The sequence below is a fragment of the Serinus canaria genome, chromosome Z, assembly GCF_022539315.1.
Source record: "Serinus canaria isolate serCan28SL12 chromosome Z, serCan2020, whole genome shotgun sequence".
NCBI classification, from domain to species: Eukaryota; Metazoa; Chordata; class Aves; order Passeriformes; family Fringillidae; genus Serinus; species Serinus canaria.
This window is the reverse complement of record NC_066343.1, coordinates 7,093,582-7,165,101: the sequence shown is the minus strand read 5'-3', so window position 1 is coordinate 7,165,101 and position 71,520 is coordinate 7,093,582. Positions and strand designations below refer to the sequence as shown.

The 71,520-nt window shown below is 41.7% G+C and overlaps 1 protein-coding gene and 1 long non-coding RNA gene across 2 annotated transcripts in view; one reads left to right on the top strand and one right to left on the bottom strand.

Moving 5' to 3' along the window:
- LOC127061076 (uncharacterized) overlaps positions 1-2,551 on the bottom strand; it is a 9,013-nt gene extending 6,462 nt beyond the window's left edge. The window contains exons 1-2 of the long non-coding RNA XR_007780517.1: positions 2,510-2,551; positions 236-388 (exon numbers count right to left, since the gene is read on the bottom strand). This is a non-coding gene — a long non-coding RNA (uncharacterized LOC127061076). The remainder of the gene's footprint in view (positions 1-235; positions 389-2,509) is intronic.
- A 12,402-nt stretch (positions 2,552-14,953) lies between these two features.
- On the top strand, positions 14,954-50,737 carry RAD23B (RAD23 homolog B, nucleotide excision repair protein). The gene is made up of 10 exons (XM_050986682.1): positions 14,954-15,140; positions 27,645-27,726; positions 30,243-30,322; positions 32,541-32,788; positions 35,900-35,955; positions 39,752-39,879; positions 44,138-44,261; positions 45,186-45,313; positions 45,728-45,904; positions 47,723-50,737. Exons 1-10 carry the CDS (start codon positions 15,075-15,077, stop codon positions 47,834-47,836), a joined length of 1,203 nt encoding a protein of 400 aa, XP_050842639.1. The 5' UTR covers positions 14,954-15,074; the 3' UTR covers positions 47,837-50,737.
- Positions 50,738-71,520: the final 20,783 nt, after the last annotated feature.

The following is a 71,520-nucleotide window of genomic DNA, read 5'->3' as shown; positions in this document are numbered from 1 at the left end:
CTTAAAATGAGATATAAAATGAATCCTCACTTAAAAGCATTATAAGAGAAATTCTTAAATTTCCTCTAAGTACCCTGAAGGAGAAAAGTAAGTTAAGCTTCAGGAGAAAGATCACAAAATTTTAAAAATGTGTACACATACTACTGTCAAAATGTTCTTTTAAGTTAACAGCAGGCCAAATGGAAGCCTATTGAAATAATAATGCTTGCACCAAGATGTCGAAGCCAAAAAGAACCTGGTCATGGTCTGAGAGAGCGGTGACGTTTCTGGAGCTTCGATGCCATCTGCTGTCCGGGTAAAAAGAGTGCAGTGATCCCGACATCCATACAGCACTTTTCCATTCCCACATGGAAAACTGACCACGGGCTGGCCTCACAATTGCCGATTCCTAGCAAAGTGACAGCAGAATTGGAAAAAAAAAAAAAATAAAAACACCCTAAAATCTTCTTGGGACTGGGCAACTCTCTAGGGAATTGAAAAAAAAGAAGAGGGATAAAAAGAAGGATGTAAAACAGTAAACTGACACCTCAATTCCATGCAAAGAGGGAATAACAATTTCAAGAAAGAGGGAAGTGGGCACCAACTTAACAGCTTTTGAAAATGTTTCTCCAGCAAGATTCCTTTCAAGACAGTAACCTCTCTGCTTGGGTCCCAAAGTTAGGACAGGAGTCTTATCCTTAAACTTAAAGACTTAAACTTCAAAGTTGAGAAACATGAGAAGAAGCTGCAACAAAACTGCAAGTGCAGATGGTCTAAGATTTACATCTTAGTTGTAAATGGCAGAAGACAAATAAAACTCCAGGGATAAAAGATTCCAAAGGACTTTATGTCCTTTGAAGGCCCACAAAAGTGAGATTTCTAGCCTATTTTACACGACTCCAGATTTCTGCTGTGCAAGTTTGGACTGTTACACTGACAAATTCTGTGACATTCACAAAGCAGTAAGGTTTCTGTGACACTCCCACTTCAGATAGCAAATGGCAATGTCACTTGGCAGAGAAAAATGAGACAGTGCAGTAAGTGAGCAGTAAGATTTGGGAATTTCCTACCTGAAGCAGCAATCAGACACTTGATAAGGCATGAGCTAACCATTTTTCCCAACCCAATACAGTCAATATGTGCATATTGGAAAAAAACAGCACTTATCAAATTGCAATTAAATTTTTACTATAGGGGTGAACAATATAATAGTTTTCCTTGGGGAATGCAGACCTGAATCTTCATGCTAAGCCAAATAATCTCTAATACAGTCTTGGCTGTGGAGCTTTCTGCTCTTTTGGAAGGTCCTTTGCCCTGTCTTTTTTTCTCCAGCAGGATACTGAGAGTGTCTTCTGCAAAGCTGGAAGTCTCTGATGAGATCCCAGAACAGCCTGAACCATAGCAACCAGCTGCAGCAATTGTGCATGCCTGCTGTGCTGAATAGCTGGGGCTGAGATCACTTGGGTTTCCATGCACAGGACACGTCCTGTGTCCTGTTCTCAGCAGGTAGAAGAGGTTTAATCCATCCTGAGTGCATTGGGTGGCATTTGTACGTGGATAAGCACGTAATTCACATGAGCTACCTGTCTCTTGTGCTTCAGCTGGAAATATGAAAACCCTGCTCCTTATAAGAAGCAGCACACTGCTGAGGGTTGTGGTTATTTGGGTCTTTTGCCTCTCACTGTGAACTGCTATTGAACATGTACTATTGTTGCTCCACTGCCTGGTTCTTTCTGTTTTCCCCATTACTTCTCTTCTGCTCCTTTCTTAAATGTGCACTTCTATGGAAGCAGGGTCCTTTCAGTCTTTTCTCTTACAGCAACCATGCAACAGCAGTGCTCAGGAGAAAGAAAAATTTATAACTGATAAATTTATAATCCTGATAACTCTAATTTCTCTCCTCGGTGCCGATTAACTTGGACAACATGACCTCTCCTCTGGGTCTCACTGAAGCTGAGTAAAGTCTGCCTGCTTTGCCTGATCTGATGTTTGCCCTTTATACCCAACTTGAATGACTTTATGCTTAGTTTTTTTAAAGCTCCTACCTCAAGCAAATTATCCCTTTCAGGCCTCTTGCACTTCCAATAATCTTATTTGTATGTGACAATTGTAGCAGAAATGAAGTCCCACTGTAACTACCAATATTTGTAACCTGACATGCAAGCGAACCCTGCAAAAATCCTGAAACAGAATTGCTGTTGTTTGGTTCTCTCCTTGATCTCAGAAAACACCATTTAGCCAAGAAAGTATGAAGACAAACCCAGCAATACCGATCAAGTTTGATTTTCCCCTTCACTGAACCTGTTTTCTGACAAACAATTAGTGAATGACTGTTACTTCTGTTTTCACTGGCAGTAATTTAATTTCCTCTTTCATTTTAATTAAAAAAAAAAAAATTGTGAAGCTAATTTTCAAGTCATTGCATTGTGCAGAGTCTACCGATGGGAGAGGATTGAGCCACATACAGCTAAAACCAAAACCATTAGCTGATCATTTGCTTTGGGCAGGATTAGCAGGCAGGCCTCTTTACCTCCAGTCAGGCATCCTCCCCACTCCTCTGAATGACTTCTTAAACTTGCAGTTGGAAACTGCAGAAAAAGAAAAGAATAAAAGATTTTAGCCAATTGGGAATAAAGAGGAGGAAAAAAAAAACCTTCTAAATCCCAAGGAAATTAGCCCTCTGTTTTATTCATATTTGATTTCAGTGGTAACCATGGGAAACCAGAGCCAGGCCTGGTACCCTCTTGTGTACTGCAATCCCCCACTACAGTGCAGAGACAGAAGAGCTGCAATGGAGAAGGGCATATCAGCTAAAGGTGGCTCAGTTAGCACTAGAAAAGGCTTTACTTGAGAGGTTCAATAGGATCCAACCCTATGAATATGAATATGAAATGACCAGCTGGACTTGAGAGACTGTGCTTGGGAACAGCACCCTTTGGCATGGTATATTGCAGGGACCTGGTGTGTGCAGCCTGGGCACATGAGTCCTGGTGATTGGCTGGTGTCAGAACACAAAATACACTAACTAAAGATGTGATACTGCTGTGTACAATGCAGTCTAAAGCATGATTCTAGGCTTTGGGAGAGAGGGAAGGCCCCTCTGAGCTAAGAGACTGCCTCTACCTAGAAGCTGAACTTTTTTCCCCCACCAAGGTTGACAGGTAGAGGGAACAATCTGTTCATCTGTTTTACATTTCAGCCTTTCACAACTCTGTAATTATTCTGTCTGCCCTAGCTCAATTGCTTGCTGAACCTTGAAATTTGGCTGGTAAGTAGTGCTCAACTGGAATGTGTACTCCAGCCAACTAAGAATCTGTGCAGATCTCTCTTAAAGATAGCACCCAGCACGCTCCTCAGCCACCTAATGAAGCAAGGCAGTGCTTCCCTGTGAGTCTGATGCCCCATTAGCATTCAAGCACTTGCTGTGGCACTTGTGTGCAAATGTCTGTGGATGGCTTCCTAAAAAAATGACATTGACAACGATAAAGGGAAGTACAGAACAGGGATGTGTGTTGTGTGTGTATCCACTTGGGTGCTAGGAGTGTCTAGTGCTGCACAACAGCATCATTCAGCCCAAGTCGTCTGAAGCAATCCAAACCAAAAAAACAGTCTTGAGTAGCAAGAGCCATCAAAAAATACTGGATATTCTGCTGATGCCCTTTGCACAGACAAAACATTATCCACATAACTCAATATCATCTGAGAAATAATTAGCATTACTGGCATGAATGGTGATCCATTCAAGTTCCATCAAGGTTCAGCAGGGAAGAAGCTCTCTCCAGAAAGAGAAGGAAAAGCAGATGCAGAGAGAGGACCTTATTTTAGGAGAAAGATCTTTGAGAAATTCTCTGGGGACTCACTGTGACGTTCCTTTAATGACAGGGCTGCAAAATGTGGAAACACCTTGCAGAAACATGGGTGTATTAGCTCCGTTTAGAGACACTGTCCATGTGGAAAAAGACGTGCCTCTGAAAACTGGAAGAAAGTGTATAAATTTAAGCAGCGTGGACTCCAGACCGCTGTTGGCAACAATAGTAAGAATTTCTGTGAGACCAGTGGTTGAAAACTGCTGAAAAAGACAGGCAAGTGTGTGCAACTGTGTCCTAAATGTATCAACATGTCACTAAGAAGACAAAGCTGTGAGAATATCAAGTGGTTCCACAGGGTAGGTGCAAAGCAAGATCCAGAAGCACAAACCACACCAGTGAGATGCTGCACAGGCTCCAGCTCAAGTTCAAGAAAGATTGAATCAACTCAGAACAACTGCAGAGAATGACAACTAAAATACTCATGAGAAAGAAGGCAAAACTAAAGAAGTTTGGCATATTTAGTCTCATGAAATGCAAGCCTAGAGTAGTACAATTACTGTACATGAATACAAATGAATGCTGAAAACCTAAGTGGTCGTGCTGGCCCAAGACTAAACAGGTTTAAACTGATCACAAACACATTATACAGCAGACAGGAAGACATTCAGTTACAGGCAGTCTCTGACTCATCATAATTAATTAGGAGAGTCGTATGGAGTAAAATACCCTGAAAAAAACAACAACACAAAGCCTGCAACAAAATCCCTGATTTTATTATAAGATATTTCTAGGAAACAGGGACTCATATTTGATATGCTGGCCCTGTCTCATATTCCTGCATTCTACATTTGAGATAGAGCACAGTGTGGGAGACAGAACTACAGTGCTCCTGCCATGGTTGAGTTTTAGCACCTAGAATTGGGTCTTCTGGAGGGATTCATCATTCCTGGCACCTGCAGCAAGGGAAAGGCCATTAGGGAGATTTCTAGAGGATGTCAAGGATAACATATGTTAGATGCACCAACTGGGATTATGCTGGTCTGGATGTGCTACTTAAAAATAAGGAAGAACTGGTCAGGGCATAACTGTAATGATCCAGACCCAGGGGAGTTCAAGATCCTGGACCAAGGTGGGGAGTAGGAAGGCCAATAGCCCTGAAACTCACTACAGAAAGCTGTGGCTTACTCAGGGAAGAGGTAGGTGTGAGGCAGCTCTTGGGAGCCAGCTCTCATGGGGTTTGAAGAGCAAAGAAGCTAAAAAAAAAAATCTTTGCTGATGCTCAAGGATAAAACACATAAAACACAACAGATATTTTAGGAGGATGGCTTGGCTAAAAAGAGAATTCATGACAGAGCAATGCAAAAAAAAAAATTATAAGCACAGTAGGAATTAGGAGAGGTTATGACAGAGATTATATTATTATTTCTGCTGAGGTGTGTAGAGGTGTGATCAGGAAAACCAAAGGTAAGCCAGGGTTCAAGAAGTGCTTCTGCTGCTATGTAAGAAGTAAATCAGGTAAAGAAATTATGACAAATGGGTTCAACAGTACATTGACAGCAAATACAGGCAAAAATTAGGTACTTGGTGCCTTCTTCCTCTCAGTTTCCATTGACACTGTTCGCAGGTGTTTTAGCCCAAAGGCAGGGATGAAGAAGCAGAGGAATTCCAGAAGTAGAGGATAATCAGCTCAGGGGTCTCCTAGAAAATCATGTCTTATACAATTCCATTGGCCTGTTTGGATTTGTCTGAAGGGGTTGAGTGAGGTGGCTGATGACAGTGTGAAGCTACTCTCAGGCCATTTTTGAGCCTGGAAGAGGTCCCTGATGATTTTATGTTTACCTAGAAGGTACCTAATGATCCTATGATTCCCAGGGCTCCATCAGGTCACTCTGTCTGGGGCAGTGAACTCCAGGCACGTGAGGTAAGAAGGTTCATTGGCCTCGTGTCTCCCTGGGAGGCTGCAGTGCAAACTTCCACTGGCTTTTCCCACATCTCAGCACTTCTGGCCAGCCCTCTGGACTCTCCTGATTCCTCCCACAAGGAGATTTTCATGGAATCTTGGAAAGGTTTGGGTTGGAAGAGACCCCTAAGATAACCTAGTTCCATCCCTCCCCTTCATCCTCAAGAGCAGGGATGCCATCCACTAGATCAGGTATCTCTGGGCCCCATATGGCCTGGCCTTGAACACTTCCAGGTACAGAGCAATCTCAAATTCTCTGGTGAAGTCTGTGTCAGAGCCTCACTATCACCTGAATTGAGATTTTGTTCCAAATATCTGCCCTCTTTCAGCTTAAAGATATTCCCCCTTGTTTTATCACTCCATGCCCTTGTAGTGATAAAACAAGGGGGAATAACTTTAAGCTGAAAGAGGGCAGATATTTGGAGCAAAATCTCCCTGCAGGTCTCTTGTAGCCCCTTTAGGTACTGGAAAGTGCTCTAAGGTTTCCCTTCACTTCTCCAGGATGAACAACATCAACTCTCTCAGTCTGTCTCTCCTTAGCCAAGGTGCTCCAGACTTCTGAGCATCTTTGTGGCCTCCTCTGGACTAGCTCTAAGAGGTCCGCATCTTTCTTGTGCTGGGATATCCAGGCTGGATGAAGCTCTCCAGGTGGAGTCTCCTGAGGGCAGAGTAAAGAGGAGTAATCACTTCCCTTGACATGTTTCCTCCCTTGCTTTTGGTGCAGCCCAGCCTGTAGCTGGCCTTCTGGGCTTCCAGCCCACACCATAGGCTCATGACCACCTTTATATTCCACCAGAAGAACTCCAAAGTCCTCCTCTCAAGGAATTCTTCTGGCAGTCTGTGCTCATGTCTGGGATTGCCCCAGGTGCAGCACCTGGCACTTGGACTGTTGAACCTTACTGGGTTCTTTGGGCCCCATTCTTGAGCTTGACCAGGTGCTCCTGCCTGGCCCCATCCTTCAGGTGTGTCACTGTTCCTGCAGCTTGATGTCAGCTGCAAATGTATTGAGGAGCTGCTCTCCCTGTCTGTGTCACTTAGGAAGGTATTGAAGACCCCCAGTCTCAGGACACAGCCCTGAGGGAGACCACTGATCACCAGCCTCCAGCTGGACTTGGAACATTGACCACTGACCACTACTGCTTGGCTGTGCCTATCCAGCCAAATCCTCTTTCACTCAATCCTTCACCCTTCAAACCCAGGTCTCTCCAAAGGCCTGACAGAAATCCAGGTGGATGACATTGGTCAGTCTTCCTTTGCTGACCATTGCAGTCACTCCATCACAGAGGGCCACCTGATGGGCAGGGACAATTTTCCCTTAGTGAAGCCATGCTGAACATCTTAGAACACCTCCTTGTCTCCCATGTGCACTAAGATTGCTTCAAAAGGATCTGGTCCATGATTTTCCCACCACAGAGGTGAGGCTCACTGGTCTGTAGCTCCCTGTGTCTTCCTTTCTCACAGTTTTAAAAATAGGAGTGATGCTTCCTTTTTTCCAGGCAAGGGAATTCCCTTGACTGCCATGACTTTTTTGACTGTGACGGAGACTGGCTTGGCAACATCAGCCAATTCCCTCGGGATTCTGGCATCTATCCCCACGGACTTGCACGTATTTTCTCTCCTATCCATGGTGCAGGGAGGTGGGCCAGGGTGATCTCCTCTGCTCAGCACCCACCAGGCTTCACTGGGGCACTGTGTCCTCTTTGGGGTCCCGGGCAGAACTGACAAACCAGTAGGGCTCAGGGAAGGCCACTGGAACCGTGGGACTGAAATAATCACCCTGAGAGGAGGGTCTGTGGGCCTGGGTCTGGTTCAACATGGAACAGAGAATGGTTTGGGGTAGCTCACAGCACACCATTGTGCCTGTGGGGATGAGATCAAGTGGATGGGGCCAGGGTCTTCCCCGTGAAGAACACTCCCTGGCAGGAGGACAAAAGACAGTGACATCAGCAGAACCTAGAGAAGTTCAGCATATGGTTAGAAGGGGAAAAAATGAAAATTATTATGCACTATAGCAGGAGCCAGAGGAGGCTGTAGGATCTTTGTAAGTTTTCAAAGTCTGGCTGGACAAAGCTCTGAGCTTCAGCATCTGAATTATTTCTGGAATCCCATCTCCTCTTCCAAGTAAAAGTTTGGGGTAGAAGCTACCCATATCTGTGCCAACTACCATGCTTTTTTGGTCTGTGACCTAGGAGTTGGTATTGTTTTACGGAAGGCTTTATGAAGACAGAATAACTACACATTCAAGTGAATTCCTGTTGAATCCAGAGGGTTCACACTCCCCAGCTGTCAGGTTACACATAAGCTAGGAAAGCAATGTACTGTAGCAGCAACATTACTCCACAGCAGATGGCCTGTACAAGCTACAAACACTGTGACAAAAGCTTCAGAGCACAGTGCATTGTTCTCTTTTATCTGGCAGTCAGTACAGAAAGCAATGTGTTGGAAAGTGCATGCTCAAAATCAAGTAATGTAAAAATCCAGTCAGGTCTCTGTAGAAAGATCTGTTTTGGTGTTTAATTCCTCACACTACACTGGAAAAGATTGGTCTGTGTGTGTAGCTGTTCAGCTTAGGCCAAAATTGTTTACATGAGTTTTAACTGCATTTTGATTAAATTAAAATACTTTCAGATAACCACAGTGATGACTGCAATATGATTAATGACTCATACAAAAATAAACTGATCTAATTTACTCATAGTAGGCCCAGTTAGACCTGTAGGATTTGATTCACTATTTTTCAGATAAATATTATTCTTGGAATCGATGTTCCAGATTAATTGCTGATGACTCCTGACGTCATTTTCCTAGAAGATTTTTATAGAGCACTCAGCAATCCACTCTGGAACTGCTCGGTCCCATCCTGAAGCTGGGAAGACTCACCCTGTGACAACTGTCAACAGAAATGAGCTGGCTGCAGTATTTGCCATTCTAATGGCTCATGCAATTATTGGCCTTGCTTTGGACTATTCAGATGTCTGGCCTTTCCACAGCAGCTCTGCAGAACCACAGGAGGACAATGCACAGCTTCTGGCTCCCGTTTGTCCTTGTTATCACAGGACAGGCAGGGACACAGACAGGACAGAAGCTCAAACAAAGCCTAAATATTAGAATAGTTGGCAAAGAGTCTGCACTCCGAAACACTCTAAAGCCCCCCTAGAGCCACAGCAGCCCTTCCTGCTAACAGGCACACACATCACATAACTGTCTTCAGAGGAATTTGTCAAATCCCAATCATTTTTATTCCCTTCCCTTTTAGCTGTCTGGCGCTCCAAAGAAACCAGTGATTAAATAAGGAAAATTTACATGTTAAAAATATTTTTTCATTCCCAGATAAACTCTCTTGAAGCACATAGAATTCAACACCTCCCTCTCCTAGGTTGTTTCTGCTCACAGAGATTTAAAGAGTTTGATTCCTGTGCCAGTCAATAGTGTGTTCAGGGCACTGACCCTGCTGGGATAAGCTTCCAGAGTCACCAGCCATGGCTGTTACAAGCCTGGAAGATGACCTCTTCTCTGAAATGCTTGGGGCAAGAAGCACTATGCAGCCTGGTACTCAACTTTAAGTCCCATTTGGCCTCTCTTGGCAAACCTCATTTCCTGCAGTTGCAAAATGACACTGACCTGATGGCAAGGGAGCATATAAACAAACAAACAAACAGATAAAACAGATAAAGCAGTTAGATTCCAACTGCAACCCCAGTGCCGTTGTGAAGCTGGACTATGCTGTAGGAATAGCTCCTGGAGGCAGCATGCCTTCCAGACACACCCTAGACTGAGATGCCCCTCCCCACCCCTCTTCCCTTACTTCCTTAATAAATGATATAAAATAATAGTGATTTAAATTAAGAAATACATATACTTACTATAGCTACTGCTTCTAAATTTCTGTATAGAGGAAATAAATCAAAGTAAAAGGCTTTTGCTGAATGAAAACTTTTATTATACGTTTAAGGAAAATTTGCAGATTAGAGTCAGCTGAGAAATCTTTTGTGGGTTTCCCCATACTCGGTACTGATTTTACTGATGGAAAATATATAAATATTCCTAATACAATTACTACACCCACATAATTAACATAATAAATATATAAGCCTGTCAAGATGATAGTCTAATGCACTTGCCACACTGTTACTTTATAATGAATTCCAAGTATTCTTTGCAGCTGTTTGAGTGTCAGTCAGGCTGAAAAACTAACAACAGAAAAGCAATTGCTCTCAAAATAAGAAATAAAAATTGCTCTTAAGTATGAACCCTGCATAAAAGAAATTTCAGTCCCTTTTATCGGTAACCACTAGGTTTCATTTTGATCTCATAATAACTTTCCATCAGTGTGTGCAATAAAATTGAACTGCAGGTTCTTCTCTGGAGACTCAAGTGCTAACATCCATGGTGTCCAAGGGCTGATAGGAACTCCAACGGGAATTTCCATGCTTCTGAGTGCTGCTGAAAATGTACCCAATGATTTCCCTCATCTAAGGCAGTACCCCTGCTTCAAAGTGAGATGTATCCAAGTCTGAAGGATCCAGCCCCTTTTGCTGACTTGTGTTTTTTCAGACCATGAGGCATGCAGACATGAGAGATTGCAAATAAATCCAAGGAAAAGCAAGATCCAGACCCTCTTTTCCTGCAGCTGGTAGTGGCTGAAGTGGTTACAACCACCTTGCTATATGTAACCACTGCCTCCATGGTCACTGCCTAATATCTCACTGCCTAATTAGCTGATTAACCTGCACAGCTGCTCTTTACTATAGTGACAAACAGTGTGAACCTGCTTTAGTGTTATTCCTGCACAATAAATGAGGATAATTGAGGATGCTCGGTAACAGTTTCACAGTACAAGTAAACCCCCAAATTATTTCTGTACCAGAAGAAACAATGCTGCCAACAGGAGGCAGATAAAGCTCCAGAGTGCCTGCGGAATAAGACTGAGGGTGAATTAATGAGTAACTGCAAACTGGAATATAAGCAGAGGTTCACCTGCTCCAAAGACATGCCTGCAGTTGGTTCAGCCTTCACAAAAGGTCCACTGGTGTTCTCAATTAATTTGTGATACAGGGAATGCCAGTGGGAGATCTGCATGGAGAAGTCAACTCAATGGAAAATCTCACCCTAATGGCAAATTAACACTACAGCCTAGGACACCTCCCATTAATTCATTTCTATTTCACATCCACAACCAGTGGGAGAAGACTGCTTTTGAAGCATTTTTCAGGGATAGGTCACTTACTGTGAAATACGTGTGAAATGCTGCTTTTCATTAAGGGTAAGGTCATGCTACTGCCTGTCAGTGATGGTGCTAACTTCCCTCACCTCTCCATTATCAGCATGTGCTCTATTGGATCCCAAGCCCCTCCAGGCTGTGCTGCCCTTCTGGGGCTCTGCTACCTGTGTAACAACTCTTCTAACCTCTACCAGCAGCTCAAAAGCTTGTTTCTCCCTTCCATCACCTCTGTTATCCAGACTGACAAGCATCTGCCTGGAGTACTGCCCTCTGCATGCCTCCTCCCAGTTCAACACAGACAAAAAAGTTGCTTTTTACACCTTCAGGGCCTTCTTCAGGCCACTTCTGTCAGTGCTCTCTTGTTTTTGAAAAGCCTCCACCCACCTCAAAAGGTCTGAAATAGAATGTGTGCTGCTTTCTTGCAAGCACCCTTTCACCCCTTTCTTCCCTAAACAGTTCTTTGGGGTGAGAGTCACCTTCATATCCTTTATCTGCCATCAGACCTCTGGGTAGGACTTGTAAAAATTATGGCAATGATAAGGCAGCCTGAATTGCACACAGATTTCTAAGACAGTAGGATGACCCAGGTAACAAGGAGGATGTGTGTTCTTATGGCATGTTATTGCAGAGTTTGAATTGACTTACCAAGGGCACCGATTCGAGTCTTTGCCTCAGTGCTCACCATGAAAACCACAGAAACTCTTCCCAAGATAAGCAGTATCATGCAACAGGAAGGTCTTTTGTGGCTGGAGAGGTGACACACACATAACCGGAGGTGACAACATGCAGACTGTGCACACTGATACTGTTACAACAGGTTCTGTAACAATTAGGGTCCTTGAACCCAGGAGTGTAAGCAGGTATGGGTAGAGAGCTGTTCCCGGGAAATCATGGACAACCAAAAAGAGCTGAGAGGGGCAAAACCATGGCAGCACACAGCTGGAGCAAGTGCACTAGGGAAATCAAGTTACTTGGAACCAAGAATCCAAAAGTAATCATTGTATGCATTTGCCACCAAAACATCTTTCTAACTCTTTGGCTTCATTTCACATCTCTCTCAAATCAATCCAAGTTTTTTTCTCTTTGCATAGGAGAGGTTTGTCTGCTGACTGAGTCAGCATATAAACTGTTGTAAATGAAGTTAGCTAACTGTGATGCTTCAGTCTGTACACAGGGTGATTACCCAAAATACTTCAGACACAGAATGAAAAAAAAACCAAACACCAAGCACTGCCTGTCAAGGAGAAGCACTATGGAACTGAATGATGAGAGTGCTCTGGGGAAGAAATTCCAACCCTCAATTCTGCAACTGCAAGAAGAACTGGAGAGCCAAGCCCTGCCAGATTTTATGGAGCTGAATGGGCTGAGCTAGAGGAAATACCAAGAATCTGTTTATTTATTATATTCTGCATATAGTGAGTTGTCATAAGTTCTTGAACCACTCAGAGGAAAAAAAAAATAAAATCACAGCTTCTTTTTTTTCCCCTCATTCTATTTCAAAGTTCAAATAAATGGTCAGGGAAAAAACCTTCATCCTTAGCTGTTCACAGCCCCCAGTAATTCTGGGGCTTTTACAAGCAGAGCTAAACAGCCACTGTGCAAATGAACCCTTAGCCCTGGGCTTCACATACTAACCAGCAAACACAGAAGTTCAGAATAAGTAGTTTAACACAATCTGAGCAGAAAAGAGTAGTGAAACTGACACAACCCCTCAGCATGAGGTACTTTAGTTTGCATGTGAAGCTCAGCACTTACATATCTGGACTGCTGAATGAAAAGTTTTTTTAAAAAACTCCCTTTTATCTTCAAAGTATAGACTTAGGTATCAAGCAGCATATTTTAAGTTGTAACCACCTAAGCAAAAAAAAACAAGTGTTTTTTTTTTTTTTTAATGGCTCTCCAAGCAGAGCAAGCAAGTTACTCTGTGCTGTCAAGAATGCTGGATTCCTACTAGCAACAGTCAGCGGTTTCTTTTTTAGTTGCGAAAGCTGCAGGAGGCTCTGGCTGTCTGGCAACTGTGTGTCAGAGCATGAGCAGCCCTGTGTGTACGTGTAGCACGTCCCCATTCCCTCACTCCTGCAGGGAAAGGGGTCTCCCTCTTTCCCTCTGCCTGGCAATGCTGTCTTCTGGCAGTGCTGCTGGGAGGAAACAGTGAGGAAGCCAAGCCTGTTGTAAAAAAATGAGTTAGAAGATGGCTCTTATTACAAACGTCAAGCTGACAATGTGGCAGGCTAGAAATTCTCTGGCCATTACACAATGCTAGGAAATTTGGAGTTTAACTGCAATTAAGTCAGCCTGACATAAGTATCCTCTTCTGCAGAAAGACAGTCTGTATACAAAGAAAATGTCCCACGAGATCCCACACCTGCAGATGGAAGAGGTTACAAGGTGCAGGGGAAAGGGTCTATTTTACCAACACAGCTGGCTCAACTTTAAAGATTATTTGTAGCAGCTCTCCTCCTATATTACCTAAGGAGCACCAGGGCAAACACAGGTTAATAACCCATCAAAGGCACGCATCAACTACTCCAACACTAAACTGAAAACTACTAAACTCACCATGAGCCAGCAGCGTGCACTCACAGCCCAGAAAGCCAAATGAATGCTGGGCTGCATCCAAAGCGGTGTGGGCAGCAGGTCAGAGGAGGCAATTCTGCCTCTCTTCTCCTCCTGTGAGACCCTCACCTGCAGTGCTGCATCCAGCTCTTGGTCCTCAGTGTTAGAAGGACATGGAACTGCTGGAGCAAGTCCAGAGGAGGCCACCAAGTTCATCAGGAGCACCTTCCCTGTGAAGTCAGGTTGAAAAAGTTTGGGCTGTTCAGCCTGCAGAAGTTTCCAGTATCTGAAGCAGCCTACAGGGAAGGGAAAGAGAGGGACACTTTGTTGGGAACTCTAGTGATAAGACAAGGAGAGGTAGGTATAAACTGAAAGGGGGGAGATTTAGGGAATCTCCCCTTTTTGGGGGAATCTCCGCTATTTATCCCAAATTTAGGTTGGATGTAGGGAAGAAATTCTTTGCTGTGAGGATGGTGAGACACTGGAACAGGTTGCCTGGGGAAGTTGTGGATGCCCCAGCACCTGGTGGTGTTCAAGGACAGGTTGGATAAAGCAACCTTGAGCAACCTGGTTTAGCGGGAGGTGTCCCTGCCCATGGCAGAGGGGTTGGGACTAGATGGTCTTTTATATTCTATGAAACCAGCACTGGCAGAACTGGGGTGCTATAAACCCGCAAGTGTGTATTGATAAACTTGTGTAACAACTTACAAGTGGTGTGTCCTGTGCCACTCATTTACAGGAGGACATTGAGGGGCTGGATCTTGTCCGGGGAAGGGAAGGGAGCTGGGAAGGGAATGTAGCCCCAGGAGAGGCTGAGGGAGCTGGGAAGGGGCTCAGCCTGGAGCAAAGGAGGCTCGGGGGGGCCCTTGTGGCTCTGCACAGCTCCTGCCAGGAGGGGACAGCCAGGGGCTTGGGCTCTGCTCCAGGGAACAGGGATAGGACGAGAGGAAACGGCCTCAGGCTGTGGCAGAGGGGGGTTAATTTCGATATTAGGAAGAATTTTTTCACAGAAATGGTGAAAAGCATTGGAACAGGCGGTCCACGGAGGTAATGTAGTAATCTCCCCTGGCCCGGCCAGGGGAGATTTAGCTGGATATTAGGAAAAATTTCTTCACAGAAAGCGTGACTGGGCATTGGAACGGGATGCCCAGGGAGACTGCAGAGTCACTGCCCCGGAGGTGTTCAAGCAACGACTGGACGCGTCACTCAGTGCCACGGCCTGGCTCACACGGTACAATCCGCTCGCAGTCCGGACTCGCAGACCTTTTCCCCAGCAATCGCTCCGTTCCTTCTCTCTCTCTCTCCATATATATAAATATATATTTTTGTATTTCTGCGTCTCTGCCCGCGCCCCTCCTCCGCCCTCACCGCCCTCAGGCGCGCCGGCGCCTGCGCCGTGCTGGGCACCTCAGGCGGCGCATGCGCGTCCCTCCCTCCCGCCGAGCCCGGCACCGCCTCCCTCCTCCTCCTCCCTTTCCCGGCCTCTTCCCCGCCACCTCTTCCCGGGGAAGGGACGAGGGTGGCCGGAGCGCGGCACGTACCCGCCGCCATGCAGATCACGCTGAAGACGCTGCAGCAGCAAACCTTCCGCATCGACATCGACCCCGAGGAGACGGTGCGGCCATTCTCGGGCTCCCTCCCCGCCATTCCCCCCCTCCACCGCACCCCCCCCCCCCCCCTCCGGAGCGCGGCCGTAGACAGGGATGCGGGGATCTGTGCTCTCGCCCCCGGGGAAAGGGGGGGACGGACTCCTCCTGTGGAGGAGACTGGAGATTCAGTGAGGGGTTAGGGCCGCGGGGGTGGTGCGGTGTCCGCCGGGGATGGTTTTGGGGGATTGGGGGCCGCGGGGAGGGGGTGTGCTCAGCCGGGGGTGATGAGGGACCCCTTTTCCTCGGGGTGCTGGTGGGTAGGAGTGACTTCCCATCGCCGAAGGAAAGGGGCTGCCGTGGCCAAACCTCCGGCGGAAGGACTTTTCCCCCCTTGTTTTTGAGAAGAACGCCCCGGAGGTGGGAGGGGGAATAGCTCGGGAGATGGAAAGGGGGAATTGCTCTGAGGTGGAAGGGGGGATAGCCCGGGGAGATAGCCCAGGAGGTGGAAAGGGAAAACAGCCCGGGAGGTGGGAGGGGGAATAAATATCTCGCGTAGTCCTGGGAGGAGAGGAGCTCTGTAGGAAAGGGAAGTTTTTCCTGTCGGGAAGCGGGGTGCCGTGGGTTAGCAGTCAGTGGGGCGCAGGTTTGGGTAATGGGAGCACTGGGAGAGGGGATATTGCGGGACCATCTCTCTCCCGAGGTGGGTCTGGGGGTCCAGCAGAAGGAAAATGTGGTGGTCCTTCCCATCCTTCCATGGATTCCCACAAGGGAAACGCTGGGAGGGTGTTGGGGCTTTTCTGCCGTGGCAGGAGTGTGATCTGGAGAGGGGCTGGTGTTTGCTGCCAGGTGCATCGCTTTGTGCCCCGGCAGGTGTGTGGAGGTGGGAGGTTTTGTTGTTTGGCCTCACGGGGCGAGCTGCAGTGATTAATCAGTCTGCACTTAGGAGGGGAGGGAGTGCAGGAGAGACTCTGCTGTCCTCGGTGCAGCTGGTGTTGGGGTGTGTGATGGGGTTCACAGCAGCCTCGTTCCCCCTCCCTGCCACCTTTGGATGTGTCTGAGGATGCTCTGAGTGAGGAGGAGACATGTTTTGCTTCCAGGTGAATGTTTTCTTCTGGCACACGGGAGCCTGCTGGAAAATCCTCAGGGAAATGCAGTATTCTGAGATGAGAGGAAGGGCCCTAAGTGAGTTGGCAGGGTTGGAAGTTGCCTTGTCACTTGCCTGAGCAGAGATGGTTGTTTTGATAGCCAAGTCCAGACACACTTGTGGCCTTGGTTTGAAAGATCTGAGGTGGCTGACAGCTTTCCTTTCCAGCAACCTTTCCTGTGACAGGTGGGCAGTGAAGCTCTAGAAACTATGGAGCATTGTCTCTGCTTTTATAAAGGCTGTTGGTTCATCCTCTTCCATCTTAAGAAAAATAAAGGGAGACACTTGAAAGTTGATCTAAGAGCTCATTTGAGTTACCATTGTGACTGAGGGGCATGGCAAATGCCTAGGAGAAACAGGGGTCAGAAACCTTCAAATATTTAAAACATAAGTCTTTGCTGCTACTGAGAAAACTCTTTTCTTTTTTTTTTTTTTTTTTTTTGTTTCTTTCTTCTTTTTTTTTTCCTCTTGCTCTCTGCATTCAGTAAGGTCCTGGGAAGTAAATTCAAGGAGAGGACTGAAGGAGTGTTGCCATTCAAAGCCCTCACCAGTTTATGAGACAGCAGAATGCAATGACTACAAGTTGGATTGTGGGAAATGAGACTGCACCCTCTGTTTATAGATGTAGCAGCTACAGTAGCTCAAAATAAAAATGCTCCTCATGAGCATAGCTTCAGGTTTTGGCCAGGACTGGATGTTAAGACAGAGGAAATCTGGTAGAATTTGAGGGAAACTTTGTTTTAAAAAGAGCAGAATAAAGATTTGATCTTGTTATTAGCTGTAGAGGTGAAAAACGTGCTTAAATTTCCATGGCACACTTTTTAGAAAATTACTAAGAAAATTACTGTTGGAAATACTAAAAATCGTAGAACTTAGTAAAGAGAAGTTCAGCTTTGAGCCTTCAGTTACAAACTGGGTCTTAAAATCAGAAAACACTTAGAAATATGCTGTGTGGAGGAAGTGCCTCACAAGTGTGTGCTTTGAAGTTCTCAGTCAGATTTTTTTGGAATACACGGATTTTAGTTAAAAGTGCTCTGGTTTCTTAGATTAATTTCCTGAGACCTTGAAACGTGTTTCATAGAGTTTGGGAAACATTACTTTTAGTATTTGGACCATGTGTGTGTTTCTCAGAGGTAGGCTTGTTTACTTGGATTTCTGCCCTGTGCTGTGACAAGGCCAAAAATCATGTAGTTGCGATAGGCACAGGAAACCTGTTGCTCCCAAGTTGGGTTCTGGTTCTGTAAAATTGGCTTTTGTGTTCCTAGCAATTTCTCCCCTTACTCTCAACACCCAGGTAATCTGGAGAGACTGTGCAAGGTAGCAAGATTTATTGCTTGTAACTGAGAGCTGTCATTGGTAGGAATATTTAAACCAACCTCCAGTAATAAATTGAAGCAGCATACTTCCCAATAGCTAATTGGCCTTGCTAATTAGCTCTGTGCACAAGCAACTGGTCTTTTTTTTTTTTTTTTTTTTTTTTTCTATTAAGTCACACAGGTGAATTTTAAACTTGCCTTCGATAGTGTGACTAGTTTGGTTTGGTTGTGTTTTAAAACATTGGCCAACTGAGTATTTTGAGTGAGAGAAAACTCTTCTTGAAGCTATTATCTTGCTTGCCAAAAGCACTGGGTGAAGACTCAGGTATCCTGACTGACTAAAGAAGATGAAAATATTTAGCCTCAGGCCCTATTATTGGGGAAGGTCTGTTATCAAATTAAAGTTTTGCAAACCTGGCTGTTTTTCTCTTAAGTTTTGTGATGGGCCCATCAAGCTCTGCACAGGGGTGGATTTACCCATTGTGGCCATTCTGGTGTTCTGAGTGGGGTCACTCAGAGCTTCCGTGTTTAGACCAAACCAAAGTAAAGGAAAGCGTGTATCCATCTTCACAAGCTGCTGCTTTTTGTTGGCTCTCTGTGAGAAAGCAAACATGTTAAACATTGTGTTAGGAGCAAATAATAAGCACTGACACTGGTGCAGACCTGTGTAGCCGCATCTCTTGTCTGAGGTGACACTGTAGGCTTCTAAATGTGGCACTTCTGTTGTAGCTATCACTATGTAGACACGAAGCAGGGTTTTAAAAATCTTCAACAAACATTCTTAACTTCAAAACTGAAACACCAAGCAAAAGTTAAGTCTGCCCTGTTTTGTTTTCAGCTCCCCCTGCACTGTTAACCTAAAAACCTGATTGTCAAAATGCAGAGAAGTGCAAGGAATATTCAGGATGTCAGCAGTCTTTTGGCTGCAGTCTCTGTGTCACATAATATGGGCTTTCACATTTCGCTGTTCCACCGCAGCCCTTGAACACCCAGGCAAAGCCAGCTTGTTTAACACCATGTCAGCAGAACACTTAGTTGTGGAAGTTTGAGCTTCTGCCGTGTTCTGATGTGTCCTTAGTATGTGTATGCTTTATGTGGAGATTTTGGGATGGTAACGTTACTGTGTCAGAAGAATTAACTTTGTAGCAGTTCTGGAAAAAATCAGGGGCTGCTGCTGAGTGAAATGGTGAAAGCTGACTCCTGGGCTTGTAACTTGTGAATGAGTGTGAACATACCCTTAAAAACCTCCTTTCTACATGTGTTTCAGTGCAGGTTAATCCTTCAACAGTTGTGGGTAAGAGCATTGTTTTTGTATTTCCCTGGGAATATATCATTTTATGGTTAGAGGAAAAGTGCTCAGTTCAAAATCCAGAAGTACCCTTCTAGGTTAAAGATGTTTTTCAGGTCTTGGTATACTTTTTTAATTACTCTTTGGGTTGTACAGTAGGTATCTTTATCCTCTTCTAGAGTATTGTTTTGTTGTTCTTGCCTCTGTTTAGGATTTTATTATTTTGTGTGTGTGTGCTTGCACAGGCATAGGAGGTGTGAATTTGAAGGGCTTGTACTTGCTGCTTGTGGTTTGATACATGACTCTGCAAAATTTAACTTCAGAGATCACTAGAATAAGAGTAGCTCCATTTTTTTTTCTCATTGTTTTCATATTTACTTCACAGACTATAGAATTTTGGAATTTTGGTCTGTTACAATTTATACATGTTTAATTAACTCTGTAGGGGATTTTTGCTACTGCTTTTCTTTGGTGGATAGTCCTTTATTTTTTCCTGATTAGAGTTAGGATTTTCAAGCAAGGAGGTTGTTCTGATTCATGGCTGAAGAAGGCTAGGCTTTCACAAGTTCAGGAATATTTTCCTGGAATTCTAGTAAATGTTTAAATAAAATTTCCAAAGAACTTAGGGCAGGATGACACATTTTTTAAAAATTTAATAAGGGAAACGATAAGGTAGCATAAATTTATACAACTAAAATTATTTTATTCATATTGGAATATGTTTTTACATGTTGCCCACTTTTCAAACGCTGTGGCTCTGCCCATAATTTTTCAACTACTTTATTGAGAATGTTCTTACCTAGTTTAGCTGTTAGCAAAGAAAAGTTAGCTTTGTACTTTTAATAATTTGGCAGTATTATGTGCTGTATTTCTCAAAATCTAAGCTTCCCAAGGTGGCTAGTACTCTGAGAAGTTAAATATAGAGATTGCATATACTTAAAGATGGTTCTAGACATATATTTAAGGTCTGTTTTGCAGTTATGACTGGAAAGCAAGGGTATCTGTCCATGATATGGATAACAACAGGCTGGAAGGTGTTCCCTTTGCGAGTTGGTTAAAAGGTAGAGTACATCTTAATTAAAAAGAATTAATATGAGCAGATGATCCTACTGCTGGCTGGAATCCCATTGCTGCCCTTGTGTGTAAATGGCTGTATTTACTGACAAACCTTTTGAAAACATTTTCTTTGAATTCCTGAAACACAGAAAAGGTCATCTGTAGGTGTGAATTAGGGTGGTGTAAACTTACAGCACTGAAAGGTAGGGCTGGCAATGTTTTCTCCCACCAAGGTTAGTGTCTTTGGTCAAGGTTCCTGTGGGTGGAGTGGGCTCAGTGAGACAAATCTCTCTATTTCACAGGAGATTGTGATGTGCAGCATGTCTTACCTAGAGCCTGTAAGGATGGCTGTCCTCTGCATGCTGCCCTGCAGGGAGCACCAAAGGAACGGGGAAAGGGAAGAGCTTGCCGTGGCTGTGAGCACACAGAGTGTTGCCTAGACAATGGCTCTGGTTCTCCCTCTCCTTGTCTTTCCCTGTGTTTTTGTATCAGAGGCATGCAGTGTTGGAAAAGGGTTAAGTGTCTTTTTTGCATTGATCGAAATGGCTTGCCACTTTTCTTCATACTCAAACAACTGTGTCACTTTTATACTTGTAAATGGGTTTGTGGGGAATACGCCTGTCGTAAAAGCTGTCTGCCCAAATCTACAGGAAGATTTTTTTGTGCTAATTAACAAGATCATTGGAAGAGTCACAACTCAGAATGTAAGCTTTCTTCCTAAAACAAGCCTTTGTGGCTTCAGAGGCAGAACTGTCCATCCTGCTATTTTTCTTCAAGCTGCAGATAGCTGAAAGCTCTGCTTTAGGTTGACATTTGTGTTCCTGTGTTAGTATGAAGCTGCTTTTAGTCACCGTTTTGCATCAGAGAACTGGCCCCGGTGTCTCCTCTTTCAGACAGGGCATACATCAATTTTGAAATGCAGGACCGAAGTGTGTGGAGGCCTGGAGGCCAGCTTTGAGATCAGAAATTATTTCTCTTGATCTCTGGTCAGTACATAACGGTGACTAGACTTATAAATATCACTTGTGTGTAGATAAGCTCAATTTGTAGAGGAAATTAGAAAGATGGAGGTAATTGCAGAGAAAGTAAATGTCAGGGCTAAGTTTGGATTTTTACCTTGACAATTCCAGATTATTTTTCTTCAGAGGATGCTGCAAGTTTCGGCAGCAGTAAATACAGCAAGTAAATAAAGGAGCTTATGAACACTTTATCCTGTCTGTTTTTAAATGCAGGAGTAATTCTAGATGCCTTGTTTATTTGAGTACAACTGTTGTTTTTTTTCCCAGGCACTTACTAAGCTTATAAGCCTGACTGGATTCACAAGGCTCTTCCTCTCCTGTGGTTCTTCCCAATTACTGTATCTGTTATGCCTTTGAGGCCTGAAGTAGGGCAGTGATCTCTTCATGTAACCACCATTATTATTGCTTTCTGACTAAATATGACTGTCCTGTTTAGAAAGAAAATATAAGAGAACACTGTAAATTGAGTTTTGTGCCAGAAAAACCTGCTTTTATGATTTGTAGAAAGAAGTAGCTGGAACCAAATAGATTCCTACCAGTAAAAGTACTATAAAGTGTTGACTTATGAGCTTAGTAATTTCTTATCCTCTGCATGTTTTCAGTAGTAGGCACAATATTTGTCATTAATCAGTTGCTGATCATGGAGTTTGATTAAGGGTAGTAAAACCTGTTGCACTGGTCATTTTGTTGCTTCATTAGCAGGTTTATTGTCTGATACAGCTGCATTGTCCTCTCCTGACTTTGAGCAGTATTTATGTAGCAGTATAACATGTGGTAAATATTTTTGCAAGGGCAGTGGGAGGGAAAAACTCGGGAATATTAACTCTAAATTCTACACAAGTTTTCAGACTATGATACCCTACCTCAGGGAGGAGGAAAAGAGCAAAGCCCTTTGGAGTAAATGCTTTTGTCCTTATCTAGCCATGACTTTGAGAGAAGTCTGGGAGAAACATATTACCTTACTACAGAAAAAGATTAAGTGGCAGAGAATCATAATGTAGATTTTAAAAACAACCCTCTGTGCAGCATTTATTCTCCAAGAGAAGCAGTTCAGCAGAGCTAGGCTGGTAGTGAGGGTCTTTCAGAGTTGGTCTTGGGATCCATCTCTTCACAGTCCTTTAATCCATTTGATAAGAATTTGATTTCAAATCAAGAGAAGCATGATGACATTGAAAAACACAAAGTTTAACATTAGTACCTGTCTGCCTAATTGAGGGTCAGACTTTGGTAAACAGCTCTCAAATGAGCTGCATAGATTAATTGGAATTGGGTTCATTAAAAGGTGAAGCCCTGAAGATCATAGATCCTGAAACATCCAGAGAGAGTAGTGATGCTGTTCTGCTTCGAGTGTGCTGGCCACCTGTTCCCAAAGGAAATGAATTTCTACCTTTGGAAAGAGGTGCCTGGAGCCTGTGGGAGACTGTGACTCTGACATGAAAGGAAACTAAAGACACCTGCTTGGCTTAGCTCTAAGTTTTGGTGAATGTTTTATGCTGTCAAGCACCAGTGGATGTGGGAAGGCTACTCATGCTTGAATGACATCAGCATAAGAACAAATCAGTATTAATAGTCTATGATTTAACTTGGGATGGAATCTAGGAAAAGACTTCCGATATCAGAGTAAACTTTGTAGCAGCTTCATGGTGGAGGTAGCAAACAACCTTGTCTGTGGGTGCATCAGATTCCTGATGAAGATCATGGTGTGGAAGATGAGTCTGTGGCTTGATGTCAGAAGAGATCCTTTTCAGCTTTGTATTCAGCATCTCAAGAAATTCAGCAATTTGTCTTGCCTGTGTAATTATGCATTAAAACCAATGAAAATACACTGTTCACCTTTTCATTAGGATTTATGAAATGAGTCTCTGAATGAACTGATGATTCTTGCCTCTTCTATGTTAGCATTTATATGAGGTGGGGGAAATGAAAATTGGTCTGTGAGAGGGAAGGGTGGAGGGTGTGTGATCAATGGGAGCTGCTTGCCTGGATGGAACCCAGCATGCTTGCTTAGCTGGCAAAAAGTGACTGCAAGGAACAACTGGTGATTTCATGAAAGCCATTTTTAGATGCCTGTCTGGGATACAGTTGATGACTGGTATTTCTTTGGAAGACCTCAGTTTTTCAGTTAGGAGTCAGTCAGCTCTTTCTTTGTTAAACCGATTGCATGGCATAATATATTCTCGAGGACATTGCGTTCAGTTTCTGAGTAGTAGGGAGAATTTCACATCTGAGTTCATAGGGGACAGAAGAAAGTCATCTTGGCTTGTAAGTGTGCTGTTTCTGAATCTTTAGGGTAAAGTGTTTGTAGATGAATTGATGCTCATTCTTAAAGTTATTGCCATAAAGTACAGGCTCTGTTTATTGTGCTGTGAAATTTTATAAGGGCAGAGGAAAAATGGGATTTGGTGAGGTCTGAAATACATTTTGAACCCTAATCAGGTTGAATAAAGCTAGGAAGCCTGAAGGTTTGGTTTATGGATCTGTATTTATGAGTAAAATAAATCATAGTCTATGAATGGTTTCTCAGTTTGATGGATCAGTGTGCTGGGTGTGCTTTCCCAAAATTAATTTTCACTTAATAACCAATGGTGGTGCTGGAGTTAGGTTCTTAGCAACCTAATTTGCTAGAGGCAAAGTTTAGGATGTTGCTTTTTTCAGCCTTTCATTGCACCAGCAGCTGGAAGATGCAGTTGTATTTTCTGAGAAGCATTGAGAGAGCTTCTTCTTCTCTCCAACTCTCTCCCTCTTTCTCTCTCTCTCTCTCTTTTTTTAATTCCTCCTTGAAAATGGAATTTCTATGGATTAAATCTAAATGAAGATGGATCATACTACTGTCTGACATACAGGTTGTTGCACCGTTTTGCATTTTCCTCTCTTAGCAGAATTATTGGCACAGTTAATTCTCACTATGCCTTCAGTCATTCCAGTTGGAACTACAAGAGGAAATTCTATGACACTGGAATGTTACTGCTAAAATTGATGTATCTGATCTTATCTATTCCTTTTTTTATTCTGAGAATTAGTACTGTATCCTCTGCAAATGATGTCTTTCTGGCCTCCTAGGCTAGGCAGTGATGAAAGCGAGAAGATAGGCAAACACTTTTTATTTTAGCCTGAGTGTTTTCTTGAATTTCTGTCTCTAATAGGAGAACAACGAAGTCTGTAGCTGACTGCCTATTTTGGGGGGTTCAAGCTCTAGTAGTTAAGAGTTGGTTTAAGTCCTTTTATTCCTTTGAATAGGTGTGATCCGATCAGTTCATTGTATTCATTTGAGATAGGACAGATTCCCTTATCTAAATCACTATTCTTTATAAAGCAGTTAAGCAATGCTCTGAAATGTTTTTGAATGTAATCTTGAAGTTACTCGACTACTTGATGTATTTTCAGTTTTAAAGGGGTAACTTGGATGACATGACAGAATTTTAAATTTGTGATTAGGAGCCCATGGTGGATTACTGTCAGTCACCATAAGATAGCAAGTATCTTTGGATGGCAAAAGTTCACAGTAGAGTGAATGTCCATTTAAATGAGAGACCTATGTAAATGATCTTCCCCTTTGCAAATGACAGTATCCCTGGGCATAGATAGCAAAATACTGTAAATTGGCTCAGTTATGTTAAGCTTAAATTTCTTTCAGATTTTTGTAAGCTGTCAGCTGGAGAACTGAAGTAATTTGTGTTACAATTTAGGATATAATCTGTTCTTAAACTGATTGATGTATGTGTCAAGAAGACAAGCAGAAAATAAAGACCAGCACTGAAAACTCTAATGGCCTTTTCTCTTCAGGATTTCCAGTCTTTTCAAGAATTAAGAAGTTAATGGTGGCCCCTGTATTGGCAAGCTTTAGCCAAAGATTGTCTCTGTTGTCTAGGAGAAAACCTGTAGTTTGTTTTTATGTTCAGAGCCACCATGGTTCTGTAACCTCATGGTGTTATTTGCATTGATAACTATTTCACTGAGGCAATAAATACCAAACTGCTTCACATGGATCCAGTTACTGGATAGTAATTGGTGTATGTCTTTAGTCTGTCCTGACCTAGACCACCACAATAATAAAAATTATGTCTGTATTAGTATGCAGAGAGGGTTTATTGATTGTGGAAGGGGCCTGTACAACTGAAGCATGGCCACCTGAATGTCCAACAAGGCTGAAACTGCCTGTGAGTGCTGAGTTAGTTTTCCGAGGTGTAACCCTGTGGAACATGGGGCTGCATGCTCTTGGTGGTGCTCAGCACATGAAGGATGTGGACCTTTTAGAGCTGGTCCTGAGGAGGCCATGAAGGTCTTCAGAGGGTGGAGCACCTCTCCTGTGGAGACTGGTTGAGAGAGCTGGGGATGTTCAGGCTGGAGAAGAGAAGGCTCTGTGGAGATCTTGGAGAACCTTCCAGTGCTAAACAGAAGGTTCTTTATAAGAAAGATGGGGACAGACTTCTTAGCAGGCCTGTTAAAAGTAGATGTAAGGAAGGAATTTTGTACAGTGAGAATGGTGAAACACTGGAACAGATTCCCAGAATTTTTTTTTTTTCTCATTTCCCTTGGCTCCATGGTGTAAATGGAAGTTTGCCTGCGTCTGGAGATGAATGCCACCTGCCAAAGGAATGAAGGCATAGTCCTGTTTGCAAACCCCCTCCATAAGTCTGCCACAGACTTTTTTTGGGGAGATTTTGGAAGATGTCAGTGCCCCAGGTCGCTTGCAGTACATCAATCACAGCACAGTAATAACAAGGGGACAATTCATTTGCCTTTGCTACACACAGGTGGTCAGCAAAGGCAAATGAATTGTTGGATCCTCCTACAGTAAATATCTTAACTCCTTTTCATGGATCCAATTATTGTGTAGTAAATCAACATGTGTGTTCAGTGTGTCCTGGACTGTTAGCTGCTCAAACATTTATGTTTCAAATAACACATCTTGGTTTTGTTCCCTGTGGGAAAAAGACTGCTGGCTGAAATAAAACAATAGAAAATAAAGGAGACTAAGTAGACATTTGAAGCCAGTGACTTGATTGATGCAGTGGACATGAAACAAACTTTAATTTTCTCCCTGAAAGTAGATTATGCATGTTAGTCACATCACAATATTTCTTACAAATCTATGACAAACATGGTACCTAGGTATACAAGAAGTAGTCTGGAGTCATTATTTTTGAGTGATTGGTACAAGTGCATAAGTATAAGAATACATAAGGAGAGTCTTAAAAAGTAGACATTTGCAAACAAAACAGGTTTTTAATGTGATTCAAGGGATTTGCCCTAGCTCATGCAGGACTTTAACTGAAGTTGTGTGAAGTATTAGACAGTATTACTATTAAAGTTTAGGGAAAAAATCCTTGGTGGCTTATCTGTGGTGAAGGAGATTGTTCAGTAGCAACGTGAGTCACTTCCATCCTTAAAACTGGGGAGGAATTAACAAGTTCATATTTTTAATTTTCAAGAAAATGTGCTTTAAAAATAAATGTAAATCCAGGGACAGGACAGATTGTTGTAAAGTAAGTGCGTGAGAATGATGATGCTTCCAGCAAACTAATGTCAAATTTGACTATCCTCAGGACTTATGGGTGGCAGTGAGCTGCTCTTAGTTTCGCTGTGGGAGAGCAACTGCCTGGTTGGAGACTAATTCCAAAGCATTTGGGAGGTGCTGGGATGGCATGTATGGTACAAAATGCCAAAAGCATCCTTTCTTCATCTGCTGGGGGAGAAGAGCTGGCTCCCTCTTTTTGTTTAATTCCATAGAGGGAAGCAATATGTTGCATTCTGTATCCTTGCAGAGCTTTATGAAATAGATTTTTTTAATATTCTGGGAAAAAACCCCCAACCTTTAGAAGGTGGTGTTAGCTTGTAGTAATAAGCTTATAGCAGATTGGATGTCTTTGTTTTCTCTACACTGGGAGTGTCTGCAAAAAAGCAAGCAGAATTGACTCTGTTTGCAGGCAGTTTGTCTTAAAACATGACTGCAGATGTGTCAGTGCAGGAGTGCTTTTACAGGAGCTTACTTTACCTTCTCAGGGTAGCATTACAGAGTCTTGCTGGAGAACTGAGAGCATTCTCATACATGACAGCAGCTAGCAGGGCCACTTGAGCTATTGGTGCTGTGAAAGTGTGGGTGATGCATCAGTGCAAAAAAGTAAATGTATAGGCTTAGAATTGCTGTGTGAAGCTCTAGAAATTGTGGTAGGGAAGGAGGAGTTGAAAACAATCTATGTAAGAAAAGGATCTGAACATTTTGCACAAGTCTTTGTGTATGGGGACTTCAAGGTTGGATGCCATGGTGAGCTCACAAAAAAAAAAAAAAAAAAAAAAGAAAAAAATCCAGGCATTCCCTGAAAAGTGGTTATGATGATGACAACCTTCTGCTCTGTTTATAGCAGGTGTACACTCTGCATTCAGGTGAAGGACAGGGCAAATGGGTCAAGTGATGAAAACATTTTTGCTCCCAAATTTCTTCATTTGCTTTTTCACTGTGTTGTGCACTCATACTAATAACTTCTCATGGAAAAATTAATTACCTGATTTGATTCAGCACAGGAGATTATTTGGGAAAGGGGCATGTTGCTCTGCAAGGTGGTTGCAGTGACATATTCTGAAGGCTGATAAACTTGACATAATCAAGGCATGATTGAAACTACTCTTCAGTATTTAAAACTTAAAGTATACTTAATTAAGTTTGTACTGTGAACTTTGTTTTCATTAAGACTGTTTTTGTATTTTAGGTGAAGGCACTGAAAGAGAAGATTGAATCAGAAAGGGGGAAAGATGCCTTTCCAGTAGCTGGCCAAAAACTAATTTATGCAGGTAATGGATATTCTGAAGATAAACTTATCTGAACCTGCTTTATTTTATGTTGTTGTTTGACTTGGATGTGAATGTTAAGTCTTCTGAGAATTCTAAGAACTGAAGTACAGATAGAATAAAAACCCCCACAAACACAAAAATTAACTCAATGTCAAAGGTAACTCTTTATTTTAAATCAGAAATTTTTAAGTTTTAATGCATGTGTGTCTGTCATCTTTTCTCTTGTAACATGATGTCTTACGGATATGCTGGGTGAAGAAGAAATAGGGTTTTTTTTCTTTTTTACAAGAATTCAGGATTTAAGCAGGCCAAAGCTGCTGTTCTGGCTTAATTTTTTTCTTGTTCAATTTATGCTGTGGTATATACAGCTGAAGCATTGCTGTATATACCACAGAGAATTAAAAACTAGATTATTTCTTTTGGATTGACAAAACAAACCCACCACCAAATCCTTGCTATACAAAGGCACTTTCAATAATTTTAAGCTCTGTCATTAGAAATGTGCATTATGTACTAGCAAAAAGCAGGCTAGTGTCAGTTAAAAACATGAAATTAACTTTATTTGAGCTTTATTTTACTTGCCTTGTTCATTCTGGTGCTAATTCAGAAATCCATTTTTTTGTTCTCACTTCATATCAGAACTTTGGTACTATTCCAGTACTCTCTCTAGTGTGTTTTTTTTTCTCTAAAACTGGGTTTGAAAGAAACTTTGGTGAACTTTTCACTTTTGTCATGTACTTACTGCTTTGTAACAAGTATTGTCTCTTTCACTTGTGATAAGCCAAAGCCACTGTTAACAGTGGAGAGATGCTGATGGGAGAGAAGCTGTGAGTCTCTGTGTTTGTACAGCTCCTCTGGACTACATCTCATAGCACGTTTTATGTCCCTGGTACTTCAGTGGGGGGAGTGCATGCCAAGAACATGAACATGGAAGTCCTCATGCCAGACCAAGAGATGTGGACCAGGCAGAAGGTTTTGTGCAATGTGTGTAACTGCACGACACTCTTAATGTTGTGTTTCTGTGATTGCAAAAATCAAAGATTGCATAAGATTCTGTGACATGACTCGAGTGTTTTGTGAAGTCAGAATGTATCTGCAGTATTGATTAATCCTCACAAACAGTAGGAAATACAAGAAATAAGATTGAGAATATAATATTGTATAAAGACGGATTCTCTTTTTTTCTTAGACAAGAGATAGGAGGGTATATTGATGACATTTTTACTTTTATAAAAATGAGCTGTAGAATTTTCATAGTTTGGTAAAGCAAAGTGATATCCCCAGCTGACTTTGATTAGAGAGACTTTGATTGTCCCTTGTGTTGACATCTGAGTTAGGGTGAGCTCTAGAAATCCTGAGAGTGGTGTGTTCTAAGAAGACAGGATGTCTGTATGTATACTTTCATAAAGTATATATATTATATTGCATACACATTCATTAAAGCCTTCCCTGAAGTGCCTGTAAAAACCTGTGGGTAAACCCTTGTAGGTTCTGAGTCAGATGCTACAGGTATTTTTTTGCTATTACTGCACTACATGTAATATTTCCTTGAATGTTTGACCTGCAAGGCTGGTGGAACCAGTCTTTTGTGTTCTGAGTGCCATTAAGTGTTTGTGTTGCTTGATTTCCTTGCAATCATCAGGATGTGTCCTTCTGGTTGCAGCCCACTAGAGATGTTATGAAATGAAAGTAGTCTGCAGCACATCTTCAGAAAATTAATCATTTAAACTGTAAAAAATTCCCTGAAAATTCTGTAGTAGAAATCAGTGCTATAAAACTCACTGAAATACTGTCTTGTTTTTCTGATTTGTGGTGCTACCTCTAAGTCAGCTTATTCTAAGAAAAGGCAAAAAGTATGTGGCTTACTGTGTTCCTAAGTTATTGTAGAAGTGATGCAAATCTATTTTGTCACAGTACCACCTCTGCTTATGAAACATCAGAAGTCATAGTATGACAGATGTTTCTGGGTTTGTCTGATAGCTTGTTCATCCTTCTGTCAAGGTGGCAAGTTATGGAATTGTTCTAGCATTTTCTAATGTTTTAGCCTTGCAAATTGTAAAAGTTGCAAGGTCACACACTTGTTATTGCAGGTAATGCTCTTATCTGAAGAACAAATGGAAGATAAGTAGAAAGGAATTTCTCTTGCTGTGTAATCAGACATAAGTTACTTGATTAAGCTTTTTGTGTGTTAATGCCTTTCCTCAGTATTACATGTATCTTTGTTAAGGATCTTTCCAGATTCCAGTGAATCTTTCCAGATTTCATGCTTTTATTTTAAATTGCTTTAAAGTATCTGCAACACTTAGGGCAGCAGCCCTCAAGGTATCCACTACTCTGTACATCACATGAGGAAAATCGTAGCTCTGCTGCCAAAGCTTAATGGCCAAACCGTTTTTTGTTGGGTTGTTTAACATTTATTTATTAATCTGCATAAAACATGTTTTCATGAAGAAATCCCAAGATCATTTACTTATTTGTTAAGCAGCTTCTTAATTTCTGCCTGTTTAATTTCCCAGGTAAAATCCTTAATGATGAAACTGCTCTTAAAGAATACAAGATAGATGAGAAGAACTTTGTGGTGGTTATGGTGACAAAAGTGAGTAATAGTTTCTTTTGAGTAGAAAGCTTCATTAATTTAATTCTGTTTTTTCTTGAGATGAGTGGTTGTATGTGTCCATCCTTAAAACCAGTGGAATTTCATCATAAGCAAATTCAGGTCAACAGTAAAAAGCTTACGTGAATAGATACAAAATATTGCTTCACAGTCTTGGTTTTCCTAGGCTGATTTTTACTTTTGCTCTGTGCTGAATATTTGTATCAAAGAAAAAAATTGCTAATGGCTGATTTTACTGTTTATTCTTTCATGTCTCTCTGTTATTTTTTCCCTTTTATTATTAAAAGAAAGAAGGCAACCTAAGTAGTTTGTGGTTAAATCCTCTGCATGGAGCTCTTCCAGCCTTGCCATGTTGCTTTTCATAGTTCATGGCTTTTTCTTCTGTCAAAATCAACAGCATAAACCAGAAGAGACAGGATACATCTGGCAGTAAACAAACCTGCGGGTTTTGAAAGACTGCAAGTGCAATTTATAGGGAATGGCTGTGACACGTGTTTGAAGTATGTCTTCTCTGAACCACTTGTCAGGCTGCTTCCAGGAATCAAGCCACTGATTTTTCCAGGCATTCCAGACCATTGCGATCTGAATAAAATAGGCTTCATCTGTGTTTTGGAATATTAAATTAATTTCAAAGCTAGAGTTCCTCCTCCTAACAAAGAAAACAGATATTCTGATGCCCCTTATTCTTATCTGGTAATAGTAAACATAATTAAACAGGTGGGCTTGTTAAGGATAGCTGTTGTTGCTGTCTTCCTGAATGAACAGCTTCCTAGTCTGTGGTTTGCCACAGGGGCATTTATCAGTACAAGAAAACAGGTGCAGATGAGATATCAGAGTCCAGTTTTTCATTTTGTTGGTAGCAGAAGACTCCAGAGAAGTTGTGCAGTTGCCACTCCTGGAAGTGTTCAAGAAATGTGTGGCTGTGGCACTTGAGGAACTGTTTAGTGGTGTGTGTGGCAGTGCTGGGTTAGATTTAATCGTTTTAAAGGTCTCCTCAACAATTCTATGATTCTAAAGGCAGGTCTCCATGAAGAACTGCTAAATTCAGTGTATTCTGATAATAAAGGACCTGTCCCTTTGGCATGTCTTCAGACTTACAATCTTTTTGTTAGCCTTGGAGCTCAATTGCCCTTTCCTGATTCTATTGTGGGTAAGACATGTCCAGTCATGTAGGCACAGACTGCTAACTTTGTCTGATGCTCAGACGTTGTTGCATTAAGGGTTTAGGAATCCAGCAGAAAATAACGCCCCTTGCATTCCAGCTCTGTCAGTGTTTTTCTTTGAGTGCTTATTAAAATGTTATTTGCTGTGCCCATCATGTTGGAAGCTATTCATTCTTAGCTTTACCTCTCTTTGCAGAAAAAGGGAGGAAGTAAATGTTTTCTTCTTCAAGCAGGCAATGTCTGAAAGTGGTGCACCTTGAATAAGTAGTTTTGTTAAAGTTCAGCTATTTCCCTTGGAAAGGTAAAGATTGGGGTCAGCTTTCTCAGCCCTTGGGGCTGTTTCTATACAATGGGATTAATACTGCATCCAAGAAAAATTCAGGTTTCCATTAGAGATGTGAAGATTATTTCACAATTGGATACAAGTATTATTCACTCTAAATATTCTGCTCTAAATTTTGTAGTCCTTCATTCTGCTGTTTCCTTGGTGCTTACTTCATGAACTGAAGTATTTGAGATGTTATTGTAGTGCTCTGAATGCAAAGATTGCATAACTGAAACATGTTGCAGGTAAAGTTTTTTTTTATTTTCGCATCTTGTGTTCCAGCAAACAGCATTTATAATGAAATGTGATTTCTGTCGTAATCACTTTTCTCCACATCTGAGTGGTGAGAAAAGCTTATGATTGTTCTGCAGGTGTTTTTTGGCAACTCTCTTGGTTTCTTCTGGAAAATGTGCTTTTGTAAAACACAGGATTGCGTTCATATTTAGAATATTGTGGTCTGTAAATATTTAGATCTTTGCATTTCACTTTATCCTCAGAGTGTGAGTGCTCAGGTGTGTGAGTACTTCAGTGACGCTCTCAGTTGCTTGTTTAAACACAGTGAAGGGCATTAGACAATTCATGTCTTGGAATGTTTTAATGTTGTGCTTGATATTGAGGCAGCGATAGCAAACACAAATGGTCTTAAGAGAACTTAGAGAGGCATGGATTTATGATCTTTGTTCTGTGCCTGAACTCTTTTGTCCTCCTGTAGCCCAAAGCAGCAGCTGGAGCAACTCAGCCATCAAATGCCACTTCCACTGTTGGCTCAACAACTGCAGCTCCCACAGCAGTTGCTGCACCAATCCCTGTTCCTGCCCCTGTGCCAGCTCCTGTCCCTCCACCACCAGCAGCAGATGCAGTGGCTTGTGAACCAGCACCTGTGAGTGCTCCGAAAGAGGAGAAGCCAGAAGAAAAACCACCTGAGGCACCAGCTGCTGTCAGTCCATCATCAATTGACAGGTATGAATAAGCCTCCAAAAATGGGTTCCCATTTCTGTTGCTTCTAGTTTTGATTTTAAGTTTTTGTTACAGTGTTAGGCCAATCACCTTCTCTATATAATTTTTCTTCTTTCTTAACTGTAATTCAGACTCTGACTCAAGTATGATATTACTGGTTGTAAGAAGCACCCCTCCTTTCTTATGCCTTCTCCTGTGGGAAGTGTGGTCTTGGGAACACACCTGTGGAGGGGAGAGTTAAATGACACAAGATTTGAACTCCTGTTAGGCATTTCAGAGTTGCTATTCTGCAAGTTTCTTTTCAGACTGAGGATATTCACCTGCAGTGGGCATCTACTGCTCAAAAAGTTCTTGAAGTCTGAAGAGGAATGTGTCCTGTCCTGCTCATAACCCTCTGATTGTGCTTTTGATAATGCTGGTCAGATTCAAACCATATATTCCTTATTGCTGTATGAGTCTCTTAATTTCTGCCAAGAGCTTTTTCTTCCAAAATGTTGGATGTGGTATTGATCTTAATCATGTAATGCCTTAAAGCTACCAGGTTGGTTTTTTTTGTTGTTTTGTTTTTTTTTTTTTTTTTCTGAGTGTTCTTTGACCCATCTGCAGGTAATTAATTGTGAGACCTGGGAAAACTTTCCACCTCAATTTTCTACAGTTGAGAAAATCAAGTGGAAGTTAGAGGTTTCATCCCTGTTGTATGCATTGCCTTTTTTTGATTAAGTTGCTGAAGTACAGCATGGGAGGGATTAAAATTTTGTTAACTGGAATTTAATGGCCCTGAAGTGCTGCATAGCATCAAATCTTCATTTTCATGCTCTGGGATTTAATTATTTGTGTGTTATTTCTGGGAATACTGGTGCACAGTACAGTATTTTTTAAGCTGTTGTATTTAAACACCGTCGAATACTGATTTAATGATAACAAAGCAAAATCTGTAATTGCCTAATGTCTTGAAAAACTCATCACAAATTTCTTGCACTAAATACACAAATTAATTTTGCAGTTCTGAAAAACGAGTATCTCTTAGAAATGGAATGCAAATGAAGTTTCATTTATCAGTCAAATTCACTTAGTTGTTAAAAAATACGAGTGGGGTTATTTTCTTTTTTTTTATTCCCCTGCTCAGTGTGTCCAGTGGGTTCAAAGATCAATCTGTCATACTGAAATAGTGCTTTTCATGTGTGGATTTCAGTTTTGTAAAACTGCAGTAAGGGACCCTCAATGTACACACTTGACAGAGAGGAACAAAATAATTTAACATAGACATCAAAGTTATCACCTGCCTTGATTTCAGGGAATACTGTTTGCTTCTGATTTGCTTTAGAAGCTAAATTACTAAGGCAAGATTTATTGACCCCAAGGCCAGGCCAGCTGGCATCCTGCTTTGTCTTTGATCTTTTTTTTGATTGTAAATCTTAACTACTGACAGATTCTAGTGAAGCACTCTTGTTGGAACAAATTATTTCTTGTATAGATCTTACAGAGATTTCTGTAAGTGCCTTGCTGGATTTTTGTGTATCTTCTGAAAACATTCAGATCAATGTGATGGTCTCTCACTTGCTGGTAGGAGTTGCCAACTCTGGTAGCCTGATAAATGTGAGGCTCCTGCAGCTCCATGTCCTCAAGTCTATCATTTTATCAAGACTGTGTATTCCCAAAATATACACACAATATGGATATACTTATTAATATATGTCTGGCTGCTTAGGTCAGCTCAGGCAGGGAAAATCCCAGCACTCATGCAAGATACATCAGCCATATCCACTTCCCCTCCAGCTGTTTAGAGCAAAGCCCACTACTGCAAAAGGAATATGTAGAAAACACAAATGAAAATTAGGAATTTCTGTTTTGTTAGCTGGCCCCCTAGAGTTTGCCAAGTTTTTGGTACCAGGGCATTGGGACTGCCTTAGCCCTGCCACCTTGTTCCAGGCGCTGCTACTCAGATTGCCATTGCACACACACACACACACAGAGCTCACCCAGGAGCTGGTTGCAGTCCTTGGTCTTCAGACTTCCACTCTGTCTGGTCTCAGCAGTTCCTGGCTCCACAGGTGTCTGGATCCCCCTATCTCACAATTCCCTGTCCCTGTGAGCACTTGAAATTCCACATACACACATGTGTAGAATAGAGACACACACACCTCGTATTATGAAAAATTTTTAGAAGTAGAATTTAATAAAAAGACAGGATGGATGGGTGGTGAGGTGCAGAGCATGGCCAGGCAAGTGTTTCTCATGTATGACTGGCCCTTTTCCTCCTCTTTTTGCTCTCTTGACCCATGCTTTCCTTCTGCATGGTACCTTTCCTTCTGCATGGTGCCTTTCCTTTCCCTGCCTTTGGTTCTTCCTCTGTATTTTCCCCAACACTTTTTCCTGGCACCCCACAGTGAGTTGCACCACCCTGTAGGCTGTAATGCCCTTGAAGGAGTCCTGCTGACCCACCCTGGGTGCCACCCTGAGACCAGGGGGCTGATGCTTTAATTTTGCAGCCCTGGGAGCTGGGCACCCTTGGCTGTGGCTGATTAAAACTGGTATTCCTCTGCCTAGTGTTCTGCCTCTGTGTTCCTTGCTATTCATGGAGGTGAGCCTTTAATCCTGTAATTTAACAACTTTGATAACTTGAGATGGAGTAATTGCAAATGTTAGCAGTTTATATTCCTGGGAAAGCAGTATACTGAGATTTTAATAAGTGCTTGCCACCAGCCTCCTTGGCTCCTCATTGAGGTCAAACTGGTGACTGTGGGGAAGCAGTTAGTGAGACTGCTGTGTGCTTTTGAAAATCCACCTTGTTCTCCCACCCTTTAAAGCATTCAAGCAAGCAGATGGCTAATCCCTGAGCAGATGGGCAAGAGCCAAACTTCTGGGAGGTAGCGGGGGAAGGTTGGCCTTGTTTTAAAAATGCTAGCATTGTAAGTTTGTAAAATCTATTCTCACTACAGGACCAAAAGAGAGCTCTTTGGAAAGCTTTGTTGGTTTTTTAGAAACAAAAGGGGCTATTAGAGTTACAGCTGCTGCTTTTTTTTTTTTGCTTTTTTTTTTTCTTTTTTTTTTTTTGAAAAACAGGAAGTTTTCCAAAGTTTTGTAATTACCATTGCACTTGTCTTCATCTTGCAGTACAACAGGTGATACATCTCGATCAAATCTTTTTGAGGATGCTATAAGTGCACTTGGTAAGTGGAGAGTTTTTTTAATGTAGACATTATTTTGGTGCAGCAGAAACATGACGGATTAGCAGATGTTGACATTTTCTTCTGTATCTGTCATTGTTAAAGGTATAATCAGAGTGCTCTTCTCTAAGATCTGAAGTTGATATCTTGGAACCAGCTTCAATATTCTTCTTTACTGAAGAATATTTCCCTTTATATGTTTTTATTGTGTAAAAGGAAAATCCTTGCACTCCTGCTTTTTTTCTCCCATTTGCTTTAATTTCTCTTCTAACTATTCACTTTGAAGTAGCTTGAATAGAAGACTGGATTTAAATATGTGTGTGCTTTTCACTTTTGCACTCCAGAGTGCAGGGCTGATAAAAAGGCTGTCTTTATTATTCACTTGTTCCAGCTTTGAACGTACTTTGCTTTTTGACACATTGAGATTAGATAAATTCACCAGATCTGCTGCTGTCTGGGCTGAGAAGTGAATGCCTCCATGTATTTGCAGTCAACTTACTCTTATTTTGACAGTTTAAATAATTTTTGTTTCTCAGTTGAATAGACAGAATAAAGACAGCAGAAAGCTCTGCCCATCATTTATGCTGATTTGGGTAGCTAGGAAATTATTAGACAAACCCTCACCTCCTTACTCCTACTGAAATTTTTGGGTTGTTTTGGAGTGTAACAAATTCAGGTACAGTAATAAGGAGGAGGTGAGGTTTTTATTCTGTCTTTTGTCTTTAAATATGAAGCTCTAATTTGGTACAAAGAGTGAAACCAAGTAAAGAGTTTCACTAACATTTTCATGTGGATATATTGGAGGCAGGTGCTGTAATTAAGCAGCTCAGGGTGATTTAGAAGCAGCAGTAATATTTTACATGATTTAGTGGTAGCTACTAGATTTAGTCTGTCCAGCTGCACCTTAGCTCTTAGGTGTGACATACTGTTTTAAATTGTCTGATCCAAAATAGCTGATAGAGACTGATAGCAGGAGACAAAAATGTAACACTTAAACTAAGCTGGCTGAAGTGATTGTTGTTACCAAAGGTGCTTCCTTAACCATTCATATTATCTTAGTGGCCAAGATGATGTCATCACCAACCCTTAGTGTTAACAGTGTTGATCAGCAAGTTAAATGAAGCTGGTGGTCTTGATTCAAATATCTTCAAAACTGGGGAGAAAAACCCAAAATATTTCAAGAGCATCACCTCACGATCCATTTTGTATGGTAGTTCTTTGGTTGGTGTCAGATAGAATAAACACATGTGTCCCTAATATATTTGGAAATAAGAGGTGATTTTCTGGGTAAGCATACTGTAAGTGTTGTTAGCCAATAAATTTTCAAGCAATAGGCATGAACTCCGTTGTTTTTTTTCTTTAAAAACTATCCTGAAGGGAATTTACTTGCACAAATTGATGGAGTATGTTTTCACATCCTAAGTTAGATCTGACACGAATTCTAACTGTGGCTTCTCAATTGCATTGTGTGAAATTAATTGACTTTGCTTTAAAAACAGGGGATTGTTTTCTACAAATGCTGAAAAGTGATGTGGCTTTGTGTGCTACGTGAATATCTGCACGTCTTGCAGTCCTTGTGCAACCACATCTTTCACAGGAGCAGCCTAAGATTTCTTTAGGGCATAGGACGAGAATTATTGTGGGGAATGTGATGAACGGGATTTGAGAGTTAATCCAGCTTTAAAATGTTGCTTGAAAGATAAAAGCAAAGAGCAGAATCAATTCAGCATTGACCTCAAACATTTCCACTAGCACTAGGGACAGATAGGCCCGACTCTGTATCATGACATTGCTGGTGTGCAACTTCTGAATTATTATTCTTGGTCTCACTCTTGCACAAGTTATGAAGTAGACTGTGTGGAGTACATGCACCTACATTTTCAGTAATTCTTTTCCTCCTTTGGCTTTCAGTTATGCCTTATGTAGCAGCCTGTGCAGAGCTAGACAGCCTTTTTGCATCTTTTTCCTTTGTCAAACCTTCTAGTCTCTACCTTGCTTATATTGAAAAAGCAATACAGAAGTGTTCAAGTAGTAACTAATAACTTCAACAGGTGTTCTGTCTGCTTGGTTAGTTTCTTAGGAGTGGTAAGGGTAAACTAGTGCTGTGTAAGGAAGAATGTGAGCAGAAGTAGCAAAATCATTGTGTTGGGATGATTATTGGCTTGCCTTTTTTGCTTCCCTGTATATACAAAGAAGTATGTATCTTTGGAGCAAAGTTTAGGTGGTTTTTTATTTTACATTTGAAGAAATGCAGGTAGATGGGAAATGAATGATCTTGTAGTTCTGTATGAAGACATGAAGTACTTAGCATTCCTTAAACTCAGGTTGGCACTATTACTTTGAAGCCCAAATAATAAATACTCAAATTAGTCAAGGCTTTAAAATCCTTTATTTATGGATAATGCACAAGTACCCTTGGGCTAGGGCTGTTTTATTGTTTGTTCTTGAGTATACTGCCCTAAGATATACACCCACTGACTGTTTAGAAGCACATGTTAAGAAACAGGCAGTGGGTCTGTATTAATGTTGGCTTGAGTTAAACACCTTCTCCCTAAGGGAATAAAACATCATGTTTTCTTTGGTTCTTTTAATTACAACTTACTTGTCTTAACAAAGTAGCTCTTGTATTTGTTTCATCTGGAATTTTTTTAAATATTATCATTAATTAGTTGTTTTTTATGATGACTGTTAATTGTTTAACTTTCCTGTCACTAACTTGATAGTTGCAGAGTCAGTCAATGGTAGGATTTCACTGAGATCAGGAATGCCTTTATCCAAGGAAGGAGATGGTATTTTAATGCCTAGGTTTGTTTGTGGCTTTTTTCCTGCCAGGAAGAAAACCTTGAAGATTTGCCCAATTACAATGTATGGTAGAATAGCTACTCTTTTTTTTTTTTTTGTAATTGTACTACTTGCTGTCTGCATTTGAGGCAGGAATATAAATGAATTATGAAAAGAGATAATAATTGTCCTTAGAGTGACATTAGTGTTGTGAACATTTGCCCTTAAATAGTTCCATATATAGTGTGTGTACTTTTTGTCTTGATTGCTGCAGGTATGGGACAGTTTTCATCTATTTTTGCTGTATGAGGTGTGGGGGATTTGATGTGATGGATGTCTAGTCAAATGTTAAATTGAGTGAGATAAAAATTAAAAATTAAATGAGAACTTGGTTTCCTGAACCCCCACTGAAGTCTTGAGTTTCTTAGATACAACTTTGAAGTCTTATGCCTGATTTGAGTTGGTCCATACTAAGTTGGTTTAATTACTTTGATCATCATCACCAGCATGCCACACTATATAGCAATATCTAATCACAAATTGTCATCTATCTAACAACAGCATAGCAGAAAGTCTTTATTTGGAAAATCCTCAATGGCTAATAATTTGACAGGCAGATTTCAAATTAATACATTTCCAAATGTAAGCTGCAGGAGACTTCTCTTGATTACATCAGGAATTGAATATTAGCTGTGAGGATGCCCTTGACCTTAAATAAAAACTTGAAGAGAGAACATTATTTCAATTACAAGTACAGAAGTATCACAAGTACTGCTTTTGTCAGTAGAAGTTTATATTATCTTCATTACCCTTCACTATTTCAAATCAAATTCATAATGAAACCACCGAATATATTTGGAGTTAAAGCCACAGAACCACAGCATGTTTAATATGAAGTATTCTTTTCAATGAACGACTGGAATTCAGGTGGAAATTACACTTACCCATTGAAATTTTTTTGTGTGTGTGTGATTATTTTCATCTTATTCCCTTAAAACGCTGGTCCTGTGACTTCTAGTGACCGGTCAGTCCTATGAGAACATGGTGACTGAGATCATGTCCATGGGCTACGAGCGGGAGCAGGTGATTGCAGCACTGAGGGCCAGCTTCAACAATCCTGACAGAGCAGTGGAATACCTTCTGATGGTGAGCACTTACCTTACCTGCATCTTTGTTTTCCACTTAATACCTTTCACTGTGATTTTTGTGTTACTTTGAACATTAGTCAGTTGCTGAGAGTGACATTTGCTATCTGGAAAGATGAGATTGAAATCTTGGCAGACATGGTGTTACAGAAAACGCTGAAGTAATCCCTAACCACCTTTACCACTTCTTTGCTTTCATTTTTTGTTGATTGATATTCATATGTCTATAAACTATGTCCAATTACAGTGACAGCTTTAACTGCCAATGGTTTTATGTCACCTCTTAGTGACAGCATTAGTAGATTAGTTGTACTTTTGTATATATATCATCACCCTTCCTTAGGTTCCAGTTCACTGTTTTTATTAAGAATGCAGTGTTCTTAATATACTTCACAAACAAAAAGGTTTGAGAGGGTGTTGTTTTGAACCATGCCTAATTTAACTGGTGTTTTCATTTCAGCAGTGTTTTAGAGAAGAAACACTTTTCATTTGATAAATGAAGCTTGAAGGGTTAAATCAACTTCATCGGCATGAGAGGAAATAGAAGTGTAGTTTCATTTCAGTGAAAACTCTGGGCTTTTTAGATTTTTCTTATTGTATACCTTAATCTAACAGGTGAATTGTAACCACAGAGAATCTGTCTGATTTTGTTGCTTAATCAGTATTTCTGGTACATTTAATTTTTGCTCTGGTACACCATTTTTCCCCTGATGAGGTTTTTCCTTTTAGCAGGTCTGTACTTTATTAAAATCTGGCAACCAGATATCTTGACCTAATCCTTGCAAAATACATGTGGATTGAATTTCTGATTGATTGATAAGAAATCTGGCATCTTTACCCTCCAGTTATAAAACTTCAATTTTGTTAATGAAGTTTTCCTTCAGTAGTTACAACTTCAAGTCCCTGGCATGCTTCCTACTTACACTAATGTTCCCAAGACTGTAATCTTCAGATTTTAAATTGACAACAAATGTTTTCAGTACAAGAAAATGAAAAGTTTAATTCCCTACTAGCAGTAGGCCAAGCAAAGGTGAATGAAATAACTCCAAACTCTCTGTCATAAGTCCTCAAGTTCAAACATTTGTTTTTCATGTTGTAAAAATGTTGGGTTTACTGTTCATCTAGTCTGTAAATACACCATGAATTCAGTGCGTCCTCTAAGTGTTTGGCCTGCTGTGTGTGTGGCAGTCCTACACAGTGTTCAATTCTTGTGCACTCAGTTTCTGGCATTCCCCTTTGACATTCCAGTTTATTTCTGTTCAGGAGCTCCAGAATAGAGATAGAGTATCCCTGCGATGGAGCTACATGGCACATCTGCCAAATGCATTGACTGCTATGAGCATTTAATTTTTAGTCCTTCATTAGGTCCTGTATAAAAAGTGGTCCTTCTGTCATAAGGATAACATGTCCTTGTGTCATGGAAAATACCTTTTATTTTTTTCTTCCTCTTCCTCCTGCTGGAAGGGGGAGTAGGGAGGAAGGGTCTTGCTCTTGGAGACCATGTTAGATGGCAGAGTTTTACTGTGCTAGAAGAATCCTTTTGCTGTAGATGGTATTTATAACTGTTCTGGATCTGCTGGGGTCTGAAGATGTTCCTTATTCTCCAGCTGCATCACAAAAAGGATCTTTTTAGTTACTGTTGGTCAGATCTGTTAAGGACACTGTTCTTTGACCCTCTCTCTACATTATCGCATCCAAACTAACATCAGCACTATCTTTTATATAATCTGCAGATTAGGATTAAGACCTTGAGATCTATAAGTGTAACAATACTGCCCAGGTTTAAAAAACCTTGGTACAGCAAGGGTAAGGTGTTGGGAAGGACTTAAACTGTAAATAAAGCACAGCTGTTCATCAGATGAGCCCTGAAGAGTCTATTTGTTGTCCATGGTTCAGATGACAAGTTCTTCAGTTTTCATGGCACGATCATTGAGGATTATAGAGATAATCCTGTGGTTGTGGAAGGAGTTGCAAAAGATGATCTTTATTTTTCTATGGCACACACTCATGTTTGGGGGCATTTACGTTCAGATCTGTATCTCAGCTGAGGATTTCCTAGCCTCTAGTTAAGAAGGAGTTTTGTCATCTCTTCAGTAACCAGCCTCTTTGTCTGGATATTTTTAGGGAACATTTCTTTAGTGTGAGTATAGTCAAATACTGAACATAATTCATAGAGAGGTGGTCAACATCCTGTGCCTGTCAGTGTTTAAGAGGCATTTGGACAGTGCCCTTTATAGGCTTTAACTTTTGGTCAGCCTCAAATTGGTAAGTCAGTGGGACTAGATGATCATTGTAAGTACCTCCCAGCTGGAACTATTTTGTTCTCTGTTCTGTGCAGAAGCTGGACCTGGTGTGATTATTGCCCTGCAGAGAGCAATGTCAGCTAAAAACCACTGTACTGCTCTGTTAAACAGTAAACAATTGTTTCATCCACCATAAGGCAACAGTGGCCTTTTTTGCTGTCCAAGCAGTGTTTGCATTCAGAGTGGCTTGTGTGTAGTTTAATACCATGCTTTATTCTTTTGTGTGGCTGTGTGAGCAAGGTCCATACGCCTCACTGGCATTGTCTGATTGCAACTGTACACAGTCTCTGTTATTTGGAGAGTGATACTTCAAGCTTGTTTTCAAGAGTTAAGATGATGTTCAAGATGACAAATAACTGCTAAGTAAATTTGTGTGAACTAGTTTGCACAGTCCTTCCATTCAAGAGCAAACGCAGAAGTTCAAACAAGCACATGTTGTTTGATCTGGACACAGATTGCAGTGGTGACGTATGCCTGTGAATAGGTGAAATCAACTAGTAATTTCATAAGATTAACCCAAATTGTTACATTATACTTGGATTGCCAGAAATGACTGATTTGATGGGAAAGGTATTTAATCAGTGGCTCTGTAAGTCACTGATAAGGGAGAGTTACATCAGAATTATACCATGAATGGAATCCTCCTCCCCCTCAGCAGAGGGAGGGATGTGTACCAAGCTTACTGAGCCATGTGAAGGTAATGAAGTGTGTGACAGGGAAATCTTGCTTTTATTCCCCTGAGTGTGCTTAAATGTGCACTTGATGATCAGGTGATTTATACCTTGATGTGCTTCTTAATTAACAGGTAAGGCAAAGAGCATTGCTTGGAGCACTGTCCAATTCTCCCTTTCTAGATGTGCCCTCTATATTAGCTGTATATTTGTCCTTTTTGTTCAGGTGTAGTGATGAACATACCATGTGAAGATCATGTTACAGTAGGACTTTTAATCTATTTCCTACCAGTCATTTTTATGGTAGGCTTGACAAACCTCTTCATTGTCTGGTTACCCTGTAGCTCTGTAATATTTTCACCCACCCAGTTCCTTACATTTTGTGGTTCCCCAACACAAGGGTAACCCTCATTTGGGTAAGTTCTCTGGGCTGTTCCATAAGCGTTTGTAGTAACATTCTTTGTGTCTGTCCCATGAGTGAGTTTCCAGGCTTCAGAAAGGTAGATTAAAAGGACAGACTTGGTGCAGGGGTTCAGTGCCAGTGAGGAAGGCAGGATTAGGGTAGGAAGGATTTCCATGCAGGAGAAAAGTAGTAGGGTGAGGTATCATGGTTGTATAACCAGCATTCTAGTTTATTATAAAATTGTGTTTTAGCTTTGTCCATTTCAGCCCTCTGAGCAGTCAGTTCCTATATAAAGTTACTTGTACATAAAAAAAAATGCAAAAGTTAACTATGTTTTTTAAACTTGCTAAAGCTGGGTGACATACAGACCTTTTCACCTTTAAGAGATAGTGAATGACAGCTTTTCATTGAGGAAAAAGGTCCCAAGCTGCATTCTTGTGTCTCTTCTCAGTTCCTTGCCAGTTGTATGGAATTGTTAATCTTAGCATTTTGTACTGCAATTTGTTGCTGGAATGTCACTTTTGCACAACAACATAACATAGTGTAACAGTAAATTTAGTTTACTTTTTCACTCATATCAAATCTCTTTAAACAGGATTCAAAGCAAGTATTTTTAATCAGGCAAAGTGTGTTTTAAAGTGATGCAGGGCATGCTTTACTGCCTTTTTATACAAACCACACATTTTTTCCTGCCAAAAAATAAAATTGTTCTTTTCACAGTGTTCTCTGTCAGTTGTAAATGCATAACTCACAGAATCTTGTATTTGCAGTGAATGCATTAAGTTTTTAATTTTTTCCACCTTCATTTTGAAACTCAAGTACTGCATGCAGTTGAAATGTCTGTCAGCATTCTGTGGGTAATGATGTGAACTGTGGTTTTAGGGTATACCTGGAGATAATCAGGCTGTGGCTGACCCCCCACAACCACCAAGCACTGGTGCATCTCAGTCGTCAGCAGTGGCAGCAGCAGTAGCAACTATACCCACGACTGCTAGCTCACTAGGAGGTAAGAAAGGCTGTATTGGAGAAGATGTGATAAACAATGTGCCCTTAACCAATCTATTTTTCAGTCAGATATAAATTCCAGGTACTTGTGAGCTCTTTAGAGGGAATTGAGTAAGAGCTATTAATGTGGTAATTCCAGGTGTGGTACTTACTTGGGACAATGACTTGTTGTATGTCATGTGCAAAAATTTTTAAAAATGCAGTGAACTTGCACAATTTCTTTAATTCAGTATTCTGGATTCTTAAGTGCAAGACCACAGATGAAAACACAGATTGTGTTTTCTCTCACTTAAACTCTGATTTTCTACTCTGTGACTGATTGGGGACTGTCCACTATGATTATATTAATATATTTCCCACACAGAAGCTGGGATATCAAGGGAGAGACCTGAAATTAAGCCATGAAGTGTAGCACTGGAGCGACCTATAAATGACCTAGGACTCCTCACTCAGCAGTGTAGCACTTTGACAGTGGTTGGTGCCTGCTGAAGAGAAGGGTATTTATCATGTATTTATCTCCCTGTTAAAGGGAGATAGATAAATACATGAAAGGAGCCTAATGAAGGGGTAAAAAAGGTCTGTCTAGAAATGGTGCTCAAGATACAAGACACAAGATAGTGGATTGGGTAGATGTGTCTGATTGAGATGAACCAGAGATGAGACATCCAGAAGAAAGTGTTGGAGATAAGGACAAGGCTGTTGGATCTTAAGACTGGGTGAAAAGGAAACGCATTGTTTAATCTTAGAATAAAGAAGTTTTCCTTAAAGCTAGAATGAGAAAGCAAATTCTTTTATTCTTCAGTGGGTGGTGTATTAGCCACTTTCACGTCCTGTTTCTATCTAAAATTGCAGTGTAGGTATGCATTTTATTAAGATTCTCAGTAACTTTTTTAAAAAATGTTATTTCACTGATCTTTTTTTTCAGGACATCCACTTGAGTTTTTACGAAATCAGCCTCAGTTCCAGCAGATGAGACAAATTATCCAGCAAAATCCTTCTCTGTTGCCAGCATTGCTACAGCAAATTGGACGGGAAAATCCCCAACTACTGCAGGTGGATCTTAAAACAAGAAAATAATGCTTACTAATTCTGATTTAGCATTTGCAAGAGAGTCACATGTTGATGTTGTCTTGGGATCATATGTTACTAGCAGTTACAACATTCTGTTGCTGGCTTTTCAGCAGTTGTTGATGTACAGAATGTATTTTCTGTAACATTGGATACAAATTTGAGACTTTATAAGAGGTGCAGAGGGGGTGAGGAAGCAGGAAAGATCACTGCAGTTGAATTTAAACATAAAAATTGTATTTGTTATAGTTAGATATAACATTTTTTTTTCTGTGCACTTTTTGCACGTCCCTTTGACTTCTTAATTCTCTGAAAATAATTATTTTACTTGTCTGTTGGCATGCTTAAACTTCAGTTACTTAAATATACGTGTTTGTTTTACTGTTCTGTGCATCACAGCAAATAAGCCAGCACCAGGAACATTTTATTCACATGTTGAATGAGCCAGTTCTAGAGTCTCGCCAAGGTTTAAGTGGCAGTGATGATGGTGCCAGTACTGGAGGCATAGGAGATGCTGGGAATGCTCATATGAACTACATTCAAGTAACACCTCAGGAAAAAGAAGCTATAGAAAGGGTGAGCCTTTCTTCTTTGAAATTTTTGTTGCTGTTGGGTGTTGACTCCTGTGCATGCTTAAGACCTACTTAACCTAAATTTTGTTTAGCTCAGTAGTTCTTGCATTATATTTGGTATTTTCATACTTGGCATTTCACAGCTGTTGTAGCCTTGTTTCAAATCATATATTTTCTTGCTTTATGGCTATTGAGTCTAAAATATCGTAACTGTGTCTTACTGAGAAGAGGCAGAGCATTTTAAGTGATCAGGGACCACCCTGTGATAATTGATGGGGGAATGGGTCTCCCTCAGGAATTATTCAGGAAGTAATCCCTCTTGCAGAAGCCTCAGCCAGTACTGTTCTAAATCATGCCATGACAAGTCTCCAGGTACAAAGACCTGGCTGTTTGAGGACTGCTTGCAAAGTACTTGGAAAGTAAGAACACTCATAGTCAAATAGAAGTCAAAACTTTACCCAGTTATTTGTCTGTCCATGACAATTAGTTAATAATTGTTTTCTAAAAGTACTGGCAAGCATGAAAATATACTCTAAGGTGGTATATTGCATTCATAAATTCTGTCTAACTGACTAAAAATGGTTTTGCATAGATGGCAATGCCTCTGACATTTTTCTCAGGACAAATTGCAAGACTTTTGTCATACTGTGGTTGTGGTTTGGTACCCCAAAGAGAGTTGTTTTTTCATCTGTTTAAACCAAAGTTTAAATAAGGATCATTAGAAGATACTTATTTGAATATAGGTGTCAGTTCTCTAGATCTTGAGGAAACTGGCAAATAATAAAATTAGTCTAATAAAATTATTTGTCCATGTACTTCTTCACAGATCATCATCTTTAGTCTGTTGCATTTCCTTTTGAAGTCATTTTATGCAGTAGAACTTTCTTACCTCTACAGCCTGTTCTGAAACCCAACAGAGATCCATATGCTTCTTTCTCTTTCCATGAAAACCTCAAAATTTAAGTGTCTTAGTATTGCAGCTGAAGCCTTCATGCTGTTTGTGGGCTAGAAGTAAAATCTAAGAGTGGCTGGTGAGGGATAATAGGACACAGTTTTTCTCATAGTTATTTGATCTGCCCCATACATGAAATGCTTTTCAGGTGCTGTGAGGATTTTAAGAAAATCTCCCAATAGTGGAGTGTACTTGCCTTTGGCTAAAACAAGAATTCATTTGCTGAGTGCCCCTAAGTGCTTCTAAACCCTTGGCACAGTACTAAGTTCTTCTCTGATGTTCTCATGCCTTGTTGTTGCTGTGTTCCAGACGTTAATTAATTCCTTGACTTCTGAAAACCAGATTGCTCTCAGCTTACTTGTCTTGGCTGCAGCATGCAGTTAATTTTTTAAGATAAACAATTGAAAATATGGCCTAATGTGATGTGCTGGACAGCCTACTAAAGACCGCAGACTGGGAGCTTTTGTTCCAGGCAATTTTTTGTTATAAGTGCTTTGGAGCTTTGTATAATTGTTTAAAACGAGCATGGTTTGAAGTTTGGGGTTTTTTTTTCTGCAGCAGTGCAATGTGCCATTACTTCATGACAATACTGTGACCCGGGTCCGTTTTAGACTTACTGTGTCACTGAAGAAGTGACAAGTTTTTATGGTGATTCATTAGACTTAATCCAGTCACTTTTTTAAGTAAGGATCCTCTTTGCTAAAGGCAGCAGCAGCACCTTATTTTTTACTTGCTAAAAGCTTCATTGGGCTAGGCAGCACTATTAGTTTCAAGATGGCAGTAATTATTTAAGTGACATCTCAAGACACTAGACATACAAAGAAGCCTAACATGCAAAATGCACTTCCTGAATGTGTTTCTTTTCTTCAGTTAAAGGCATTAGGATTTCCTGAAGGACTTGTGATACAGGCATATTTCGCATGTGAGAAGAATGAAAACCTGGCTGCCAACTTTCTTCTACAGCAGAACTTCGACGAAGACTGAGAGAATTTTTTTTCTATTTCACACCTCACACCAGTGCATTACACTAACTCTGTTCACTGGATTGTCTAGGATATTTGGGCTTATATTCATAATGCTTGGTGTATGGAATATAGGGGGTGGGTGGAAGGGAGAACATGGGAAACAAAGCAAAGGAAGCAACAAGTTTTCAATGTCTGTTTTAAATTAGCAGATGCAGAAAATCGCACAGTGTAAAAAAAAAAATATATATACAACCAAAAAATCAGCTTCTGCAGATAATTAGTTCCTTCTGTAAACTGTAGGTTAACTTTTTCTAGGTTTTCACTCTTACTGTACTAGTTCCAGAAATGTAGTGTAATGCACTGCTTCATGTTCCTTTCCACTTAGTATTGACATTGGAAGTAGCCTGTGCTACGTAGATTTTACAGTCTGTATTTCATGGCAACACTGGATAGCAGCTTTGTGAAATCTAAAAGATCTGAGCAAATGTAATCCTGAATGCCAAAATAGGGGTATTCGGGTTTTTTCTTCAGCTGTTAAAGTAGTGCAAGAAACACAGTATTTTTGTCTAATGCTGAATTAGAGCAGTGTTGGCTTTTTTCTTTTTTTCCAATGAAAACACATTGCAGTTAAATGTGTCCTGATTATTGAGAAACACCACCCCCTCCTTTGTCCCCCTGAAATGATCTGAGAAACTATATACATACAGAAAAAAATTATTATCCTGTTTACATATTTTCTTTTTGGGAAAAAAAATATAGATACCTAATTACTGTTCTTTTAATGTTATCTTGCAGTAAAAGTTTTAAAAGCAATAGATTGCATGTTTGGTTTTGTTATATGCACTCTAGTGAGTTGAATATTCTTTTTCTGCCAGCAAACAAAATGCAAGCTTAATTTTTGTCTGCTGCAATGAGACTTTATCAAATCAAATTTTATGTTCCCAACTTTGTTGAACCAGCTTTTATAGTACAGCTGTAGGTGTTCTGTTGCTCTTGAGTAGATTGTAGTGTTCAAGTTATTTCTGTTAAGTAAGGACTTTTGGGGATTTACTCACTTTATAAGGATGAGAAGTTCAAAACTTGAGATATCAAGCAAACTATGAATTTATTCCAATGTAAAAAAATAAATTGACACTCGAAACTTTATATTGAAAATAAACTCTGGTTACAGAGTTTTGAATCTTACTTCTTCATACCTACTTATCATTTATTTTGTTTAGTCATCATAAAATGTTAACAATTTTTTTTATACACATTTACTTTTAGAGGTAATTTTGCCCATCATTGCAATACTATGAATAAAAACAAATGTAAATTTAATCTAAAACTGTTCTGTGCAACATTACGTGAACACAACATGGGGATAGTTTGATTTTTCTACTGTTGTAGTCCAATTACCTGGATTGCAAATTTACCTCTACAGTAACCAGGAAAAGATATTATTAGTGGTACAGCACTGAATTCCTGTACTACTAATGATATTAATGATTTTAATGATTTAGTGGTACAACTGAAAAATTATTTTCTGCTGAGTTTGTTTATCAGTGGATTAACTGCTTAGCTACTACTTAAGCTCAAAGTACAAGTCAAGTGTCTTGAAAAATGAGCTGAAAAGACTGAAACATTTGTATTTCATTTCTTCATTGATTGGCCATAGTCTGTAAAAAATATCTGCACAAAATAATGAAATGTATTAAAGCCTTTTACTTTTTTTTTTCTATTCTTATACATCTGTGATATTTTTCCAGATAGTGTGTATTTTAATTATTCAGATTTTATTCTTTTAAAATTTCATAGGTGAATGTCGTCTAAGTGATCAGTAGCACAACCCAAATCTACTAATAGGAGATGTGATACTGCTAAATAGGAAATAAGTCTTTCATAATGTTTTCATTTTAGAGAAGTTAACATTAATACCTGAGTCAGCTAGAAAACATCATCTAAATAGGATTCTCAGTTTGTCTGTGAACTGGGAGAGATGGTTTTTGGTTTAACACTGCATGCCAAAAGGGGCTGTTTGTTATCTGTAAAAGGACCAGCTGTCAGGTACTTGAAAAACACCAAATTGATACAAGGACTTCTTGAATGTACTTTTACTACATAGCTGATACCTAATTAAGACAAAAGCTTTTAGTTTGTGGGAGTCTTCTGTACTGATCAAACTGCTATGAGAAATAACCATTCCTTCTCTAGGAGGGTGGAGAGTAAAGCAAGAATGTCTGGGTGTTTCAGTCCACTCCCTCCAATTTTGATTTTGAAATGTTTACTTATTATAAATGTATTTGAATTAAAGTCTGTTGAGCTTGTTCTTTGTAAAAAAAAAAAAAAAAAAAAAAAGGCAGAAAAAAAAAAAAGAAGCTAGTAGCTTTGTTCATTTGTAACTTTGTATGCTGAGTGACTGAGGGATTTATGGCTGCTGTGTTTGAAGCCTTACTAGTCATGCTGTTCCCGTTTTTTCCAGCAGTGAAACAGTGTTTTTGTGACTTCTGATGAACAACAGGTGTCTGACCTTACATGCTAGCAAAAACTGTTACCTGTCCAATAGCGGGATACTTGCCAGGGAGAATCATGTCTCTCTTTGTAGTAGCTGCCAAAAGGGAAGAATACATGGAATTCATGTGGTGTTGAGGAGGTGTGACCTGAGCAAGCTGCCTAGGTATGTTGTGCCTCGTTTTCTACCAAGTACTACCGGGAGTTGTCTGCACAGAGTGCTTCTCAGCTTCTCTGCTGCAGATCTCTTAGGGATTTGGGGATCAGTTTCCTCAGGGCTTTCTGAACAGTAGCTGAGAAAATAAAGTATTTCTTCCTAAGTTTTGGTACTGTAGTCCTTACCTTTGTTGTAAAACTTCTGAATATCTGCTTAGACAAAAGCTATTTATGATGCACTTTTAATTGGGATTAAAAAGTTACTCTGAAGTCATATTAATTCTGTAGTTGTCTGTTCTTAAGTCCTCTATAAAGCTGCATTTTGATGCTGTGGTTCATTTACCTCGTCCAGAGCTGCCTGATGAATCCAGCTAAAACCCAATCAATTTTACTGATTAAATGCCCTGTTCTTACCCCACACTAACAGAACTTTTTAGGAATGTGAGATAATCATTCCTGAAGCCAGATTGTGACTGATTTTGGAGTGCTGGGTTGAGCTTCACTTCAAGAACGTGCATGAATGAATCAAACAGAGACACAATGCCAAGTCCTCAAATAATGCATGCAGATTTGTCACCTGTGGTTTCATTGGACATTTCATTTGGTTTTGTAGAGTTTTGGAAGCAGCCACATTTTTCTTTTTTTTCTGATTTCTTTTAAATCCAGCTCTGTGCACAAAACTAACCTAGAATTTCTGCACTTGCAAATACTCTCTAGTTCAATGGAAACAAGAAGGTAGGAATGGGGAGAACAGCTGTGTCAGTAACCTTTTTAGTTCTTCTTCCTTGCCTGATTTGGGATACCAACAGTGTTCAACACACCATCCTTTAAAAAGATTATTTTCACACAGCTACAACCACCACTATATGGTTATGAAGCTACAATTTACAAAATTTTGTGTCTTCACTAAACCATCCAGAAAAGAAGGCTTATTCCACCTGTGATTAAGTGATGTATGGGAAAAATTTAAGTATTCAGTTACCTCTGAATGCATGACTGCTGCTGATGCCTGTATCTGCAAGCTGCAACTGATGTTGCTGACTTCTGATTGTCAAGTGCCAGTTCTGTATTGATACATTTCTTCATAGAATATAGGACCTGTGAAGGGGAGAAAAAAAAAGGTTGTGAAACTTCTTGGGTTTTGTCTGGACTCAATTTCTTTCTTTCTGTGCAAGAGAAATAAATGCTAAGCACACACAATTTAACTCCAGTTCTAATCAAAGCACATTTTCATGAAGACACCAGCATCTCTGTCCAAACTGCAGTGGAACTAATAAAGACAAATATGTGCTCTTCAATAATGGTACTAGTCTGGAATAACTTAATAGTAGTAGAGTCTGAAGATCTTCCCTTCACGTCATCCCTTTGCTTTGGCATTTTCCAAATGGAAAATTGGTGAGCTGTTACAAAACATTATCTGCTGTGTGCCTCCACTTGCTGAAGGTCTGGCACTAGAAACAGTCCTTAAGGTTTTGTGTTGTCTGTACTCCATGCAGTTATGCCTCAGAGACCTGGAGTGCAAAGTGTCTTTCAAAATAGGTGTCTCTCTATTTTTATATGGCTCCACACGTAAATGTACTCTGTGGTGCTGAGGGCAAGGAGCAACATCCTTGAAATTCGTGTTGCCTGAGATAAGAGATTTTAGATGTGATAGACGAGGAGTAACCAGATACACCAGGAGGCAGCTGTTTGCCATCCCAGGGGAAGGGTTGGTTGCTGTCCTTGTAATGTGAAGCATTTGACTTTAAGTGTGCAGCAGCCAAAGATTAAAAAAAAAAAAAAAAAAAAAAAAGGCAATATCTCCTACATATCTCTGTGACTGTATCTCTAGAATTGTTCAAAGTCTTGTCAAAGCCTGACATGTATTTTTAATTCTATATTTGAATTAAGCTTGTTTCTTCCCACCCCCACTCCCTTGTCTTTACTCTAAATCTCCTTTTTTTTTTTCCTTTGTCCCTTTCTTTTCATTATTGAAGAAAGCATGCCTGCTGCAGAGGGAGCACTACCAGCTTCTGTTGGAGGATGGAAGCACAGTATTTCAGAATAGGAAAAGGGGCAGGAAATAGTCTTCAGGATGGGATATGAACCAGGACAATAAAAATGCTGAACATCTGGAATAGAGATCTCCATAGGGAGGTTGAGGTGAGGACTCTGGACCTGGAATTGGCAGTGTGTGTGAAAGGAAATTCCTGGGAGAGTTACAAGTGTGATAAAAGAAAGGAGTGGTATGATAGGGCCAAGTGGGGAGTCAGAATGAGCAAACCTTTGGTGGGACTCTGGGTGTATAAATAAGAGATGGATGGAGCATTGGGGAGCAGAACTAATGTTTATCTATAGGGACACTTCAAAGACAAAGAAATTACTTGTTTCTTGTCACTTATCCAGTAGCTTATTGTGTAGAGCTTTGGTTCTAAAACCAGTTCTGAGGGAGATGATGACAAGGTTACAAAACAACAAGGGCAGTAAAAAGAAACAAACCAGTTTGTACCTTGGCATTTACCTCACAGACATGATACAGTACTCTTGGGTAGTCTGACTGCAATGAGGCCCTCCTGCTTAACAGTGGAGAGGAAAAAAAAGTAATTTAAATTTTATTTCTATGACTTTCTGTGTTGCTTGAAGTGAGAGAAATTATCTGCTTAAAAGCATGCATTTGATATTAACAAACATGCTGCTTGCTTCTCCTGTCTCCACGTTAAAATATCAAATTTCCCTTTGGTAAAGGGCAGGATTGTGCAGGACAGTGTTGGAGCAATGCTGCAGAGTCCATTTGGACAACTGTTCCTGATGGGATTGTGCCTTTTGAGCATGAATGTAATTTGTGATCCATGAGTGTTCTAAAATCTGAGCTGTGACCTGTGGAAAGCTGAAAAAACCTGGGAACACTCAATCTTGGAAGAGCAGCAGGGTTAAGATGAGAAGGCACTGGAATATCTTAAACATGACTGTAAGTCAAGAAACCTGTAATTTTTTTTTCAGCTGCAGGAAGAAATTGTTGCTAGATGTGTACATAGCTGTATTTTTCACATTTCACAGAATTTGCAGTAAGTGGCTCTCTGGTACTCAAACAAAGGAGGCAGAATACACAAAAAGCTATTTTCTAAATCTAGCTGAAGGGTGGCTATGTTGCCCTCAAAACCTGTGGCAAAGGGTCATTCCTGAAGCACTCAGCTTGCCATGAACAAGGGTGATTTTGCTCCCAGGCAGGGGCAGCAGGATGGAGAGCTGTTACTGCTAAAATTAACTCTTTGCTGTGGGAGAGGCTTGTAAATTCATCCACTGCTCTTGGCAAGAGGGAAGAACCTTGTGATCCCAATTCAGAATTCCCTCTACCCTAGGGTTGTTTGGAAACAGCCTGTTGCTTTCCAGATTTATCAAAGTGTGGCCTTTGTCACTTGAGAGTGCTTAAAGGGGAGGGTAGCTGGGAGCTAAGAGTGCAGGTGTGGAGAACAGGGAGAAGGGGTAAAGCAGCTCTTGGGAAGAGTCACAAAAACTAAAAAGTTCTGGCAGTCACTCCCTCAGGACACATTTGTGTGTCAATTCTTCCTTTTGTTAGGCCAAGTATTTTCTAAACCCCTAGCATGATTTAGATATTTATCAAATGCCTTTATTATATCAAAAGTCACATTGTACTGGGTGCAATAAAAAAAAAAAAGTTTGTGGTTAAGGCATTTATTTCCATCCAAGAAGTGGAACTAAGAAAATGGTATCCACATAAAACAAAAATTCATAGACTACATATTGCTTTCCTTCTAAGCATGCACCTTTCCTCCCAAGAGGACAGGAATATGTAAAGTGTCTTTACTAACAACACTGATATTATAAAATTCCAGAGCATAAAGAAAAAGTAGGGTTGATAATCTTCCCATACTAAAAAAAACCTGGTTAAAGCTAGTTGCTAATTTATTAGTCTTATTTGTAAATGTTTAAATATTGGACTGCACTTCATCTAAACACCCTTATCACAAAATTCACCCAACACCAGACTGAACGTGGAGTGCTGGATAATGAATTTAAAGCAAAATCAGCACCTGTTATTTAACCATTCTGGTGCAAAATCAGGCTAGGAGTTGAAGCCATGCATCTGATTCACATGGAGTTCTTGCTGTCAGGTGTCAAATACAAACTGTTGTTTTTAGAGGAGACAAACACCCTGCAGGAAGGTAGGGTGGCAAGAAAAATAAATAGGTTTTCCTAATGGGGCTGCTTCTAGTGCAGAATTCTGCCGTTTTTATATTTGGATTTTGAAAGTGAAGCCACTGATGTTGAAGTTTTGTTTCCTTGCTGCACAGCTGACGGTTGAGGCATCTTTAGAACGCTGTGTTATTCCCTAATAAGCCTTATCATGCCCTAATAACACATTCTGAATGCCTTGGATGTGAGTGATTAGGCCTGTGCTTACACAAATAGGTGTCTCAGTGGTAAGATGTTATTTGCATGATTGTGGTTTGTAGGTGGAGAAGCTGCAAGCCTGTCATCAAATTACTTGTTGCAGCTGAAAAAAAATCTCACTCTGTGTGGCTGTCACATCATCATCATCATCATCATAGATTGCATGGAACAATTAGTGTTATTTTGCAAGGCACTGGAATTTTGTCCCTTCTCCCTGTTTTCCTTTAGGCTGAGTGTGCTGGTTTTGTCTGGGACAGGGATGACCGTGAGAGGATGTATTCTGGATTTGTGCTGTAAACAGTGTTGAGAATACAGGATGTTTTATTTATTGCTGTGCAGTGTTTGCACAACAAGGCCTTTCTCTGCTCCTCTCACCACCCAGTGAGAGGGGCTGAGAGTGCTTAAGGATTTGGGAGGGGACACAGCCAGGACAGCTGACCCCAACTGACCCAAGGGGGCATTCCAGACTGTGTTGTATCATGGCCAGCTTAAGAAGTGGTGAGGACACAAAGGAAGGGCGAGGGACACTCACATTCAAGGCGTTTGTCTTCCCAAGTGATGGAGCCCAGCTTTCCTGGGGATGGGGATTTCACCACCTGCCTGCCCATGGGAGGTGCTGAAGGAATTCCTTGATTTGTTTTGTTTGTGTGCGTGGATTTTGCTGTCCCTCTGAGGCTGTTTTTATCCCAACCCATGAATTTTGCAGCTTTTTACCCTTCTAATTCTGTCCCCTGTTCCCCTGCTCAGGGGAGTGAGCAAGTGGCTGTGTGGGGACAAGTGGCTGACTGGAGCTGGACTCTGGGATTGAGGAGAAGACAAGCCAATTAGAACACTGAGACAAATTTAAGTTTTGTGTACACTCACCTTTTCCTGGATTCTGCTTATACCCAGCTCTGTACGTTTGTGGACACCCCTGTGCTCTGCAATTTTTTCTTTGCTGGGAACAGAAGCAGGGTCATCATTTCACACTGGCCTTACTCAGATGGAAATACAGGTTGCTTAGTTTTAACCCTGCTCTCCCTTCACCTCTGACCCCAGCCACAGTGTTGGCTGTCCTCCTGTTTAACACCCAGATTTTGTAATCAGGAATTGAGCCACACTGGGGAGATGGAGAATGAGCAGCTCCATTGGCAAATTAAATTAGCATTTAGAGAAGTGTAGGCAGAGGTCATGGAGCTGACCTGGCATCTTGCATGGTTGGCTGGCAAGGAAACTGGGAAAAAAAGGAGGGGAAAAAGCGGGAAAAGTGATTCAGTCTGCATTTGGGGAAAGAGAAGGGGAAATGCCTGCCAGTCTGGGGAGTTCTGTGGGGGCTAGTGCTGAAATCCCAGGTCTGAGAATCTTAGCCACACACTAGTGAGGTGCCTGGAGAAGGGAGATGCCTGAAGAAACCCTGAGGGGTTTATAAATATACAGAAATATGTGTAGCTGGCAATATTAGGGTTGGCCTTGAGCAATTTCAGCTCAAAGCTGTGTCAGTTCTGTCAGGCAGACTTTGAGTGTGCCAGAATCTTGATGGAGACTGCTATCCCAAATCTGAATATGTAAATCTGAGGGCAAGAAACCCCTCAGAGAGCTGGTGCAGGGCTGGGAAAGGCAGTCCTGTGAGTGTGGGCCTGTGTGTGGTGGTGTTTGAGGGTCCCCAGGATGAGGGAAGAGATGAGAATTTGACTCCATGATTCAGAAGGCTGATTTATTATTTTATTATATATTAAAAGAAAATGATGTATTAGAACTATACTAAAGAATGAGAAAGGAGACATCAGAGGGCTATCAAAGAAAGAAATGAATAATAAAATGTTGTGACTGACCAGAGAGACCAACACAGCTGGCTGTAATTGGCCATTAATTAAAAACAATTCACATGCTGGGTAAACAATTCTCCAAATCACATTCCAAAGCAGCAAAACATGGAGAAGCTGAAGCTTCCCAGATTCCCAGGAGAAGAAATCCTGGAGAAGGGATTTTTTTTCATAAAATATGTCAGTGACACCTGTGCTGCATCACTGGTCTGCTCATCAGATATGAACAGCTTAAGCAGTGTTAGGGACCAGAAATTTCACTTGGAAAAAGTCACGATTGTGAAGGTGATAGGATGAAGGTTTTGGATAGATTTCCCATTCTGGTATTTTATTGAACTAAATATAACCTTATTTACATCCTCTATTCTAAGATTTTCTGATCTGTTCTTTCTAATTTGCAGCTTTAAAGGAGCTGGAAGGAAATTTCCCATGTTTGGTGTCTGCCTGTGATTTTGTTTTGGTTTGGAGGTATCTGGGGTTTATGTGTGTAGGTTTTTTTTTGCTTTCTTTTTTTCTTTGTGGTTTTTTGGTTGTTTTTTTTTTTGGGGGGGAGGGGGTTTGATTCTTTCTTTGTTTTTAATGTTTCAGATAATAACCGATTTTACTGTTTTGGAAAATAAAATTGGGGGCAAGGAGAATACATTACTTTTTGCAAATTTCAATTTTCTTTCACTGAGCAGGGGCACTAGGTATCTAACTGTCATTGAATATGGTTTCTATTTTTCCCCACATTTGTGCATGGGGCCAGAAAGATGAAAAATTGTGAGGGTTGATTTTTTTTTTTTTCTCTTTGGTTTCCAATGCTAAGTGCCTAGGCAGAGTTTCTGTGATGCTGAAAGCCTGAAAGTCTTGGCTGCATCCCTTGTGCCCATGCCAACAAATCTGAAATCTTCCATGTAGCAAGTTAATGCTTCTTTTGTGCATTCAATTGTGCATAAACCTTTGTCTGAACTGTTCTGGATATCCTGGTTTTGCTGTTCATGCACAGGACACCTGTTTATTGTGGGCATGGAGAAATGGTGGTTCTTGGCTCCTGTGACAGCTTAGAGCATGTGGAATCTGTAGGCTTGGAGTTTGGACCACTGGAAAGGAAGAGAGCAGATTGCACCAGGCTCTGGTTAAAAAGGGATTTTTTGAGTCACCTGGAGTCAAACCAAAGGCAGCTGAAACTCTGTTGTGCTCCATTCACAAGTTTGTAAAACTTGAACTCTCCAATGGTGCCATTGTTAACAATTTCATTTTTTCCTCACTTTTTGCTGATGGTTTTCCTTTGGGATTTTTTTTTTTTTTTTGAGATGCCCTAACTCTGTTTGTCCCACCTTGTGGTCCTGCCTGTGCAGATCACAGGGTATGAATCACCAAGCTGTGGCACATTGAACTCTGGAAACAGATCCTCAGAATCTGGAGCATCGTGTCCTCTGCTGACAGCAAGTGCCTGTGAAGGCTCCTAGCAGAGCTTGTGCCATCTTGTGTCTACTCTGCTTGCAGGACAATATCCTGCCAGAGCTACTAGTTGCTGCTTTAGCTGGAGTGGAAAGGCTGTGTGGCTTTGACCATCATCTGTGAACCACAAAAGGGTGGAATCTGATTCAATCTGATTAGGTTTTTCTTACGGGCAGCCTTGACTTCGTGGTCAGCCTGGCAGGGGGATGCACTGTTCACACTTTTTTTTTTTTTTCAGGTTTCAGTGGTGTCTCAGCTTTTCTGAGTAATGGAGGACATTGTTATTAATAGAATGAAGTAATATTTGAGTCACATACTGGAGTAGGTTGTGCTGTCTCCACTTTGGAGGTTTCCAGGTCCAGCCTGGTTGAAGCCCTGAGTGCTCTGATATAATCCTGTGGCTCACCCAGGATGACTGAAGATCTTCAGAGGTCCCTGGCTGATCCAGGTCTTCAAAATAAATTATTTTTGTCATGCAGTCTTACTATTCCAGTGAGGATTTATCTTCTGTGAAAGCTTAGGCTCAATTTCCATATCCTGCCCTTTCTTTTGTTTTTTTTTTTTTTTCCTTTTTTTGAAGTGTGGAAGCTGCCTAAACACCATCTGAATACTGAATTCTGCCACCTTCTCTTCATTTCTTTAGCAGATCAATAGAAATTAACAAAGCAAGCTTGTATGACATTATGACTTCTTTAAAAATCCATCAATGGTGTCATGACAAAATTAAATTAGGCCTAAATTTATTTCTTTCTTAGGTTCTGATAAGGAAAGAAAGAATTTGCAGAATCAGAGTTAGGTGACTTATACAATGACGAATTGGATAGAAGGATTTTCTGAGCTGGCATAAAAAGTAGATGCCCTGGATTATTTACTGTGAAATTTTATGACGTCCTTTATTGTTGTGGAAGCAGCTGCCCATTTGTTTATTTCAAAAACATTGATTCCACAGTGGGCTTACTTCCCCATCTCACCCCCTCCAGCTAAAAGCATCTATTAGTGCTTGTGAAAATTTTTGCAAGAGGCAAAAATCCCTCCCTAAAAAAACTTAATTACATGGCTTTTTTTTTTTAAACATTGCCCAGTTTTTTTAAAGTGAATAGAAAATGTGACTGGAAAGCCCTTATTTTTTTTCATACAGCTCAGGGATCCTGTTCCACCTTCCAGGGCTGGAAAGAAGTGAGTAGAATAAATCATAAATACCAAACAGATTTCAGTGACCTGGACTCTCAAGCTTGCCTTGAAGACAAAACCAGCTGAGTCCCTTGGGTGAGTTGCTAGAGAAATTTCACAGTGAACTCCCTGCAGGCTGTGACAAGCAGCACCTGAAAATCGTCAGCTGAAATCCTCCTGCTGGGAGAAGCAGGGAAATCTCCTTTTTCAGAGTGTACTGGGTTTTCCCAGCCATTCTGGTGGGCGTGGAACAAAGCAGATGCCCAAGCCAGTGCTTTCTCTCCCTGCCTTCTGCTTGGGGTTGGTTTCCTGCTTCCTGCTCTTTCCTTTTACTCTGGGACAGCTGTGATGGATCTGTAGCAAGGCTTCATTTACTTTGTTGGGGTACCTAAGTTCAGCTTTTAATGCTGGTGATTCAGGGGGAAGTAGCACCCTGGCATTTCTAAACAGAATTTTCCTTGTGTCTTGGTTTGGAAAGACAGGTGCCTGCTAAGGAAGGCAGGAGCCTCCCCTGAAATGGAGAATGCAAACCCTCCCCACTCTTCTGAATTGCTAGGAATTTTAAATTAATGGGGCTCTCAGGCAAAAAATATGGGAGCAGGGAATAGCAGTTCTTTATTAGGGAAGGGAAAAAATAAAAGGATAAATTACAATGCAAAACACTAGAACAACCCTGACAGAGTCAGAACTCACCCTGACACCCTGCTGGCCAGGGTGTTGGTAGCAGTCCAGTTGGAAAAGTGGCTGCAGTCCTCCTGGAGTGTCAGGGGTGGCTCTGCTGGAGCAGGGGGTCCTGTAGAAAAGGGTGTATTCTTCCTCCAAAGATCCGTGGAAGAAGAAGCAGCTGCTGTTCCTCTGGGGAATCCAGTGGGAAGCAGAGCTGGTATTCCAAAATCTCCAGATTATATCTGGGTAGGAATGCTTGGCTCCTCCCTCTGGGCTCACATCTCACAATGGGAGGTTATAGTTCTTATCAGCCATGCAGTGACATTCAACAGCCTGTTATCAGCACATGTCCCCTCCCTAGGGAGGAGGGATTATGATCACTCAGGGGGAGAGAATAGGGGAATTGCCCACTTGACACCAGACAACTGCCCTACAGATGGGAATAGAATACATCCTGCCTTGCAATCTGGAACACTTTGTCATGAAGTTCTATCTTTGGGTGGAAGTTAGCAAGAGGTGGAAATCTCTCCCGCTACTTTTAACATCCGGTTCTGAAAATTTTGCAACAAAATTAGTCTTTCACCACTAATAAATGTGCAGTGAGTCTTTCTGTTGCATCTTCTTGGGATTTTATGCTTTATAACTTGCTTATTCCAACTGTGTGAAAAGGAAAATGAGGCTCTCTTTATCCTGAACCAGTCTGCCACACCACAAGGTGTAAAGCAGTTGTGTTTATCAAGATTTTTAGGAGCCAGAAGGTCAAAACTGCCTTTCATCCATGAAAATAATGCATTCAGCTTCCTGGGACGTGCTTGCTAAAATATCCCCCTGATCCTTCAAGGCAGAGCTGCTTTAGTCCAAAGCACTTTTTTCACTGATAAATGACAACGTGAAAAGGAACCTCCAAATGGAAGCTTCTCTGAGGATCTCTCTGAACTATTAAGAGCAGTTTGGGGGTGGGAGGAGGAATTCCCATTCTGGAATGGGACAGCACCAAGTGAGGCACCCAAAACTCTGTTTCACTTCAAATGACCCCCTCGCCATCAGCCCTGAATGCACCTTTTCATCTGAGAGAAAAGTGAGGGGTAGAAAGCAGCCTGTGTTTCTCAGTCCTGTCTCCCTTCTAATGGCACAGGCTGGGCTCTCTCGGGGCTGCACAGCCCTGAGCTCGTTTCAGAGTGCTAAAAGGGTCCTGACAAACCCAAATTGAACAGGTCATACTCCAGTGGATGTGGAAAGAAATATTCTGGCCAAGAGAGCACTTTGCTGTGCTCCTGAATGGAGGCTTGCATTTTGAGTGCCTGCTTGCCCACTCTCTGTCCAAATCTGAGCCTGAGCAGACTGAAAACAATCCTTTTGATGCCTGAAAATAACCTGAGAGGCTGAAAATTAACTTACCTGCTTTTTAGACTTCTGTACACTGTAATGCAGTGGCTTGTTTCCATGGTACCTGTTTTCTGCACGGCTCTCCGATTTGTGTTGGCAAATTAAAAACCTTGGATCTGCTTTCTTCTCTTCCATCCCAGACCCAGTGCTGAAGATCACATTTGAAGCAATCACTCTGATAATAAATGGAGTCTCCATGGTGACCTGCAGGTGTAAGTGATGTAACGAGGCAGGAAGGATGTTTTTCTCAAACTCCCTGCTCAAAATAACCCAGGTGCCCCCCAGATCACTTCTCTGTTTCACCGTGGTCTAGCCTTGTGAAAAAGAGAGTAAAAATGGGGGTGTGATTGACATAGCTGGTCCAAGGCAGTGTAAAGGACATTGCTACGTTGTCCTCCCATCCCATGCAAGTCTCCTGTGATCATAATGCAAATCTTGCTCACATGATGAGCAATCTGTTCTTCCACCTGAAAGAGGAACCATCACCTTCATGACCTTGGCCAAAGTGGGGCTTTTTGTGAGACTCCTCAGCCTAAATGTAGGTTTTGAGCATCGCATTTCATACAAAGCTGGAGGAGTTTGTGGTGCCCAAGTGACAGCGGACTCCTCATGGGGATCTCGGTGAGGGTTTGGTTTCTTCAGAAAGTTTTCCTCTCTCTGGGAAACTTTTTTTGACAGTGGGATGCTCGAACTGAGTTTTTGGCAGCTGGGTCGTTTGTCACTGTCTCAGCACTGGTGGCTTTAGTTGCTTATGGCAAAACAAAATGTAGGGAAAAAATGTGGGTAGGAATTGGCTTGATGGGAGTTTTGACTGACAATAAATACCTGCCAGGAAGACCCTTGAGTGACAGAAATAATGAAAACCTGGTTTGTGTGTGGGTTTGTGGCTCTCATTGAGCCCTCCCAGAACTTCTCCCAGTGCTGAGATGCTTATAAAACATTTTTATTATCCCTCATGTGATTTGATTTTTTTTTTTTTTTTATTTCTAACTGCATTTGGAGGAGTTTGCAGGACAGTTTGCTTCTCTTCAGCATGACCAATCTGTCTTAGTCTGCTCAACCTCCTAGGGGTGCCAAACCTCTGTCCCAGTCAAATCTGTTGAACAGGTTTGGGGAGGGAGTGGAGGTGGCTGAAGAGATCTGTGGGACCACAGCACACCTCAATTTATCAATGCCATTGATACCACTTCTTAGGATACCAGGTTATTCAAAACCCTGATGGAAAACCTCAAGCTTTTGGGACTAAGCTCTAAATCCTCAGTGGCATCTGTTCCCTGTGTGTTATTTTGGACACCTTTCTCCACTCTGATAGGCCTGAGCCCATCCAACATTTAGAATAATAGACATTACTGAACTCTGCTTTTATTTCCTGGTGGATACCTCAGCTGCTGTGGTTTTTCCAAGTGGCTTTCCAAGTAGGCCTTTATTATTTTTAAAGTTTTAAAGACACTGTGACCTTCATGCCAGAGCAGGGAATAATTTGTACTGAATAATATTGCATTTTTACATTGCATTTTTTTACATTACATAATTACATTTCAGATTTTTAATATTTGTAATTTAAAAATTTAAAAATTAGGTTTCCCTGAAAGGACTGGCTGGAAAGGGACTTTCCTCAAGGGCATGGAGGGACAAGAAAAGGAGGAATGGCTTTAAAGAGAAAAAGGGTGGATTCAGGAGGCACTGAAACAAAGACAGTGAGCCTTGGAAATTCCACTTCTGTTGGACACCTCTTTCCAAAGGCAGAGCCCTGTAAGGAAGGCTGAGAATAAATAAGATTCAATCATTGTTCAGAGCACTGAGGGCTGGCAAAAGGAGCCACTAATTTTCCTTTTGCAGTAGAAAAACAGAGGATATTCAAGGGCCAGAGCATCTGCTGATGTAAATTACCAGAGTTTTACTGGTCATGGGGTTCATATCCCATTAACCCAGCTGGGAATGTGTCCCTGGGAGATAGTTTAATGATTTACACCATCAACATGGAGGCAGATGAAACAGCAACATTATAAAAGCAATATGCTTAGGTCGATACATGGGGCATTAAAGGCCTACATTAAAAAAAAAAAAATAAATTAGAAGAAGCTTTTACTTTGTTGCTGGTTTGGAAATGGGTTTCTAGTAGTGTGATTTTATGGTCAGGTGGCCTTTTTAAATCTGAGGCTTTTTGTTTGTAATTACTGGCTTTACAGATGAAATGAAGTTAAAAATAGCATGAACTGGAGCCTTGCTCCTGCAAATGCTCAAGTGTTCTTGTGAGTAGGACCTCAGAGTTCAAAGGGGTCTAAGGTTCTTACATGAGCAATGTGAAATGCAGAAATTATGTGTTTAATTGTCTGTTTTCCTGAGTTGTTTTCCTCTGGTGCAACTTGGGGTGCTTCGTTTTGAAAACCAGACCAAGGGCATCTGGAAAGTCCTATGGTAATTAATTACTGCTAATAAACAGCCTTATCCCCCCCCCCCCCCCCCCAAACACAAAAGGTGGGCTCAGTACCAAACGTCACGCGGACCATCCCTTCATTAATTACCTGTCACCAAAGTAGATCTTTGCTTTTCCTTCCTTCCTTCCTTTCCGGGAAGGGCAAGGGAAGGGAAGGGGAAGGGGGCGGAAGGGAAGGGAATGGAAGGGAAGGGGAAGGGAGGGGAAGGGGAAGGGAAGGGAGGAAGGGAAGGGAAGGGAAGGAGGGAAGTGAAGGGGAGGGAAGGGAAGGGAAGGGAAGAGGGAAGGGGGGAAGGGGAAGGGAGAGGGAAGGGAAGGAAGGGAATGGAACGGCAAGGAAAGGAAAGGATAAAAGGGAAAAGGAAGGAAAGGAAAGGGAAAGGAAAGGTAAAGTGAAATGGACAGGGCAAGGGAAGGGGAAAGGGGAAAGGGAACGGGGAAAGGGAAAGGGAACGGGAACTGGAAGGGAACCGGGAAAGGGCAAGGGAAAGGGAACGGTCAAGGGCCCGGGGAAAGGAACGTTAACTTGAATTGCCCAAAAATTCCAAAAAGGCCCTGACGGGGAAGGGCAGGTCAGGCCGGGCAGGGGGAACCTGACGGCCCGACACGTTCCCGAACAGGGCAAAGAGTCTTTTTCTTTGTCTTTTTCGTTTTTATTGTCTTGTCTTTGGCTTTTTCTGTTCTTTTTCTATTTCTTTGTTCTTGTTCATTTTTCTGTTTCTTGTCTTTATTTCTCGTTTGCTGTTCTTTCTTTCGTATTGGACCCCCGAGTGTTTGTGGTGAAAGGCTGACTGAAATTACCTTACCTGGGGGGGGGGGGCCCAAGGGGACAAGCAGCCTGGTCAGGCATCAGGTCACGGGGGTGACACGGGTGTTGCTCATCTCCTCCTAGGTGTGTCACCGACAACGCGGAGGGGGGGGGGGTAAGTGAAACTCCCTAACGCTGTTTTTTTGGGAGCTGGCATTCCTTTTTCCCAGGCTGGGGGGCATGAGGGAGTAGCTCCACCTAGGTGCACACGGCTTTCAAAACTTCCCACTTATTTATGCACTTGAGGCAAACAAATCACCATTCACGGGCTCTGAATTACACCATCTCTTTGTTAATTAGTGTTTTCTCTTCTCCTGGTTATTTTCTCCTTTCTCTTGCTAATTTATCCACATTTTTCTGTGTCTTTTCATTATCTTTCTTTCACAGGCAGGGAGTTTCCAGCATGCATTGAATTGCCTTTGATAGTCTTTTCCTTATCTTCTGGTCACTCCACCATCTCTTTGGAGGGCTGTAAATTCTGGATTCCAGGTGCCCAGGGCTTAGCTCCCCCAGGCTTTCTTCACTGAAGCTTATCATGGTTTAACAAAATTTGAAGAGTTTTGGTGATCTCATAAACTCACTCTAAAAATAACAATTTGTGAAAAAAGCTACGTTCTGCCTATGTGGAAAATTACACTACTTAACTGCTTGTGGATAAAATACACTGCTTAAATGCAACAGTTAATTAAAAATTAATGTAAACCATTAATGAGGGAAAAATTAATTAGGGAAGAAATGATATTCCTGGTGCTGGGCAGGAAACATCAAAGGCTGAAAGGAGCTGATGCCTTGTGCTGGCTGGTCTAGAGTAGAGGCTGGATGGAGTTAAAGAATAAAGCAGGGATTTATTCCAAGGATCTCCTCCATGGATCCACCTTGGGCAGCACAAGAGCCCAGCCAGGGCTGCACCCAAGATGAACCAAAATGGTCCCAAAATGAACAACCAGTCACAGGGTCTCTCCCTGGGATCAGTTCTGCTCCATTCCCACTTTGCAGTTCATTGTCCCAGCCCAGCTTTAGCCCAGGCACTCCCACCCTGCTTGTTTTTCTCTCTCCAGCCCACGGGGTTTGTGCTCCTGGCCTGAGATTGGGATCATTTGTCCTTGGTGCCCAGCTGGAGCAGGAATTGCTTTGTCTCCCTGCTCTGTGCACAGAGCTCACCATCCCCTCATGTGAAGCCCAGACCCACACACTAAAGCAGCACAGAATCTGAAATATATAAAAGCTAAACCTGAGGGATCAGGGCACTGTGTCTGCCACAGCTGGGCTGGACAGGAATCTCCCTCTCTCTCTGCTATTTTCCTCTCACTGGTGCTCCAGCCCAGCTCTGTGGGGCTGGCAGGGGGACTGGAGGGAGGAAGGGTCCCTGGAATTGTGCCCTGGGCTGGCAGCTGACCAAACCTGTCCGAGCCAGGGCTGTTTGCACAGCTTTAGTCACTGCTGGGTTTTGTATTCAGAAGGACCAACACTGCTCTGAGGGTAGCTTCGTGTGACCCAGCCAAGGCACATTACAGCTTGGCTGATCCAGCCCAATTAGCCCTGGATGTCAAAAGCACCAGATTCCAGCAAAGCTGCTGTGAGGGGGGAGCTGCTTCCACTGCTTCCCACTGAAGTTTTGTGTGTGCCTTTGTGCGCCGTGCTGGGGGAGCAGCGTTTTGCTTTCTAAGCCAGATTAGAAATCCTGTTCTTGCCCCTTCCATCTGCTGTGGGCTGCTCTTTCTCTCTGGTTCTGACACTCCCCAGGCCTCCCTGCAGGTTTGCATCCATGCCTCCTGCTTCCCAGAGGCACACAGCAAACAAGTCCTTCATCTGACTGCCATTCAGGTTAATGAGAGCCTTTCCTCTCACTTCAATGGCAGCTGGAGCGAGTCTTTCATCTTCCCTTCTCAGGAACTGGTTGGTCGAGGTCCCTTTTTTGTTGTTCTTCTTGTGCTGGCCTTTGTCCCCCTCGTCTCTGAGTGCTTCAGTCAGCAGTGGATTGCTCTGTCTTGTTCTGGTGCTCTTACTCTCTTTTGGGGAATAATGGTGTCTGGAGTGTTCTGCATGTCCCCATCTTTAACTGAGGCTAAGTGGCAGAGATGAAAGGACAGGTTTTCAAGATGTGGATAAGAGTCTGCTGTGGTTTTTCAAAGATATTTAGAGGCTTCAGAAAGCACCACTTTGTTCCAGTTCCTTTAAACCCTGTAACTGTCCTGAGAAGACCCAGCATTAAATAGGTTGGAGGAGGTCACGGGGGAGATCTGCTGCAGAGGGGGCTGGAGGAGCATCAGTTCCAAATCTGCCTCTGAATGTTCCCTCTTTTAAAGCCTGGACACCTCACAGCCTCGGGCTCCACCACACTGTAGTGGCTCTACAGGCAGAATGCCACCAGAGAAGGATCCCACCTGGAAAAGCCACTCTCCTGAAGCACCTGGCAGTGGGTGTGAGCTGATTTCAGCCCTCAAAGGCCTCCCTGCTTTTCCTCAGTTACCATTTTTCATGATTTAAGGGTCCATGAGCTGAGGAGATCTAAACAAAGATTTGCAAGGCCCAAAACATCACAGGGTGGCCACAGTGTGACTCTGACTTAAGGTCTCAGAGGCAAAGAGCAACCCAGGGACTTGTTCCTTTGACACAGGGACGTGACAGGGGCAAACAGAACCAAACACAAACCAAACCACAACACATCTGCAAACTGCTGCCTTGTTGACACAACACAGCCCCATTTCAACCCAGAAAAATTTCTGCTTTTCTGGCTGCTCAGGGGTGCTCAGATATGCACACTACAGCAATTAGCTGTGCCAGCAGTGATTTGTGCCTCCAACAAATGCAGTCCTTCATTAAGAGCCGGCCCGAGATGTCAGAAGCCAGCAGCTCACCTGGAATCTTTGAAGTCTTTGAATGCTGAAAGTCTAGCAGTAATAATGTGTAAACACACAAATGCTTCCCCAGGATGTCACAACCACATGAAGGGCAGACTGAAGCGTGTTGGTGAGGCTGCAAGAAGAAGCAGGACAAAAGTCTGAAGATTCTGACTGCACATCTTTGCAACAAACATCATTATTTTAATAGAAATTGAGCCCCTTTGACCGATTTTTTTTTTTTTTTCTCCCCAGTTACTCTGGTACACATTTATGGCACTTTGGTAGAGTGACTGAGTCACTCAGATTACAGAGCAGGACTGGTGTTCCCTGGGCTGGGCATGTGACTGGTCATTTAATAATACCCTTTGTAGTAAAGTGTTGCTGAATGATTGCTTGAAAGGCTCACGAAATTATATCCCTTGACACCTAGGCTGACAGGGAGGAAGAGATCATTAAATAATCTCTGCAGTATGGCAGTGGTCAGGCTTGGCTCCACAAACTGCTATACTGGGGAAGAGGCTGAAATTTAAAAAAAAAAAAAAAACAGCCCAGGAACTTCCATTTTTCAAAGAGAGTTTGTGGTTCATAAAGCAAAAGACATTTGGAGCAAACACAGTGTATAAATACATATCTATATCTATATCTAATCTATAAATATAAATATAAATATAAATATAAATATAAATATAAATATAAATATAAATATAAATATAAATATAAATACCAATATATTAAAAATAAATTATATATACATAAATAAACATATATATTTATATATAAATAGGAACACTGCCATCCTGAAAGTCTTCTCCAGTTGACAGTAGACAGTTAGTTATTGCTGAGCCTTTAGCAAAGCCATCTGCAGAAGGCGTTATGCCCCTTGTCAAATGGTACTGATGAAAAGTGAAGTCTTGAGTCTTCCCAAAAAGCTCAAAAAAATGAAGTTTTGAGTGTTCCCAAAAGAAACACTTGGAAGCTACCAGTCAGACACCCACAAGTTCTGCTAGCTGGCAAATTTACTGCTTTAACAACCCTCCAGGATGGGGACAATGAGGTTTTTATACAGAGCTGAGACCAAAATGATGCTTAATGAGATGTGGCAAGCAGCTGTGGTGTGATCTCCTTTCCATGTGCTCCCTGTCTGTTGACTTGGATGGACAGGGGAGCAGGGGAGTGGGGTCTTAATGCTAGATAATCCACTCTTTTCAGGACAAAAGTCAGGAGCAGGAAAGGCCTTTGATCCAGAAAGGTTCCTTTTGAATTTTACCCTGTGAGAACTCAGAAGCAGAGGGAACAGAGCATGCACATGAGCGTGGCCTTGGCTGCTCTCTCCTGTGTTCAAACCCACACAGATGCTCCAGGCTGGAGCAGCTCTGCTATGGACACAGGCTGACAGAGGTGGGAATCTTCATCTGGAAAAAAGAGGGCACCAGGGGGACTTCAGAGCCCCTTCCAGTGCTCAAACAGATTCCAGGAGAGCAGGAGAGGAATTTTTTTACAAGAGTCAGGAGGGACAGGATAAGGGGGGAATGGCTTTAAACTGAGAGAGGGCAGGGTTAGATCAGATATTAGGAGAAAAGTCTTCCCTGGCAGGGTGGGCAGGACCTGGCACAGGGTGCCCAGAGCAGCTGGGGCTGCCCCTGGATCCCTGGCAGTGCCCAAGGCCAGGCTGGACACTGGGGCTTGGAGCAGCCTGGGACAGTGGGAGGTGTCCCTGCCATGGCAAGGGTTGTGATGGGATCATTTTTAATGTCCCTTCCAACCCAAACCATTCCATGAGTCACACATGGCTCAGGCACAGCAGTTGGGCGAGACGAGTGCTCACCTCCACCACTGGTTTCCTGTGTATTTTGGGGTAAGACTTTTGCCTTTCTGGAACAAGGACTGATGATGTTGTGTTTCTGAGCCTGGGGTGAAATCCTTTTAAGTGGAAAGCTGTGCTGTTTTAATTTTGTTGTGTGGGTGAGATATAATCCTCAGAAGAATGAGCAGTCCTGTGCTTACTGCCCAATGGCCATTAAGGTCTCCAATAAATTGCAAAGCCAGGTGGTGCTGAATAAAAAATGAAATCTGTGAGGTGTTTCCAGAGCTGAGCCAGTGAAACATTACTTTTATTTTTTTCCTGTGCAGGACAGGGGAGTGGGACTTCACGGCACCATGAAATTTCTCTGACCACAGACACCCAAATTTCTGTGACCTGTTTGCTGGGGAGAGGTTTTTGGGAAAATTGAGCTTCCTATGAAAGTCTGAAAGCTTCTTCTTTTTTTTTTTTTTTTTTCCACAGAAAAGAGATATCCTGAGGGCATTAATTTACAGTTTGTAGCTGGGGTTACAGTTTAGGACACATGAAGGGAAAGTGTACAGGGTGAGTCTGTAAATATTAATTTAGTCTGTAAGCAATTAAATCCATTAAATTTAGAAATTTAGTATTTTCACTACAGAACAGAAATTTAAAAATTGTTTGGATGGATTTTACCAGGAGGTACCAGACACATCCTTCTGGAAAAATCTTAAGCCACAAGTATGTAGCTTCCTGAAAGTCATGGATCACTTTTGGAAATGTAGGCTTAGGGCTTCTGTGCTGCTCAGAATTCCCAGGCCCACACAGCAGTCCTGCCACACACAGAACTGGAAATCAGAGGAACTGATCAGCATTGCAATAACAGACTTTCTGCTCTCCTGCCAAGAATTTTAGGCTGAGTAAGGGCATCACCCCTCTCAAGAAGATAAATTATGGCACATGCCACGTATGAAGACCCAGGTACTTGATTTCTGAGTTTTAGGCATGGGATCCTTGCAGGCAATCCATGTAATTTATTGCAGGAGTCAAACATCCCATTTACTGTGTCCATGCCAACCTGACCTGCTGCAGGGAGGTAATTTCTTTATCTTCATAGGTATAAGTAGTCTGTGGAGTTTTTTGACTTCTCCAAGTATATTTCAGCTGCATATGACAGCACATCTCTTCTAGCACTAAGTCCTGGCTGGTGTTACTCTCACCTGTGCTTATCTGAACTCAAGCACTGAATGCTTGATAAAGAATTGGAAGGCATAAATGGGAAGAAATCTGTGTTGTTTGTTCAGAATCCTGGGGTAAAATAGGCTGCTGTCTTTAGATGACAACATGCAAATCACATGAATTAACCAGTTTTGGTTTGCTAGCCACGTCAGCAGCTGTCCCTGCTGGCAGGCACCAGATGTTTTATGGCTCCTGAGCTGTGTCTCAGCCACACTGGCTCCTGTTCTCCCTCTGTCCCCTTTCCCCACAGCTTTCCTGCAACTCCCAGGCCCTCTTTGCTCATCTTTGCTCATCTCTTGAGCTCCTTGGGGAGTGGGTGAGCTGTGAGGAGGCACCAGGCAGCATCTCACGCTGACTTGCACTCTCTGCCCAGGGATGGAACCCATTTTCCAGCTCTACAAAGATGCATTTTCATTCAACTGGTTTCTTCAGCTCAGCCCCTAAAGATGACCCATCCTCCCCAGGTTTTCCTGCCCTTACAGCCTGTGAGTCATGCCCTGAGCTTGCCTGTGGAGCTCTGATGTCCTCGCCTAGATAGCGGGCAGTCAAACAAAGCAGTCAAACAAAACAGCATTGCAGCAAGGACGGCGTCTGGGGGCGTTGGTGGCACAGACCCACACGTTTCTCATGATCTCATTAGCAGCTGCAGAACCTGGAGGACCTGCCACCTCCAGGGGTGAGTGTTTATTCACATCACATCTTCTCCCTCTGAAAATTACGTCGCGCGAGGTCTTGCAACAGGCTGTGGGGTGAAAACCACCCTGGAAAAATCCGAGTGCACCAGGGCAGAGCAGCAGCCTTATTGAAATAAAGTGTTTGTTTCATCAGGTGTGCTGACTGGTTTTTGTTTCATCAGTTTAGGCCCTGCCAGTGTGTCCCAGACACCGCTGTGGCTCCGCTCCCTGAAGGAGGCACCACTCTGAGGTGGGAGTTCTGCAGGAGGGAGGAGTGAAGGATTCCAGGAAGGAGTTCTGCAGCTTCTCACAGAGTTAGACCAGGTTTGTAGCCCCTTTCAGGCACAAACATCCCCACATCAGGCGCTTCCCTGCTGCTGCAAATGCCCCTGGATCAGCTAGAGATGACGGGGGGGG

Bases quoted from the DNA above. Each gene is read 5' to 3' on its own strand.
- RAD23B (XM_050986682.1), top strand. From the start codon at position 15,075: ATGCAGATCACGCTGAAGACGCTGCAGCAGCAAACCTTCCGCATCGAC. The intron at 39,880-44,137 runs GTGAGCACTTAC...CTGTGGTTTTAG, and splicing joins CAGTGGAATACCTTCTGATG to GGTATACCTGGAGATAATCA. The intron at 45,314-45,727 runs GTGGATCTTAAA...TGTGCATCACAG, and splicing joins AAAATCCCCAACTACTGCAG to CAAATAAGCCAGCACCAGGA.